This window comes from Lynx canadensis, chromosome B4, assembly GCF_007474595.2.
Source record: "Lynx canadensis isolate LIC74 chromosome B4, mLynCan4.pri.v2, whole genome shotgun sequence".
In the NCBI taxonomy this organism is placed as follows: domain Eukaryota; kingdom Metazoa; phylum Chordata; class Mammalia; order Carnivora; family Felidae; genus Lynx; species Lynx canadensis.
In genome coordinates, this window is record NC_044309.1 from 95,642,982 (window position 1) to 95,711,420 (window position 68,439).

Consider the following 68,439-nt stretch of genomic DNA (forward strand, 5'->3'; position numbering starts at 1 on the left):
TAACAAAGCCCCATATGTCCAAGAGCATTTCTCAAACCTAGTATTTTATAGGCTTAGATTTATGTGTTCACTTGTTGTAATTAATAAATGTTATTTATTACATTCCAAGGGCACTTGGGCACTACATTCCAAGATCTGAAGATTTAAAAAATGTGAAAGACACAGTTCTAGCCCCCAGAAGAGAGAACATCAGATTATAGTGTTATCCTTTCCAATCCATTTTTCAAATTATAGGCAGAGTGATTTTTTTTTAATTAAATCTGATTATGTCAGCCCCTTGATTAAAATCTTTCATTGCTGAAAGGCTCTTTCAGTATTGGCCCCTGGCTTCCTTACAGGTCTCATCTGGAGCTCTTTTCCTCTCTGCATTCTTACCACATTTTCAGTTGCTGAACTTTAGATGCTCCTTCCTACGTCAACACTGTTGGACATACTGTTCTCTCTACTTGCAAAGCTATCCTCCCTTCTGGCCTAGATTACTCCTAACCAAATGCATGCATTACTCTAGAATGCAAAATGGGTTGAGTCCTGATATACCTTTGCAGGATACTCTGAATTGCTTTATCAAGATGAAAGCATTCATATGTAATTGACTGTTTTTGTCTTCTGCTAAAATGTAAGCTTTAAAAAAAAAAAAAGATTTTAAGCAATCTCTACACCCAACTTGGGGCTTGAACCCAGAACCCTGAGATCAAGAGATGAATTCTCAACACACTGAGCCAGCCAGGCACCCCTAAAATGTAAGCTCCTGATGATAGAGATGTTGTATCATGTTCAGTACAGTGCCTGGCACGTGGTAGGCACCTTCAAATATTTGTTGAATGAATGGACTATCAGGCTTGAAGTGGAAAAGGAGTCTAATGAATAAGAATATGTTTTCTTGAGTGACACTAGATTTCTAGTTGCCACATTTCAGAACACCTGTGTGGTTTCTTAGAAGAGTGTGTTTCATGAAACAGGAGGGAGGCAGATCAGGAAAGATAAGCAATCATCCAAAAAGTCAGTTCTCTCCAGGTGGAATCAATATGGAATGTCAGAAGCTTCATGGAAGACAGAAAAACTGGGGAGCCAAGACATACTGGCTTAAGGTGTATCATTCATTCATTCCCAAGTATTTCTAGAATTCCTATTATGTGCTTGGAACAGGAGTTAGAAATTCAAAGGTGGGCCAGTCTTACACAGTTCTTGCCCTTAACAAATCTACAGCCTACTGAGAGACAAATACTCAGCGAAGTAATTTCCGTGAAGTGTTGCTAAAGAAGGTATGTACACCGGTGTCATGAAATACCTAATGAGGGGTGGGGGCCGGGGGAGAAGGAGAGGGATGGACAAAGGGACAAGGATGGGCGGTGAGGCGAGCCTTTTCGGTTTAAACTGAGACCTGAAAAATGAGGAGCCCTGACGGTCTGCGGAACTGAAAGAAGTTCAACAGCTATGATTTGGAATCCCACCAAGAGTGTCAAGAGATTGAAGGGCACCTTGGTAGATTTGGCTTACAGCGACCCCGGTGTGAGGGGTCATCAGCCTGGTGAACATTCCCTGGGCACGAACGATAACGTTCTGCCTTTCCACATTCCAGCAGAGCTGGGCTTCCTTCAAATCATCTATCCCTTAATCCCGCAGACTTCCACCAACTGCGGAGTGCTGGTAACCCGCAGACAACCTAACTCAACCGGAGACTGCGCGGAGGAGCTCCAGTCACAGCCAATTCCACCCCGGGAAGAGGCTCCAGAAACCCCACCCACGTCCAGGCACGTTTTCCTGGGCCGAGTCCCAGGGGCCGCCCGCGGCCGCCACGGTCATGTGACCCGAAGTGTGACGTAGGAGGAAGGAGACGCCATTAGAGGGAGGCGGAGAGGGAGTGCTCTTCGCCTTTCCTCGGGTGCCTGACGTGGTGGCTGGGGGGCCCTTCATTCTCGGACTTCCCTCGGCCCTTCCAGGCTTCGCCCGGAGGCGAGAGTGGAGACGGCGCCCCGGGTTGACGGGTCGGTGCGGAGGGGCCTGCGCCGGCCGCGGCTGTGAAGGCGCTGCGGCGGCTGTGGGGAGCTCGGCGCAGCTCTAGGGCTCGGGCGGCGGGGAAACGGGATGGCTGCGGCCGGCAGCGGAGGGGCGGCGGCGGGCAGAGCCTACTCATTCAAGGTGGTGCTGCTGGGGGAAGGCTGCGTGGGGAAGACGTCGCTGGTGCTGCGCTACTGCGAGAACAAGTTCAACGACAAGCACATCACCACTCTGCAGGTGCGGGCCCCAGGGAGCGGAAGGTGGAGCCTTGGGGCCCCTACCCCTCCGGGGCTGTGAGGACTTTGCTGCCATGGTCCCCTGGATCTGGGCTTACAGATCTCAGGCCTGTCACCGTCGTCTTCGTTTCGGAATGCTTTTCTGAATGCGTCCTAGGGACACGCGGGGTCGGGGCATCCTGTAGACGTAAGGACAGGCTGTTGGGAAGGGAGTGGAAGGGCCCTGAAAAGTCCCCCGTGTGGCTGCGCATATTGTGGAGTCCCCATCGCTTGGCTAGTTTTCCCCTTTGATTCACTTCCGCTTGTGCCCTAGGTGCCTTCACCCTACAGTCACTGACTGTCTGCCCTTTTTCTTTCGGAATTAGGAACTTAGCTGCGGATTTTATTTTGCGAACCTAGGTGCTTTGTAACTTCAGCGCTTACTGATGACTAAGTGTTTACGCAAGTTCCATTTTGTCCTGGCTTCGAGTAACCTGCTGATTGGCGAAAGAGTCATCTTTGGAGGGTTTTTGAAATGACCGCTTGCGGGCGTGGGTTACGCAGTTTCCTTGCTGCCTGCATGGGTCTGACTTAAGGGGCAGTCATACTGTGAGGTCGGTCGACCCACATGCACTGGGAAACGTCATGTGAATACTAGCCAACAGTTGGTCCCCAAACTAACAGCTTCGTTGCTGCTGCTACTTACTTTCTTTGTAGCATAGGGCCGGCTTTCTTCTGCAGTTACTTTAAGGTTGGTAGGAAAAATGTTAAAATGTAATCATAGATTGGGAGTGAAGCCAGCCCTTTGAGGCAGTTATGTAGCCTCCTCCCTCTTCCAAAGAAATCAGTTTGCACGTGTTAGAAAAAAATATCCAACTGATCTAACTTTCTCAATTTAGTTACAGGTAGTAAAATCGAGTGTACTTTTTTTTCCCTTATGTTTATTTATTTTTGAAAGAAAGAGACAGAGTGTGAGGGGGAAGAGAGAGGGAAACACAGAATCGCAAACAAGTTCCAGGCTCTGAGCTGTCGGCACAGAGCCTGACGCGGCGCTGGAACTCACAAGCGGTGAGTTCCTGCCTGAGCTGAAGTCAGATGCTTAACTGACTGAGCCACCCATGCGCCCCATAAATCGAGCGTACTTTTGAGCCTGATTGTCCAGGTTCATATTCCACCTCCATCTATTTATCTGTTATCTGTTTAGTATGTTCTTGGGCATGTTAATTAACCTGTTTGAGCCTAAGTTTCTTCGTCTGTTAAAATGGCCATAATAACAATACCTAGCTCATAAGGTTGTCAAGACAAGTATACGTAAAATCACTTAGGACTTGGTCTGTTGTAAGCTCTCCATCTTTATTATTGGCCCAAATTGCACAATAGACTTTCATTAGTGATTGTGTACTGTGTAAGAACATTGACACTATTTAATAGAACACACAATCTCCTAATTGTTGTGACATTTGATATTTGATGCTATTATTAAACTACTGAGTCTAGAATTCACAAAGATGCTCTGATGATTCCATGTTCTATTTTTACTCCTGTTTTTACTCCTCTTACGTAAAGCACAATATCTGAAAAAGTGAATGTCAGGAAACTCCTTTTTTTTTTTCTTTGCATCCTTGTACAAGAGCACTTACACAATTTTAATAGTTGTTATTGTTGAGTGTTGCTAGTGAAATCAAGGGAATTTGTAGGATAAATACCTATGATTATTTGGAACTTAGGAATTCATTTAGGTAAAGTAATAACAATAGTTAACATTCAGTGAATTCTTACTGTACCAAGTACTGTACTTTTCTTCTGTCATTTAATTCTTATTATAGCCTTTGAGGTGGTAGATAGTTTTATTAGCCCCATTTTGCAGGCAAAGAAACAGGCTTGGTTAAGTTGAATAATTTGCTGGCAGTCATTTTGCCATAAGTCATGCAGGGTACCCAAGCTGAAATTTGAACCCAGGTCTGACTTGGATTTTGAGCAAGTAAGTCACACTGCCTCTGGATATTGGTAAATCACCCCTTTAGTGGTTATCTTTGTGCTACAAATCTTACATGAAAGAGGAAATCATTATAATTGAGCCTCCCCCTTTAAGATAATTTAGTCCTTCAACCCAAAAATCGCACCTTCATTATGCATTTCAAAAACATCCTTGAAGCTAAAAGCAGCCTAAAGGTTTTTAAATATTAGAGACCACTTCAACTATACTGGAGAGGATGAAGTTTATGGTAGATTTTCAGTATCAAAAACATAGCAGTCCTGATTTTAGTATTTATATAACTCTTATCATAAACAGTGTCTGGATATTATATTGTAGAATTGAGGATTTTGTTGCATACCAATGTGTGGACGCAGTATTTAATCTCTTTCTCTTACATATCAGTTCCTCTCATTTTAATTTTTTTAGAGAATTGTGACCTATTAAATAACAACCATGTATAATTTTAATTTCTAAATGGAGAGGAGATCATGCATCAGAACATCAGAAGACAACAGAGGAAGAGTCCCTCTTTTTTTCTCGACAGAACTAGCTACTACCTATCTTTTGACATACTTTGTGTTTTGCAAGGTACACTATCTTACAATCATGTTCAAACAGTTATGAGACCAAGGAAACCTAAGGTAGTTTATGGTTCACTGTTTCAGTCTTTTGTTTAATATTTCAGTCAAGTGATTGTTCACTCTTGTCTGAACATCTTGGAGGTGAGGTGAACTGGTACAGAAAGTGGGAAACTTACTATGTCCTAAGATGGCCCATTTCATTTTTGGACAGTTTTAATTTTCAATAAATTTTTCTGTGTATAAAGCCAAAATCTGTTTTCCTTGTAGTTTCCAGTTCTGTCCTCTGAATCTTGATCACATAAGATATCCCTTCTGATAGTTGAGGACAGCTGTTCATATCCCTTGGTCTTATCTTTTGGGTAAACAGCTCTGGTTCCTTTAAAGGAATCTCTTATGACATCTTTCTAAACCATTTCACTATTTAATCATTGTCCTCTTTCCTTAAAATGTGATTCTTTGAGCTGTAGAAATGATTCCAAGTGTGCTTTGAATTTAGTAAAGTACAGGCTATCACTTTCCCTATTGAGAATCCTTTTCCAACACTGAAATAGAAAAGATTCTATGTGCTTGTGGACAGCTGCTACATTTATTAATATTGGGCTTGCTGTCTTAATCTTAATCCCCCTCCCCAAAAAGGCGTTACATCCCTCAAAATCTTTTTTCTTTTATAGCTTTTTTTTTTTTTTTTTTTTTTTTTTGGTCCCTAAGGTATTTGAACCATTAAAATAGGCTTTGATAAATTTACTCCAGTGGTCAAAGGCTATTAATGTCCTTCTGAAGTTTGATTTTAAGTTCAAGAAATGTTGAGCTCCTGTGGGTCAGATACTTGGTTGGGTTCTGGGCATGCAAAGAAAAAGAAGGTTATGTTCCCTACTGTCTGGGTTAACTACTCATTTTAGCTTTGTCACCTGAAGATTTGCTAAGAATGTCTTCATTGTTTTCATCAGGTCATTAATAAAGACTTTGAAAAGTGGAGACAGAGGGAACGAGAGACAAAGCTCTGTGGCAGGTCTCATTATAGTCCAGTGATGTGTGACCAGAGATGTATTTTTCTTTAGTTGTGCAGTTTTAGGGTGGGGCTTTTTCAGACTATGCTTGAGCCATAGTCTTTCTCTTTGAGTGAGAAACAGTTACTGGTGGAGTGTTGTACATACTAATGATAATGGAAACAGAAAACAGCCTGAGATTTACTGTTATGGGCTATTAACTAGTGGGTACAAAGCCTTTAATGAAAATGTTCTTCCAGCATTATAAATCTAGCTTTTTGCCCTAGCTACATCAGTCTTGCCCACAGGGGATATCATGAGATGCTTTGTCAAATGCTTGCAGAAGACAAGATACACTGTGTTTCTGCATTAGGAAGCCATATGATATGGTAAAAAGGGACAGGATTTTGAAGTTAGACTTGGTTTCATATTTTGGCTCCTACTTCATAAGCCTTTATGATCTTGGCAGGTTATTCTAATGTTTGTAAGCTGGCTCTTGATCTATAATATGGGAGAATCTCACTTATAGGGTTTTTTTTTTTTAGTTTAGTTTTTTTTTTTTTTTAAGATTTTATTTTTAGGTAATCACTACACCCAGTATGGGGCTCGAACTTACAGTCCCGACATCAAGAGTCAGTGCTTACTGAACAAGCCAGCCAGGTGCCCCTTTACTTATAGGATTTTTATGTCAGCCATCATAGGTAAACCTCTATCACAGTGCCTGGCACATGTTTGTTTTATAAATGTTTGCTATTGAATGAATAGATGGTGCTTAATTTGTGTTGGTTTCTTTCGTGGTAAATCAGTGAAAAAGGTAATGGAATTAGTTTGGCATGAATTATTTTGAGAACCCATGCTGTCTCTGAAAGATCACTACATTGTCTTTTAAAATTGTTTATAATTTTATACTTAATATAATCATATATATGTACACATATATATGTTATGCTTTATATACATTTATTATTACCATACATATACATATATATTTGCTTATTCATTCTAGAGTTTTGGCTGGGATTGGCTTTTCTGGAAATTAACTTCTTTCTACAAAATTGTGACATTGGCCATGCTTTAATGTTTTAGCACTGCTCCCTTTTTTGCAGGGCTCCTCCTAGGTTACTAATAATTAAGACATAGTCTTGTAGGTGAGCTCTCTAAGAACTCAAAATCTTTTACCTAGCTCAGGAAACTTGATCTTATATAGAGTCCCCAAGCTCTCTTACATGATTAACCTAAGCAATTAAAGTCAATGATTATTTCACACATGTTAAATATCAAACATTGTAATAGCTGGGGAATATAAAGAATAAGGTACTTTGACCATCCTTTAGCTTTCTTGATTTTATTCTTAAATGTTTGTGCCATTTTGATTGTAACTACCTTTTCTCTTTGGTAAGTCTTTTTATGTCTGTGCTCTTGGGTGATCACTTCCTTTTCTTTCGTTGTATGCCCTTTCCCTCCCTTATTTGAAGGTGTTTTCAGATCGTGCACTTAGAGTGTTTTCTGGCACTTTCCACCAGTCCCTTATATAAAAAGTAACATTTTTATAATCTGAACGATCAGTCATTTTCCGTTTTAGAATCCTAACTCGAATTCCGCCTATCTGCCTTGTGTAGTCGGGTAGGTGGCTGTCACTTGATGAGCAAAGCAGTGCTGTAAGGTTGGCTAGGCAGATAGTATCCTGATAGTTTGGCAAATGAAGAAACTAAGCTTTGTATTCAATTTCTGAGGTCCCACAAATGGTGATGGTGTACATGTTTTCTTAAACTTGAAGTCTACTACTTTTATCCCCCATGCACCTTAACCTCCTGAGCAAAACTTGGCATTCAGATTCTAGCAGTTGATTTTACACTTGGCGTCATAGTCTCTAGTCTAGGAATCTTGGTTTGCTTACTTGTAAGATTAATGTTTTGAATGTCTGAAACATCTTCCAAGTAGTTCTGGAAGCCACACCAGTGTTGAGCAGTTAATTCATTTACATTATCTTTTGGAGAGGGACGGGGTGGGGGGGGGGGGAGAGAGAGAGAATCTTAATCAGGCTCTATGCTCAACGGCTGATGGGGGGCTTGATCTCATGAGAGTGAGATCTTGACCTGGGCTGAAATCCAGAGTCAGACGCTTAATGGGCTGAGCCACCCAAGCGCCCTACGTTATCTTTATAAAATAACAGTAGGTGAAATCTTCATGTCACCCCCTCTTGGCATTTTACTAGATACATGTAGGTTATGGAGGGTGGGTGATTTTCTTTTCTTAAAAGAAAATAGTTTTTCTGAATTTTGGTTTTAAGTTCCTAATATATAATGTCTGATTGCCATTTTCTGTTTTGTGTTTTGAGCCACTCCTGAGAAGTAACTTTTTGACTCTTATTTTCAAAGTAGTCACTTGGACTGTAAACTGATTATGATTCTTGTATTTATGGAAATTAAGGACAAGAAATGAAGTATTCAGGCAGCCAGCTTAGTTTTCATTCTTTTATTTAATTGAAATACATTTGACATACAACATTGTATAAATTTAAGACATAACATGTTAATTTGTTACATTTGTATGCTGTGATAATGATTGCCATTGTAGCAATGCAGCTTAGTGTTCTGATAGCTAATTTTTATTGCTTTGCTACAGAGGACTATTTTATAAATTATCTGCCTGAATCTTTTAATGCCTTTAGTACTTACATATTAAGTAATAGATACTTTAAACACTTAAGTCTGAAACAGTGTTAGTGACTGTAACAAAAATAATGTCAGTGTTTAGTTTTATACACACACACATACACACATACACACACACACACACACACACACACACGGACACACTAATGAAGGTATGTTGAACTTAAAAGATAATAAACACAGGAAAGTATTTGCCTACAATTCAGTTACTTTGCTGCTTTAGGTATATTACTTTGCCAGCGGTTAGGAAGCACAGCAAGTGATCTGGCTAATAACAACAAATACAAAAAAAATGATTAAGTTATGAAAAGACAGATACAATTTTTCTTATTATTTTCTATAATTCTTTCTTTCTTTCTTTCTTTCTTTCTTTCTTTCTTTCTTTCTTTCTTTCTTTCTTAATAGAGATTTAAAAAAAATATCCACTATGCTTTTGGATAAGATGTCTGGTAAATAAGTATCAGGTGCAAATGACGGATGTGTGCCTCAGGTAATGAAATTGTTGATTTAATACCCCTAAAGTTTGGAAGATGAGGTCATTGGAATTATAAGTAGTGGTGCTGTAACTCAGGGTTTGGAGGAATAAGGTGGGACATCTGCCATTACTCTGATCCTCATTACTTTGTGCCTACCCTGGGAATATTTTTGTGAGTTGAGTTGGTATCCAGGAACACTTAGTGTCCACGTGGAGGAGTGCCAGGTTAGGAATGTGTATGTTCTAGAATAAACAGCTTTGTGCAATGGAAAAAGTACTGTGGAGTCAGACAGGCTTCTACCCACTGCAGTACCCAAATGAGTTGTCTGACCTTGAGTGAGTCACTGTATTTCTTTAAATCTCGGGTTCACAACTGTAAAATGGCTGTAAAATAGCTACTTCACACGGTTGTTACAAAGAGTAAATGAGAAAGCCCAGCTTAGTGTTTGGCACACAGTATATATGTACTATTTATTTTCTTCCTATATTTCTAGAACCTTTTGAATTGATACTGTAATGCCACTTTCCCTTCCCCTTTCTAGACTGGGGATTCTTCACTGAGATGTTGCCAGGGATTTAGAAATCCCTTGGGTTAAGTGTGTGAAATTGTTTTTTGGTATGTGCATGTGAGCAGTTTTCTTGGGAGTAAATCAGTTCATAGCTCTCATCAGATTCTTAAAGAAGTCCCATGATTATTTCTCCCTTACACTTTTATGTAACAGAATTAAGAACCACTGCCCTAGATTAAGTATAACTACAAGTGGCATCTGAGTTGTCTGCCCAAATTAAGTATGCCTCATAGAGGTGGTTAAAAAAGATAAGACAAATGTCAGCCTTTTAATTTTTTGCTATTCCATCTTGATATTATGTAAAATCTTTCACCTTTATTTTCCAATCTAATTGTATTTGCTTTTAAAACAGATGATATTTGTTCTTTAAGAAAATGTCTGTACCATATTAAAAACTTAGAATATATATAAAATGGGACAATTTATATTACACGAGGAATTTTCCATATAGTGGGACTTAAGTAGTTCATTATGAAGGAGAAAAAAAAGATTTAGTGAGGATCCTTGGATAATATAGTAGATATTTCAGTTAAAATAATTAGATTTGGGGCACCTGGGTGGCTCAGTCAGTTAAGCAGGTGACTTTGGCTCAGGTCATGATCTCACGGTTCGTGGGTTTGAGCCCCGCATCAGGCTCTGTGCTGACAGCTCAGAGCCTGGAGCCTGCTTCAGATTCTGTGTCTCCTCCTCTCTCTCTGCCCCTCCCCTGCTGGTGCTCCGTCTCTCTCTGTCTCTCAAAAATAAATAAAAATGTTAAAAAAAAGTTAAAAAATACAAAATAAAATAATTACATTTACAAGGAAACTTTTAGAAGCACATCTCTTCATAAATTGAGTTTTACCTTCATCGATTTATCCAGGTACATTGTAGATATGTTTATCTGTAATAACAGTATTTGTATGTCTGTTGTATTTGTGTGTCAGCACTGGCTTCTGCCTTCTCCATAAGAGAAGTATTATCTCAGATCTCAGTGTGGAAGATATGCTAGCATAGTGGTTATGAGTCGTGTCTGGAGCCAGCCTACCTGGATTTCACATCCTACTCTGTCACTTACTATGTGACCTTGGGCAAGATACCCTTCCTGTGTCTTAAGTTTCCACATCTGTAATATTTGGATAATTATATCTAACTCAGCGTACTATGACATTGAATGAGTTAATATTGAAAAGCTCTTAGAATACTGACCATTTCATTGTAAGCCTCATGAGCATGTTAAATAAAAATGTGTAATCTAGTTGACATATTTCTACCCATGAAAAGATAATTTACAATATAAGCAAGGCAGTATATGGTATATATTAAAGATTAGGTTCCCCGTAATTCTTCAGGATAGAGAAACTCATTGTGGGTTGTATGGGTGGTATGAGAAAGCTTAAAAATTCAAGGAAGAAGAGTTTGGGTCATGAACTGGACTTGGATAGATGGGATTCAAATAGAGAAAAAAATACATCCAAATTAGAGGGGGAATTTTATGGACAAGCAGAATTGGAGGAATGTATATAAACCATATAAGCTGGAAAGTAAGTGGAAAAATACTAGAAGCTATGGACATGGACAATTGTGCAGGCCCTTGGATACAAAGATAACACTTAGAGATTTTTAGTTGTAGATTATGGTTCCCTAACTTTTATAAAGGAAAAGCTTATGAATGCTCTTATAAAAAGTACTCAGCACAGTTCTTGATGGAAAGTAAGCATTTGGTAATTGTTAGCTAGTATTAGCAATAGTAGTAGAAATAAAAGTGTAGAGTTTCACTGTATGGATGGGCTGTCTGTGTATCTTTTAAAAATTGCATACTGAGGGACACTTAGGCTATTCCTTTTTTCTTTTATAATCAATATTGATGAGCAGCTTTCCATAAAATTGTATATCCGGGGTTCCTTAGGAGAGACTCAACACTGTCCCTTAAACTCACCATGGGAAGGCGGTGGTAAGTTTCCGAGGAAATGGTAAAAAGGGAAAGGATGGAGCTTTATCAGCTCTAATTGATTCCTGTCTATTGAGAAATCCTCACAAAACTCATGACAAAAAAGTTATTTTGATATTAGCTGCCAGCAGGGATATAGTTCAAGCAAACTTATTAAAAATGATATCTTACTAGAATACTTGAATGAGTTATGGTAAGATTTTTTTAATCATGGAGACTTTAGGAAGATAATTTGGCATGTTGACTAGAGTGTGAGGTGAGACCAAAGTTGTTATAGTAGTATGAGATTGGTTGTCAGAGAACTCCAGAAGAAATATGAAGACAAGTCTTGGTAGTTTTGTTTTTGTTTTTGGAATATGGAATGTCAGAGGAGGAAGAATACTTAGAATATTTCTAAGAGTCTAAACCTCAGTGACTTGAGAATGTGATCAAAATACTGAAGTTGGAATGGAAAGCCAATTTTGTAAGGAAGATCAGTTTAATTTTAAATATATTTGAGACAAGAGAGGCATTTAAGTTGACCTGTATATTAAATATTTGGGTGGGATTCAGATTTTGAGTTTCTTCATATAGCATTGATGTTGAACCCATGAAAATGGTTGATGTTAAGTAGGTCACACAACTAATAAGTTGCAAGGTAAAATTCAAATCCGCAGTTCTGATTCAAAGTTCGTATTCTTAGCCCCTATGCTCTAATGAGTGGGAGAGGTCCTTTATTTAAATTCATTGTGGAAATATGTATGTGGTCTTCACATTTTCCAAGTTATTTCTTTTGTTATTTTGCCATTTATTTTATATATGCCCCTTTCTATGTAATCTTTGTTTCATTTAATGAAATATCTTTAGTGTAGTTAAGGTTTTGAAGGAAGGCATTCCTGGATTTGATCTCCACTCTGCCATTTGTATCTATCTGTGTATTCCTTTGTTAATCACTAAATTCATTGGCTTTTTCTTAGTTCTAAATTTCCTTGGTGTACATACAGCAGAAAGCACTTCCTGAAATCTAGGTTCCTCCTTCAGTAATAATTCACCATCTTAGCTTTTTACCTGTTTTACCTTATTTCTCTGTACTTTCTTTTAGATACACCTAAATGTGACTGTCTCTGCATAACTTTGGACTTGGTTCTCTGTTCCTTTTTTTAAATGTCACCTGACTCTGAGTTCTGATTATATTTCCTCTTCAATCACTCTAGATTCTGTTTTCTCTTTTCTATCTTTGTGGACTTGGTTCAGGCCCTTTTTGTTTTTCTCTCCAACTCTGTAATAGTCGCCTGTTTCCAGGTCCAGTCCTGTCCTTTCCAGTCCAACCTCCTCTCCTATTGCAGAGTCATTCTCTTAAAATATAGATCTTATACTGCCCCAGTGCTTAAAATCCCTTCAATGATTCTCCATCATCAACAATATTATTCTTAACATGTATTCCTTAGGATGAATTAGGCATTTCTCTAGGGGAAAATAGGTCAAATGAGTTTGGGAAATGCTCGTATAGATGTAGTTAGTTTTTTTTTTGTTTTTTTTTTTTGGCAGAATCTTAGTGTGCCAGTGTGTATTATGAATGTACAGAGGGAATGCAGAGCAATATGCTGCATATCCCAAATACATCTGACTGTAGTATACATTAAAAGAAACGTCTAGAGTCTTGGAACAGGTGTTATTAAGACCCGCAAAGTAAAGTCTCTACATCTAGACATGGAACCCTAGCACTTTTTTTTTTTTTTTTTTTTTATTCATTCAGCCTTTGTCTTTTTCTGTAGTCTCATCTCTGGCATTGACCGTACTACCTTGGAGTTCTCCATGGGGAGGGAGTTATATGTTTCAGGCTTTGGTGGCTTTACCCATCTGTCAGGGAAAACCCATACTACTCCTAAAGGGGAGACCATCACCTTCTCTCTGAAGCCTTCTCTCATCCAGGCAGGCTTTACATTTCCTTTCTCAGTACTGTCTTTAGAGTGTACTTGGCAAGACCCTCCCATTTTAACAATTGTCACATGATACTACTTTTCTTTACATGTTTATTTCTGCTGTATATAGACTGTAAGCTCCTTGAAGGCTGGAACCATTTCCTTTCATTTCTGTGATATTAGTACTTAAGATAATTATTAGATATGAATTAAATAATTGAATTATAAAATAATTGCGGGAATATTTCAAGTAATATTGGTATTCATACAGTTAAGTAAACTACCAGTAAATATATGTTTTATCTCACTTAGAAATCTCTTAGTTCTTTCTACAATGATTGGGTAAGGTGACATTAAATGAAATGCTCTAAGAGAAATTTTTATGGGGAAGATCTAGGGAAATGTTTAATTACCATTTTTTCTTCTTATTTTTCATAACTTGTGTCCATAAAACAACAAACTGTTTTTTATATTAGGATATAACTAATGTTTTGTCTTCAGTGAAAGTAATGTTTAGTCGTTAATAAAAAATCAGTGATTACTTTTTCTCTCAGATAACTTGTTTCATATTGAGATTATTCTTCCATCTATAGTTTTTAGGGTAAGAAACATATGAAATATTGTTTAATGTATATCTCTTTTCTTAGGCATCATTCTTGACAAAGAAGTTAAATATTGGTGGGAAAAGAGTAAACCTTGCTATATGGGTAAGTTAACCTTTTCAATTGAGTTTGTGAAGTCTTCTGCTATTCTTGATAATTTAATAACTAATTGGCTGAAAGAATAGGAATTTGAATTTCTTTTTTTAAGTGAAGTTTAGCTGAAACTTTTTTTTTTTTTAATTTTTTTTTCAACGTTTTTTATTTATTTTGGGGACAGAGAGAGACAGAGCATGAACGGGGGAGGGGCAGAGAGAGAGGGAGACACAGAATCGGAAACAGGCTCCAGGCTCCGAGCCATCAGCCCAGAGCCCGACGCGGGGCTCGAACTCACAGACCGCGAGATCGTGACCTGGCTGAAGTCGGACGCTTAACCGACTGCGCCACCCAGGCGCCCCGAAACTTTTTTTTTTATAAAGTTTTTTTTTTTATGAAATCAGGCTAAGAATTATACAGTTGTATACACGAATATTGCTTATCATAACCTTTGAGTTGGGGAAAGAGTAAACTCAGGGATTCCATATCAGAGAAAGAACAGGGTGGGTGAACAGCCTGATTGTCCTATTTTTCCTCTGTGTTTTCATGTTCCAGCTTTCCAAGGGAGTGCCTAGTAGAGAGTAGGGTAATGCATCAGACTACCTTTTGGCCAGTGGTCCTGGTGCATACTGTCTTTCCTTGTTTTCTCCCTTTGTGGGAAACCTAAATTTAGGGCAAGGCCTGTTCCTGGCTTACAATGCCATCTTGGGCATTCTGATCCTCTGGCAATTGAACTGTTTTTTTTTTTTTTAGTGGGTGTGGGAAGATTGATGAGGAGTAAGAGGGTTGGGAGGGAAGAAGTAACCTTTGTATAATGGTAAAACATTATTGGTTATAACTTCTAAAGAATTTTTGTAACCTGTTCTTTTTTCTTTTAACAGTGCTTTGAGATTATCTGTAACTTCACCACTTTCCAGTTAATTAAAAGTTAACTATAGTTGCAATAGCAGATTTATTTTTTTCTTCTGATCTAATAAGTATTTGTTGCTTTATTTAGGATACAGCAGGTCAAGAGAGATTCCATGCATTGGGTCCAATTTACTACAGAGATTCAAATGGAGCTATTTTAGTTTATGATATAACAGATGAAGATTCCTTTCAGAAGGTATTCCATTTACTTATAGGTAGATGATTTGAAGAACAACACTGATTTTTCAAGTCTCCATTCACATGCCTTTGTTTACTAATGTGGTTAATCTTGGTTTTAAAAGTAAAATATTGTTTGTACATAAATGATTACCACTAGTATTTGTTAATGCAGTATTTAATTGATTAACAGAGATATTAATAGTTTATTACATGGCTTTCTCAGATATTAGGAAAGGGAAATAATTTGAAATAAAACCAGAAAAATTGAAGGGCTTTTTTTCTCCCTGTTAAAGAAAAATTACGTATATTTCTTGATTCCATATATAGTAGGCATGTGAATACTTGGTATGGTTGCATGGGCTCTCTAATTGTAAAGACAAAAAAAGAAGAGGGGCACCTGGGTGGCTCAGTCAGTTAAGTGTCCGACTTTGGCTCAGGTCATGATCTTGCTGTTCCCGAGTTCAAGCCCCACATCAGGTTCTGTGCTGACAGCTCAGAGCGTGGAGCCTGTTTCAGATTCTGTGTCTTCATCTCGCTCTCTGTCCCTACCCCACTCATGCTCTGTCTCACTCTCAGAAATAAGTAAACATTAAATCACCTTTAAAAAAAATTTTTTTGTATTCTGTATATCTCCCTCAAAAATAAAAATGAAACATTAAAAAATTTTTTTTTTTTAAAAAAAGATGATAAGAACTAAATCGAATTAAGCTCTTTCTTCTCAGTAAGTGTCCTGGAAGATATAAGTTTTAAAGGACAGTCTAGGTAGTATTTATTTTAAAGTTTTTTCTTTCTTTTTTTTTTTTTTTTTTTTACCCCTCATTTAAACATACACCACAAAAGTAGAATTTTTAAAGTTGTTTGGAACCAAAAATAAGTTACCATTAAACTTACCTCTGAATTCTCATCACAGTCAGGATGGTGACTAATTGCTTATTTGAACCTTTCTCTGAGAGCCCCTTTTAGAATAAATGTTCAAGGGTGTGAACTAAAAGGGGCAATTTCCAAGGCAGAACGTTTTCTTTCCTTAAGTTTCAGGTTTGTTCCTGTTGAAATTACTTGCTGTTATAGATTCAGGTTGTGTGTGTGTGTGTGTTTTCCATTTGTTTCCCATTAGTTAACAGATGAAGCAACTATACAAGTTAGTCTTTGGATTATTACATGTGGAAAAATTTAATTCAAGGAGTAGAAAAATGAAATGATAAGTAATTTGTAGATTTAATGATACTTGAATTTTGGGGGGGGGGGCTGTTATCTGTTATCCCTTCCTACCTTTTGGCATAAATAGAAATGGTTTGAGTGTTTTATTAAGAGAAGGTTGAGTCTTTTAAGTTGAAAAGTGACCAGTTATCTCTTGCTGTATAACAAACCCCCCAAAACCTGGTGGCTTAAAACAATGATTTATTAATCTCATGATTTTGTGGGTTGACTGGGCAGGTCATGTGGTGTCACTCGTGCAGCTGCATTGAACTTGGAGTTTGGCTGGGTAAAAACCATCCAGGAAGGCCTCTTCTCCCCCATACGGCCTCTCACTCCATCTGTTTTCTTATCCTCCAGTGTTCTCTCCACATGCTCTCTCATAATTCCATATTTTAGCCTAAGCTGCTTATATAACAACTGGATACTAAGAGTAGCTGCCAGGCCCTCTTAAGTCCGAAGCTGGCATAGCATTACTTCTGCCACATTCTCTTGGTCAAAGCAAGTTACAAGTCTAGCCCTGCTTTACAGAGAGGGGAAATAGAATCTGTCTCTTGATAAGAAGATAAAGAATTTGTGACCATCTCTAACTCGCCACAGAATGTATAGGGGTAATGAATAGGATGCCTGCAGAAGGGGATCTAATTGCAGATGAGTAACAATTTTTTTAAAAAATTGGTTAGATATAGTAGATTGTGGTAATATCTGTAGAGCGAGTAGAGTAATACATAATTGGATTCTGGCAGGTTCCTTTGAAATGATGAGGATGTACATTGTATATTGTTAAATTTTTCTTATGTGAAATCAATTGTGGATGGAAGTTCATTGCTTCTCTGAAAATTTTATACAAATGTGAATGAAACAAAAAGATGTGGCTGTACTGAGAAAACTATTGTTCAGTGCTAAGAGAAAGATAAGGTGATAATATTGATTACCTTTGCTTTTGTAAAGGTTTGGGGTTTATTAAAGATAGTTCCTCTGCATTCTTGCAGAGAGCAGGAGTATGGAGCTGTTACATTTGTACTGTAGGACCAGATGCACAATAAGTGCTTACTTACCACGTATTTAATGTAATTTTTATAATATAAAGAAGTGTGTGAATTTTTTTTAGGAAAGTGTATAAGTTCTGTGTGATTTGATTACATACAAATTAAATTGCATTATAAAAAATGAAAGGAGGTATTCAAGTTTGTTCTTTATCCTATTTTATTGTAATCAATATATTTAAAATCATGAGTTCAAAAGATTAATTTACTTAATTTGAATTTACTCTCAACTGTGCCTACTGCTGTGCTTCATCCATAGTGAAGAATTTATTACTGGAGTCTTTGTACACCCGTGGTTTTCTATCAGGAGGTGACAGTGACTGGAGACATCTTTGGTTGTCACAGCTGGAGGATAGTACTGAATGATATCTAGTGGGTAGGAGGCCAGGAATACTGCTAAATATCATACACTGCGCAAGATAGTCCCTCACAACAAAGAATTAATCTGAGCCAAAATACCAGTATTGTTGAAGTTGAAAAATACTGTCATACACTAAAGGATGAAAATTTATTTTGCCGCTCTTTTTGGTGTCCATATACATTTTCCCCCTTTTAAGTGTGTGATACAGGAGCTCTGTGCCCTCTATTTGGAACCAATAAAGACTTTTTAAAAAATTTTTTAGATGTTTATTTATTTTGAGAGAGCACGCACGCATGAGCAGGGAAGGGGCAGAGAGAGGGAGAGAGAGAAAGAATCCCAAGCAGGCTCCATACTGCCAACGCAGAGCCTGACGTGGGGCTCAAACTCAGGAACCGTGAGATCACGACCTGAGCCGAAATCAAGAGTCGGACACTTAACCGACTGAGCTACCCAGGCACCCCAACCAATAAGGACTTAATTTTAAGCCTGATATTTTTAAGTTCAGAGTGACTGTACAAGCATCTGTTATTATCAGAAGCTGGAGTTGACATGCTTTTGCTCGGGTAACTAGCTTTGTTTGGATCTGTGCAAGATTTATGAAAATTTATAATTAGAGATGTCTCTGTCTATACTATATGTAGATATAGAGAGAAATCATTCCATTGGATATTTGTGTGCAGTTTGCAATATAATCTGTCAAAAAATGATCCTACATTAATCATTTCTAGTAACACCTAAATATATGGGCTGTTAGACAAATTCTTGGTACTTTGACAGTGTGGGGCTTGGGATATTGTAATGGTGGTCATTGTAACAGGAATTGTTTTAATATTTACTCTTTTGTATACACAGGTAAAAAACTGGGTCAAAGAATTACGGAAAATGTTGGGAAATGAAATCTGTTTATGTATAGTTGGTAAGCATCATCACTTTTTAAAAAATATGTCCTCTATTTTCTGATGTTTTATTAGAGAATAGCAAATAAGTAATTCTCATTTTTAAAGTTATGTGAGAAAAGAAGAATGACATTTTAATATTCAAATATTTTAGAATAATTTAGGATTTGGAAGTGATCTTTCAGAAGATTCAAACTTCAGGGAAGGCCTTGGGGAACAGGTGGGAAACTAATCATGTAAGGCTTCAACTGCCAGCTTTGCTTCAGTTTGATCTTTAGTTTTTCACTGTAAGATTTTTTTTTTAGAAAAAAAGAGTTTAGGATCTAATTTCAAATAAAATTAAAGCTAATGAATTCAGCAAGCATTCTTGTTTTATACATTTAACTATGCACATTTTTGAGTTAAGGACAAATTTGACTCCAAGGATATGAGTAGATTATGATACTAGTGTAGAGGAATATTCTTAATGGGAAAAATAAAGGAACTGTAGAACTCATCCTTGGACTTCTGGAATTTCTCTTTGGTTCCCTTTTTCTTTAGTTTATTATTTCTATGATCTAGTAACTAATTATTGAGCAGGAAAGTATACCAGACACTATCCTGTGTTCTTAGTAGATATTATCTCGTGTAATCCTCATAACCTCATGAGGGATTTATAGAGGAAGCTGATCCCTGGAGATATTTAATAATGTGCCCATTATCAAGCAGCTATCAGAGATGGAGTACAAATTGAAATCATTCTGACTCCTGTGCTTTGTTACTAATTCTTGTGATGAATAACCTCATAGTGTTTTCTTTCTTTCTGCATGACTGGTAGGGTAAAAATGGCCTCGGAAAAACCAGGGTGGGTTTAGTGGAGGACCTAGAATGGAATGATTGATGTGGGTGTATTTGGCTTTTTTAAGAATATTTTTTTTAACTAGAATTTACATTTCTTACATTGTGTCACCATTAAATTGGTAAACTTTACAGTTCCAGTTCAGGGTGCAAGTCTGGGGGAAGAGGACACAGAGATGATCTGGCCTGTTTTTTAAGTCTAGATGCTAGATGGTAGGCTAGATGGCAGGAGTATTTCAGAACAGAACCCTGGAGTGGTAGACTACATGGGAGTTTGGGCCAAAGCTGCAGCTAGTCATTACTGAGTTTGGCCTGGCTTTGTCTAGTAACTGGGACTTACTGGGAGTGGAAGTGGCCACAGTAGGTGAATGACTGAAGATTTGATTATTTGAGATTCTGGTTATCTCTCAGAAGAGGGAAAAAAATGACTAACATATACTTAAAGTCAAAGAAGCCTCCAGTTTGTTATTTGACCAAGGTTACAAGTATTGTTTTTTTACTTTTTAATTTTTTATTTTATTTTTTTATTTAAAAAAATTTTTTTTTTCAACATTTTTTTTTTATTTATTTTTGGGACAGAGAGAGACAAAGCATGAATGGGGGAGGGGCAGAGAGAGAGGGAGACACAGAATTGGAAACAGGCTCCAGGCTCTGAGCCATCAGCCCAGAGCCCGACGCGGGGCTCGAACTCACGGACCGCGAGATCGTGACCTGGCTGAAGTCGGACGCCTAACCGACTGCGCCACCCAGGCGCCCCTACTTTTTAATTTTTTAAATTTTATTTATTTATTTTGAGAAAGAGAGTGTGTGAACATGAGCAGGAGGGGCAGAGAGAGAGAGAGAGAGAGAGAGAGAAAGAATCCCAAGCAGGCTCCACACTGTCAGCACAGAACCCGACACAGGGCTTGATCCCTGGGGTCATGACCTGAGCCAAAATCAAGAGTGGATGCTTAACTGACTAAGCCACCCAGGCACCCCTAAAGTAACATTTTTTAAAACATAGCTGGATAGGGGGCGCCTGGGTGGCTCAGTCGATTAAGCATCCAACTTCAGCTCAGGTCATGATCTCGTGATTCGCGAGTTGTGAGCCCCTTGTTGGGCTCTGTGCTGATAGCTCAGAGCCTGGAGCCTGCTTCAGATTCTGTCTCCTTGTCTCACTGCCCCTCCCCTGCTTGCGCTCTGTCTCTCAAAAATAAATAAAAACATTTTAAAAAAATAGCTGGATAAATAAAGCTTATGAATAATTTGAACTGTGTATTGTTCATGTTCATACTATAAGAAGGTTTAGGAATAAATCTGGTAGCTTACTGCCCCTCGTAGAATCAGATAATCCTCATTTAATATTATATAGTGTTTAATAATTATTGGTATGAAGTATAAAAACCTCTCACTCCTTTTCTGTTGGCAAATGTGACATGGAATTTTGTTGTAATTCAGTGATGAAAGAATTTTGAGAGCCCACTTACCACAAAAGGAGAATTTCACAATGTATCTGTTTAAACAGTAACTTAGAGGGCTCACCTGTTTCTTTTTCATCCCAACCCAGCTGTCTTTCCGTCACCAATGCCCACCTCCAGATACTGTCTTGACTTTTTACTGCATGGACTAGTTTTGATTTGAATTTTATATAAATGGAATCGTATAGTATGAACTCTTGTATCTGGCTTTTTGTTTTTTTGGCTTTACATTATGTTTGCATGATTCCCCTCTGTTCTTGTATATAGTTGTAGTTCATTTTATTCTTTGCTCTCTGGTGCTTTATGAATATTCCACAATTTATCCTTTTGTTATTGATAGCCATTTACATTCTTTTATCCCCTATTGATTTTCATTCTATTTTTTATAGCAGTTCAGTGTTTATTCTCTCTTCTATTACTAAATTCAAAATAATAACACTACTTCCCAGGATTGTGGTGAAGAATAATAAACACTTGGCATAGAGAAGGCATTTGACAAATGTTTGTGGTTTTCCTTTATATAACACAGTCCTTCAAATATTTGGACGGTTTACCTGAAGTGAAGGTCTTCACTTCACTTCTCTAGGTCTTCACTTGTTTTTCATTTGGTCTAACTTCTAGGCGTTCTCATCATCCTGAGTCCTTTTTCCTAGGTTTGTTTCAGTATAGAAGTGTGTTTTCTACACTTGAACACTAGAATCTAGACATTGTTGAGCCAGTGTATACTTACATAGCTCTCTTTAAAATTCTCCCATTATCATTCTACCTACAATGGCCAAGATTGCGTACACTTTTTAGCATCCATGTCAATTCAGTGTTTCTTTTACATAGATTATAGTTAACAAAAATCTGAATCACTGTTTTATAAGTATCGCTCTTCTGTCAAGCTTTTCCCATCTTGTTGTTGTATAATTAAGTTATTTAAACTCAAGTGTAGGAACTTCAACTCATCATGTTTCTGAATCTTTATGTTTGATGATATCATCTCCTGGCTTTCTCATGTAAATTAAATAGTCCTTATCTAAACCACTTACAATGTGTTAACCAGTAATGGAGAACCCCATATTTGCCTAGCAAAGACTTTTTCCTCTCAATTTTAGTTAGTTCAGTGATTAGCATTCTTAGCTGTGGTTGCTTTGCTTGATAGTATTTTGCTTCTAGTCTGTCCTTAACATTTGTATGTTTATTAAATAGTTACTTTTAATAATAGTTACCATTTATTAAGTTCTAAGTACTGTTCTAAGAACTACACATTTATGATTTCAGTAAGTCTTCTGGCAACACTACAAGAAGGTATCATTGCCATTTCCATTTCACACATGAGAAGTGGGCTAAGAGCTTGATACTTCCAAAGTACATAGCCAGATAGAGGTAGACCTGGGATTTTAACTTAGGTCTGTCTGCTACATCAAGAGTAAGTGAACAAAGGTGCCTGGGTGACTCAGTTGGTTAAGTGTCTGACTTGAGCTTAGGTCAAGATCTCATGGTTTGTGAGTTCGAGCCCCGTGTTGGACTCTGGACTGAAGCTCAGAGCCTGGACCCTTCTTTGGATTCTGTGTCTCCCTCTCTCTGCCCCTCCCCCGCTCGTGTGCTGTCTGTCTCTCTCTCTCTCAAAAATAAACATGAGAAAATAATTTAAAAAATAAAAATAAAAAAAAAGAATAAGTGAACAAAATAGATATGGTCCTTGTCTTCCCAGAGCTTATGTGTAGGAAGAGAAAGAAAAACAAGCTATTACTATATATTACAGTAAATGCTATGAAAGGGGAAGTACAGAGTGCTGTGGTAGCACAAAAGCAAACCTAACTAAATTTGGGGGGTGGGGTGGGGATGTTAAAGGAAGATTTCCTAGAGTGTTGGATTAACTAAATAAGCTAGACGAAGCCAGTGGGGTGGTGGTAAAAAGTGTGTTGCCTATCATGGGCTTTAATTTTCTCCTAACACTGTTAATTTTCCATTTGATCATTCACTGTGATGAATATGGCTATTGATAACTGCTCCTTACTGAGTATATACTATATACTAGGCCTTTTATTTGTATTGTATTTTCATATCAACTGTGCTAAGTTTGTTAGCTACATTTGTACAAAGTGATACTAAGGTTAGTAATGTTCCCCAAATTATATAGTTATGAAGTGACCCAGGACAGGAAAACAAGTTTTATCAGGGTTAAAGCCTTTGAAGGCTTCCTTTGATTGATTAGGCCACATACCATTGGGTCTCAGCAAAACAGGTTTCTAGCTCTTTATTGCCATTAGGTCATCTGCCCTTAGCAATGGGTGTATCCTTTCCATGATCTTAATTCAAATGTGTTTTTATAAAAAATAAAAGTTTTTGCTTCTTAGCAGGGTGGCTTTTCACCTTCCTCTTCAATAGCTTCAGCCAATTTTTCCCCCTCATCTTTATAGTACTGTACTTTACTTGTTGGTAATCTTTTTTCAGGTGTTTCAAGTCTATTAGAAAGTTCCCTACATAGCTGTATAGTAATGTTGAAACAGATATGAACCTCAAAGCCTTAGTCCTTTAGATGTCTTGCTTTTTTTTAATGTTTTTATTTTTGAGAGAGAGAGCATGAGCAGGGGAGGGGCAGAGAGAGAGGGAGACAGAATTTGAAGCAGGCTCCAGGCTCTGAGCTGTCAGCACAGAGCCTGATGCAGGGCTCGAACTCATGAACCGTGAGATCATGACCTGAGCCAAAGTTGGATGCTCAACCATTTGAGCCACCCAGCCTCCCCTAGATGTCTTGCTTTTAAAAGAACTGTAGGCACTAAAAAAATTTTGAGTTTTGGAAGGATGTCAGTCACCACAATGTGTTTTTTTCTGACTTAATCTGTGCTGTCACTCCCTATGAATACCGATTGTTCAAAGAACTAGTAGTAAACAAAAATTTTTTGTTTAAAAAAATAATTAGGTTATTAAGATAGCTATTTTAGGGGCGCCTGGGTGGCGCAGTCGGTTAAGCGTCCGACTTCAGCCAGGTCACGATCTCGAGGTCCGTGAGTTCGAGCCCCGCGTCAGGCTCTGGGCTGATGGCTCAGAGCCTGGAGCCTGTTTCCGATTCTGTGTCTCCCTCTCTCTGTGCCCCTCCCCCATTCACGCTCTGTCTCTCTCTGTCCCAAAAATAAATAAAAATGTTGAAAAAAAAATTAAAAAAAAAAAAGATAGCTATTTTAATGATAACCAGATTTATTAAAGTTAGGTAAGTTTAAAATGTTATTAGATAATATTAGATCATAGCAGTGTCTGAATAATTTCCCCCAAATATTCATTTGAGGCAGTACTCAAATTTTCTACTTTCTGTATCCTCATTTTTTAAGAACAGATGTTGATAATCCTGGTGGAATTTGAAAACAGAGGCATTAAAGATTGAGAAAAACAACTCATAGGGTTTTAGGTAATTGGGACAAAAGTCTTCTTGATCGGAGACTCGTGGCAGTCTTGTGCCTCTGTTGGAACCACAGACCACTAGGTGGTGCTTTTTGCTTTCTTCATAGCATAAAACAACTTCTGGTGACTGTCCGCTATATTGGCTGCGATATTTAGCAAATTTAAATTTTTATTGACAAGTAGAATGTAGAAAATCAGAATTAATATGGTTTTCTTGCTAAGGTAAACAATCCCCAAAGAAGGAACAGTTCATTATAGAATTTGTTGATAATCACTGAGCTTTAGTATAATCTGTTTCCCTCTCCTGCTTTGGCTATGTTGTAAAATAGTGACTTGCAGCTGCCCACAATTGGGTGCTCAGTTTATTTGAGGTCCTCCATGTACAGAACCTCCGGGCTTCTACTTCTCAGTTGTAAGCATCTTTCATTGGGTGCTTATCGTGCTTTATCTGAAATCATCTACATTCTCTAATGTCCCAAGAAAAGATGACCTTATTTACAAAAGTTTCTTTTTTCCTCTGTAAGTCAAAATAGAAGATATTTGTTTGAAATATCCTTCCTTTAGTGTTGTCTGTCCAGCCAACTCACCTTAACCTCTATTCTGTATTTAAATAGGGAATCTGCATTTTGCAGTTTCTTCACTTTTATTCTGTTGGCTTTTTTAGCATAATTTTGGTTTCGTCCCATTGTTTAAGAAGAGTTAAACTTATTTTCAGTAATTTTAAATTCGTATGATATGCATATATTAAGCCCTCTCATGTTAAATAAACAGTGCAGTTTCCTCTCCAGTGGTGGTGAAATGCTTAAAGAGCCATAATACCAAATATCCTTAGGTTAGCCTAATATCTTTCATGAATAGTAAGATAGCCTTGCTTAATTATTGACTGGCTCTGTGTTGACTGGGGACCATTTACACTTGGCTAAGAATCATAGGTTCCCAAGTGTATGTTGTCTCACTTATCTCCTAAATCAAAGAATAGTGCCCATCTCTTTGGAAAAGTTATTTTCTCTGCTTCAGGAGGGATTTGCATTGAGCCATTTGAAGGAGGTTGAGGCATTTACCTTGACAGTCACAATCTGCCCTTATATTATAGGGTTTAACTTTTATAGTTTCAAGACATGTAGAAGTTTGATGGGAATTTGTATTATTTTTCCAGGTGATTAAAATGGCAATTGTGTATTTAGAATTGACTTAGTTCTGTTATAAAAATGAATCAATATTAAGAATTGGCATCTTTCCTTTTTCAAACTAGGTAATAAAATAGACTTGGAAAAGGAGAGACATGTTTCCATTCAAGAAGCAGAATCGTAAGTGATCACCCTTTCTCCCTCCCGTCACTCCCTGTAGAAGTCCTTTTCTTTGCACAGTGTATTTTACCATTTATGTAATAATGAAACCTGTTAATCTAAAATGAGCTATTGGAATCAGTGAAGCATATTTACATTGGTAATTTCTGGACTTTTGACATTTAAAGTTACTCCATTCTCACTTCTCTTTTTGATTTCAGTAAAAAATATAAAAAGTGATGCGAAAGAAAACTATCATCAAATAGTGAATCACAAAAACTTGTATTTGGGTTCCAAATTAACTTAAACATTTCAAGTGTTGTTATTCTCATGTTCTTAATTAAAATTTGGTTCAGTGCATCTTAATTTCACTAAATGTGGGTTAATTAGTAATAAGTCACTAAAATTGCTACTTAAAACATGACAAAAACATGAAAAAAATTTTTGCAACAATCACTGACGTTACTCTTTTTTTTTTTAAGGTATGCAGAATCTGTTGGAGCAAAACATTATCATACTTCAGCCAAACAGAACAAAGGAATTGAGGAACTCTTTCTTGATCTTTGTAAAAGTAGGTGTATTCAGACTTTGTATATTTTAGAAATAGCTCTTTTAAAAATATATTTTTTAAGTGATGTTTTACAGTCTCAATTAATGACCACACTGATGATTTATCACATCTGATAGCACTATTATTTACTTAATGTTTTTTTCTTAAACTCATTATTTAAAGCTTAAATACCTATTTAGCTCTATTTCAAGCACTAGTTAATGGATATGAAATCAGCGGATATGATATGTGCTAAACACACATTAAAATAAATACATAACTGTCAAAAATAAAAATAGAGGAGAGTATACAGATTAAAACAGATTTAAGAGGTATAACAACCTGTTGCACTGGATGGACCTTATTTGGATCCTGATTCGACAAAGTAGTGAAAAAGGACATTTGTTAAACAATAGGGACTATATGAATACTCACTGGATATTTGATGATATTATTAAGGGGTGTCTGGCTAGCTCAGTTGGTAGAGCATGTGACTTTTGACCTCAAGGTTGTGAGTTGAAGCCTCACATTGAGTATGGGTGCCTGGGTGGTTCAGTTGTTTAAGCATCTGACTCTTGGTTTCAACTCAGTTCATGATCTCACGGTTCATGAGTTAAAACCTCACATCAGGCTCTGTGCTGCTAGTGCTCCCTCTCTCTCTGCCCCTTCCTCACGCTCTCTCAAATATAAAAAAAAAGAAAAATTAAAAGAAAGAAATTATTGAGGTTTTGCTTCAAGATGGTAACATCAGAAGATCTTGAACTTATCTTTTCTCATTGATACACTGAGTCTAAAGGTACATATGATACAATTTCCTTTTTAAAAAACATAAAGTCTTACTGAATGACAACTATACCTTGGACAACTAATAAGAAAATGACACTGAAGAAGGTAGAAGAGGCTGAAACACAATCTTGCCATAAACCGCATCCCTGGTGTGATGACCCACAACTAAAAGGGAACTCAAAACCTATAGCTTCTCCGTAAGGAGTGAAGATTATGAACCCCACAGTGGGCATCTCAACTTTTAAGACATTAATGAGATGAGTCCCCCAAATATCTAACTTTGAAAATCAGCATGTCTGACATCCCAAGACCTACAATACTGAAAGTCTGAAAAACTGTTTTTGGGTTTTTTTGAGATAGAGAAGAGAAGGCTCAAGTGAGCAAGGGGCAGAGAGAATCCCGTGAGGGGCAAAGAGAGAGAAGGCGGGACTCAAGCTCACCCAATGCAGGCCTCAAGCTCACCCTGTGCGGGACTTGAACTCAGCAAAAAGTGAGATCATGACCTGAGCCAAAGTCAGCTGCTTAACCGACTGAGCCACTCGGGTGCCCTGAAAAACTGTTCTTAAAGGGCTGTGTGCTTGGACTCACCTGCCCCAGAGCCTAGGTCAGAGGCAGCTGATCACACTAACTTAAAGTGAGGGAGCCTTAGGGTACCTGGGTTGTTTAGTTAATTAAACATCCAACTCTTGATTTCAGCTCAGGTCATGATCCCAGGGTCATGGGATCAAGCCCTGTGTCAGGCTTAGCACTGAGTGTGGAGCCTGCTTGAGATTCTCTCTCTCTCCCTCTGCCCCCTTCTCTGTTTATGCTCTAGTTCTCTCAAATAAAAAAAAAATGTTTTAAAGTGAAAGAGATTCACCTGCTTAAAAGTGTCTGCCCGCAGGGCAGGCATCTAATCTAACACACACATCTAGGAGCCTGCTGGTGTAATACTTTCCTGGGACGGAGGCTGGCGGGTGTCATCTTCATGCTTTTCCTTTGCTGCATTCCCCCTTTGCTGTGCTCCAGAGTACCAGTATCTCTGGTAGGAGAGCTTTTGCACACATTTGGTGCCCCAATTTTTGCACCTGCCACCCAGGAAACACCTCTTAATCACCTGGCCTAAAGGCCAGGGGAGCTTATATTCTTAGTGCTATTGGACTATAATAATTGGTGTTACTCAAAAAGGAGCTCATACCCCTGTCTGGCACCCCAATTTCTGTAACTGCTGCCAGGGGACCCCTCTATATTACCTGGCTCTGGTGGCCAGTGGGGCCTATGTCTGTGGGTCCCACAGGACTGTAATCAACAGAGAAAGAGCTCTTAAACAGCCACCACCCACAGGACACAGCAAGAAGCAACAGATCCACAAGCTCAATTTTTTCGTGAAGGAGGCCCATTCGCTAATCGTCATGACTGTGGCCTGAGGGGCAGGTTTTAGGTTTGGCACACATTTAGTGGCCTGTGGAACTGCATTCAAGGAATGTAGGCTGTGGGCACCATCTTTGTGCTCTTCTTCTACCTTGTTCTGGCTTGCTAGTATAACCTAGGAAAGAGCTTATACATTTGTCTAGAGCCCTAATTTTAGTGACTGCTGCCCAGGGGACACTTCCAGATCACCTGGCCCTGGTAGCCAGTGGGGCTTCTGCTTGCAGTCCCAGAGGACTGTATATCTGCATACTTTTAAAAGCTGATACCTAAAGATCGGGCTTCCAGTCAGCCTGAATCTAGGTGCTGAGATTCTCCCGTTTGGGACACTGATACATCTTGGCACATCCTCAACTACTGGGAGCTATTAAAAATACAATAGGCTGCTTGGAGAAGCAGCCTGTTCCATTTACTGTACAGAAAGCAACATGGAGAGTCACACAAAATGAAGAAACAGGAATATGTTCCAAATGAAAGAACAAGATAAAACCTCAGGAAAAAACCTGAATAAGACAGAGAGATAAGTAATTTACCTTACAAAGAGTTCAGAGTAATGGTTATAAAGATCCTCACAATTTCAACAGGAGATGGAAGATATAACAAATAGAAGTCAGAGCTAAAGAAAACAGTAAATGAACTGAAAAATACACCAAAGGTATTCAACATCAGCCTAGATGACGCAGAAGAAATGATCAGTCAACTCAAAGACAGGGCAGTGACACCCAGTCAGAGCAGCAAAAAGAAAAAACGTGAAAAAAGGTGAAGATAGTTGAAGGCATTTATGGAACAATATCAAGCAGTCTAACATTCGCATTCTAGGGATCCCAGAAGGAGAGAGAGAGAGAGAAGGGGGGCAGAGATCTTATTTGAGGAAATAATGCCTAAAAACTTCCCAACCTGGGTAAGGAAACAGACATCCAAGTGCAGGAAGCCCAGAGAGTTCCAAATAAGAGAAACCTAAAGTGATCCACACTGAAGATACATTATAATTAAAATGTCAAAAGACAAGGAGAGACTATTAAAAGGGGCAAGACAAAAACAACTTGTTACATACAGGGCAATCCCCATAAGATTATCAGCAGACCTTTCAGCAGCAGTTTCACAGGGCAGAAGGAGTGGCATGATATGTTCAAAGTACTGTAAGTAAAAAACCTTCCAACCAAAAATTCTCTACCTGGCAAAAGTATCATTCAGAAGTGAAGGAGAGATAAAGGATTTTCCAGACAAGCAAAAGCTAACATTCATCACCACCAAACTTGCCTTAAAGATATATTGAAGGGACTTCTTATATCTGAAAAGGAAGGGTGCTAATTAGTAGCAGGAATACACATGAGAGATGAAATCTCACTGGAAGGTGAATAGTAAAGGTAGTATATTAACTGATTATAAAGTTAGTGTGAAAGTTAGAAGACAAAAGTAGTAAAGATAACCATAATTGTGATAATTAGTTGAGGTATACGTAAGATGAAAAGATGTAAAACATGACATCAGAAACATAGGGGAGTAATAATGTTGAGCATTACAGTAGGATCAAGTTTAAGGTGTTATCAACAGGGTGCCTGGGTGCTCAGTTGGTTAAGCATCTGACTTTGGCTCAGATCATGATCTCACGGTTCATGAGTTCAAGCCCCGCGTCAGGCTCTGTGCTGACAGCGCAGAGCCTGGAGCCTGCTTTGTATTCTTTGTCTCCCTCTCTCTCTGCCTCTTCCTGCTCATGCTGTCTCTTCCTCTCTCAAAAATAAATAAACATTAAAAAAAATTTTTTAAGATGTTATCAGCTTAAAATAGACTATTATAGACACAAGTTGTTATATGTAAGCCTCTTTGTAACCACAAAACAAAAACCTATAGTAAATATACAAATGATAAAGACAAAGGAATATAAGCATACCACCGAAGTATGTCATCAAACCTCAAAGGAAAGAGCAAGAGAAGAAGAAAGAAACAAAGAGGAATTACAAAAACAGCTAAGAAATAGAATGGCAGTAAACATACCTATAACTACTTTAAATGTAAATGGACTAGGTTCTCAAGTCAAAAGACATAGAATGGCTTGAGTGGATTAAAAAAAACAAGACCACGGTGCCTGGGTGGCTCAGTTGGTTAAGCATCGACTCGATTTCAGCTCAGGTCATGATCTCATGGTTCATGGGATCAAGGCATGGGTTAGGCTCTGCACTGAAAGTGTGGCACCTGCTTGAGATTCTCTCTCTACCTCTCTCTTTGCCCCTGCCCCACTCACGTGTGGGCACACACTCTCTCAAAATAAATAAACTTAAAAAAAAAAGAGGCCTTAAAAAAAAAAAACAGACCCATGTATATGCTGCCTATAAGAGACTCGGTTTATTTATTTATTTTTACTTATTTTTAATTTAAATCCAAGTTAGTTAACATACAGTGTAATAATTTCAGGAGTAGAAATTCATGATTCATCACTTACATATAACACCTAGTGCTCATCACAACAAGTGCTGTCTTTAATGACTCTCACCCATTTAGCCTATCCCCCCACCCACCATCCCTCCAAACCTCAGTTTGTTCTCTATATTTAAGAGTTTTTTATGGTTTGCCTCCCTCTCTGTTTTTATCTTACTTTTCCCTCCCTTCCCCTATGGTCATCTGTTGAGTTTCTCAAATTCCACATTTGAGTGGAATATGATACTGCTTTTCTCTGATTGACTTACTTCACTTAGCATAATACACTCTTCCATTCACATTGTTGCAAATGGCAAGATTTCATTCTTTTTGATCAGTATTCCATTGTGTGTGTGTATATATATACACACACATATATATATACCACATCTTCTTTATCCATTCATCAGTTGATGGACATTTGGGCTCTTTCCATGATTTGACTGCGGTTGATAGTGCTGCTATAAACATTGGGGTGCCTGTGGCCCTTCGAATCAGTATTTTTGGAACCTTTGGATAAATACCTAGTAGTGCAATTGCTGGGTTATAGGGTAGTTCTATTTTTAATTTTTTGAGGAATCTCCATACAGTTTTCCAGAATGGCTGCACCAGTTTGCATTCCCACCAGCAGTGCAAAAGGGTTCCCTTTTCTCTGCATCCTCACCAACATCTGTTGTTGCCTGAGTTGTTAATTTTAGCCATTCTGACAGGTGTGAGGTGGTATCTCAATGTGGTTTTGATTTGTATTTCCCTGATGATGAGTGATGTTGAGCATTTTTTCATGTGTCTGTTAGTCATCTGGATGTCTTCTTTGGAAAGTGTCTAGTCATGTCTTTTGTCTATTTCTTCACTGGATTATTTATTTTTGTGTATTGACTTTGATGAGTTCATTACAGATTTTGTATACTAACCCTTTATCCAGTATGCCATTTGCAAATATCTTCTCCCATTCTGTCATTTGCCTTTTAGTTTTTTCCTGATTGTTTCCTTCACTGCATGAAGGCTTTTTATCTTGATAAGGCCCTAATAGTTCATTTTTGCTTTTGCTTCCTGTGCCTCTGGGTGACATGTCAAGTAAGAAGTTGGTGTGGCTGAGGTCAAGAGGTTGTTGCCTATTTTCTCCTCTAGGACTTTGATGACTTCCTATCTTACATTTGTTTAGGTCTTTCATCCATTTTGAGTTTATTTATGTGTATGGTGTAAGAAAGTGGTCCAGGTTCATTCTGCATGTCACACTGTCCAGTTTTCCCAACACCATTTGCTGATGAGACTGTCTTTTTCCCATTGGATATCCTTTCCTGCTTTGTTGCAGATCAGTTGGCCATGTATTTGTGGGCCCATTTCTGGGTTCTCTATTCTGTTCCATTGATCTAATGTGTCTGCTTTTTTGCCAGTACCATACTGTCTTGATGATTACAGCTTTGTAATATAGCTTGAAGTCCAGAATTGTGATGCCTTCGGCTTTGGTTTTCTTTTTTCAACATTCCTTTGGCTATTCAAGGTCTTTTCTGGTTCCATATGAATTTTAGGACTGTTTGTTCTAGTTCTGTGAAGAATGCTGGTATTATTTTGATAGGGATTGCATTGAATGTGTAGATTGCTTTGGTAGTATGGGTAATATTTTAACAATATTTTTTTTTCCCAATTCATTAGTGTGGAATGTTTTTCCATTTCTTTGTGTCTTTTTCAATTTCTTTCATAAGCTTTCTATACTTTTCAGTGTGTAGATCTTTTACCACTTTGGTTAGGGTTATTCCTAGGTATTTTATGGTTTTTGGTGCAACTGTAAATGGAACAGATTCCTTGATTTCTCTTTCTGCTGCTTCATTATGGGTGTATGGAAATGTAACCAATTTCTGTATTTTATATCCTGCAACTTTGCTGAATTCATGTATCAGTTCTAGCAGTTTTTTGTGTGGAGTCTTTTGGGTTTTCCACGTAGAGTATCATCTGTAAAGAGTGAAAGTTTGACTTCTTCCTTGCCAGTTTGGATGTCTTTTATTTCTTTTTGTTGTCTGATTGCTGTGACTAGGACTTCCAACACTATGTTGAACAACAGCAGTGAGAGTGGACATCCCTGTCGTGTCCCTGATCTTAGGGGGAAAGCTCTCAGTTTCTCCCCATTGAGGATGATGTTAGCTGTGGGTCTTTTGCATATGGCCTTTATGATGTTGAGGAATGTTCCTTCCATTCCTACTTTCTTGAGGGTTTTATCAAGAAAGGATACTGTATTTTGTCAAATGCTTTTTCTGCGTCTATTGAGAGGATCATTGTGGTTCTTATCCTTTTTTTTTCTTAATGTGGTGTATCACATTGATTAATTTGTAGATATTGAACCAGCTCTTCATCCCAGGAATAAATCCTTCTTGATTATGGTGAATAATTGTTTTCATGTATTGTTGGATCCGGTTTGTTAGTATCAGTTTAGATGTAAGGATACATACAGACTGAAAGTGAAGGGATGAAAAAAGACATTCCATGTAAACGGAAACCAAAAGAAAGTTGAAGTAGCTATTCATATATCAGACAAAATAGAATTTAAAACAAAGACTGTAATAAGAGACAGTGGCATTGCGTAATGATAAAGGGATCATTCCAACAAGAAGATAAGACATTTGTAATATTTGTGCACCCAACACAGGAGCACCTAAATATATAAAGCAAATATCAACAGACCTAAAGAAAGAAATAGCAATAAAAATAATGGTGGGGGACTTTAATACCCCATTTACATCAATGGATACATATGCAGACAGAAAAGCAGTAAGGAAACATTGGCCTTAAATGACATGTTAAATCAGATGTACTTAACAGGTTTTTAGAGAACATTCTATCCAAAAGCAACACAATGCACTTTTTTCCCAAGTTCACCTGGAACACTTTCCAAGATTGTATATCATGCCACAAAACAAGTCTTAATAAATTCAAGAGGACTGAAATATCAAGCATCTTTTCCAACCACAATGGTATAAAACTAGAAATTAGCTACACAAAGAAAACTGAAAATTTCACAAATATGTGGAGAATAAACAACATGCTAATGAACAGCCAGCAAGTCGAAGAAGAAATCAAGAGAAATAAAAATATACTTTTAGATAAACAAAAATGTAAATGTAACATACCAAACTTTATAGGATGTAGCAAAAGCAGTTCTAAGAGGGAAGTTTATAGCGATACCTAACTCAGGAATCAAAAAGAGTCTCATATAGGGATGCCTGGCTGTCTCCGTTGGAAGAGCAATGTGACTCAATCTCAGCGTTGTGAGTTTGAGCCCCATGTTGGGAGTAGAAATTACAAAAAATAAATAAAACTTTAAAAAAATCACAAAGAAACAACATGACTTTATATATCAAGGAACTAGAAAAAGAAGAACAAAGCCCAAAATTAGGGGAAGAAAGGGAACAACAAAAATTGGAGTAGAAATAAATGAAGCAGAGACAAAAAAGAGAAAAAAGATCAACGAAACTAAGAGCTAGTTCTTTAAAGATAAAATTCTAAAAACTTTAGTTAGACTCACCAAAAACAAAGAGTACTCAAATAAAAATGAAAGTGGACGGGTGCCTGGGTGGCTCAGTTGATTAAGTGTCCAGCTCTTGATTTTAGTTCAGGTCATGATACACAGTTCGTGAGTTTGAGACCCATGTAGGGCTCTGTGCTGACAGCACGGAGACTGCTTGGGATTCTTTGTTTCTCTCTCCTCTCTCTCTGCCCCTGCTCCAGTCACACTTTTCTCTCTCCAAATAAATAGACATTAAAGGAGAAGAACCAGCATTTCCCAGATGGATTGGATGTCGAACCCCTTGTTTAAGGAAGGAGGGGAGGGAGGGAAGAAGGAAGGAAGGGGAGGAAAGGAGGCAGCGAGGGAGGAGGGGAGGAAGGAAGAAAGGAAGGAAGGAAGGAAGGAGAGGGAGGGAGGAAGATGTGAAAGCAGACGCTTTACAACTGATACCACAGAAATACAAAGGATCACGAGACACTACTGTGAACAATTATATGCCAATAAATTGGACAACCTAGAAGACATCAACAAATTCCTAGAAATATATAACCTACCAATAATGAGTCATGATGAAATATAAAATCTGAACAGACTGATTACTAGTAAGGAGATTGAATCAGTAATCAAAAACCTCCCAACAAACAGAAATCCAGGACCAGATGGCTTCACTAGTGAATTCTACTAAACATTCAAAGAATGTTCTACTAAACATTCAAAGAATACCAGTCCTTCTCAAATTCTTCCAAAAAGTAGAAAAGAAGGAAACTCCTCCACACTCATTTTGCAAAGCAAGCATTACCCTGACACCAAAGCCAGACAGGGACACCACAAGAAAAGAAAATTACAGGCCAGTATCCTTGATGAACATAAATGCAAAAACCCTCAACAAAATATTAGTAAACTGAATTCAGCAATACACTGGAAAGATCATAACACCATGATCAAATGGGATTTATTCCAGGGATGCAAGGATGGTTCAACATCCATAACTTAGTCATTGTGCTACACCATGTTAACAAAATGAAGGATAAAAGCATATGATCATTTCAGTAGATGCAGGAGAAGTATTTGACAAAATTCAGCATCCATTTATGATAAAAAAAAAAAAACTTCTTAACCAAGTGGGTGTAGAGGGAATGTACCTTAGCATAATAAAGGCCATATGCAACATACCCACAACTAGCATCATACTCAATGGAGAAAAACTGAAAGCATTTCCTTTAAGATCAGGAACAAGACAAGGGATGCTCACTTTTGACACTTTTATTCAACATAGTATTGTAAGTCCTAGTCAGAGCAGTTAGGCAAAGAAAAAGAAACAAAAGGCAAAAGGTTAGAAAGGAAGAAGTAAAACTGTCAGTATTTGCAGATGATATTATATATAGAAAACCCTTAAAGACTCCCATCAAAAAACTGTTAGAACTAATAAGCAAATATAGTTCATTGTAGGATATAAGAAATCAATAAGCAAAAATCAGTTGTGTTTCTAGACACTAATAATGAACTATCAGAAAGAGAAATTAAGAAAACAATCCCATTTGCAGTTACATCAAAAATGATAAAATACAGGCGCCTGGGTGGCTCAGTCAGTTAAGTGTCTGACCTCAGCTCAGGTGATCTCACAGTTTCTGAGTTTGAGCCCTGCATCGGGCTCTGTGCTGACAGCTCAGAGCCTGGAGCCTATTTTGGATTCTGTGTGTCCCTCTCTCTCTGCCTCTCCCCCACTTGCGTTCTATCTCTGTCTCTCTCTCTCTCAAAAGTAAACATTAAAAAAAATGATAAAATGCATAGGAATGAATTTCATGAAAATGAGGTGAAAGACATATGTTGAAAACTATAAAACATTAAAGAAAGAAATTGAAGACACAAATAAATGGAAAGATATTCCATGCTCATAGGCTAGAAGAATTAATATTATTAAATGCCATACTAGTCAAAGCAGATTCAGTGCAGTCCTTATCAAAATTACAATGGTGGGGCACCTAGATAGCTCAGTCGACTTCAGCTCAGGTCATGATCTCCCAGCTTGTGAGTTTAAGCCCTGCATTAGGCTCTCTGCTGTCAGCACAGAGCCCACTTCAGATCCTCTGTCCCCTTCTCTCTCTGCCCCTCCCCCCACTTGCACCCTTTCAAAAATAAATAAACATTTAAAAAAATTACAATGGCATTTTTCGTAGAAGGAGAATACCCAACCCTAAAATTTGTATAGAACCATAAAGGACCCTGAATAGCCAAAGAAATCTTGAGATGAGGAACAAAGCTAGAGGATCACACTCCCTGATTTTCTTTTTTTTTTTTTTTTTTAAGAAATATTTTATTTTATTTTATTTTTTTTCAACGTTTATTTATTTTTGGGACAGAGAGAGACAGAGCATGAACGGGGGAGGGGCAGAGAGAGAGAGGGAGACACAGAATCGGAAACAGGCTCCAGGCTCTGAGCCATCAGCCCAGAGCCCGACGCGGGGCTCGAACTCACAGACCGCGAGATCGTGACCTGGCTGAAGTCGGACGCTTAACCGACTGCGCCACCCAGGCGCCCCAACACTCCCTGATTTTCAACTATATTACAGAGCTATAGTAAAACAGTGACATAAAAACACACACAGATCAATGGGACATAATGCAGAGCCCAGAAATAAACTCATTCATATATGGTCAATTAGCTTATGACAAAGGAGCCAAGAATATATAGCTAGGAAAGGACTGTCTCTTCAATAAATGGTGTTGGGGAAATTGGACAGCCCCATACAAATGAATGAACCTGGACCACTATTCTACACCATAGACAAAAATTAATTTAAATGAATTGAAGAGTTAAGCCTAAGACCTGAAACTCCTAGAAGAAAACATAGGCAGTAAGCTCCTTGACATAGGTCTTAGCAATGATTTTTTTAATCTGACAGCAAGAGCAAATGCAACAAGAGCAAAAAGAGACATTAGACTACATCAAACTAAAAGGCTTCTGTCCAGCAAAGAAAACCATCAGCAAAATAAAAAGGCAACCTACCAAATGGGAGCAAGTGTTTGCAAATCATGGCTCATAAGGGGCTAATGTCCAAAATATATAAAGAACTCCTGCAACTCAATAGATTAAAAAGAAAACCTTACAGACAATCCAATTAAAAAATTGGTCAAAGATCTGAATAAACATTTTTCCAAAGAAGACACAGAGTTGGCCAATAGGTACATGAAGAGATGTTCTGTATCGTTAATTATCAAGGAAATACCAAAACTTATCATGAGATGAGATAATACTTCATACCTATTAGAATGGCTAGAAACAAGTGTTAGCGAGGATGTGAAGAAAAGAGAACGCTTGGGCACTATTGGTGGAATGTAAATATGTCCAGCCACTAGGGAAAACAGTATGGATTTCTTAAAAAAATTACAAATAGAACTATGACATGATTCAGCAGTTCTACTCCTGGATAGTAAGTGGAAGAAAACAGAAACATTAACATGGGAAGATAAACCTTATTCGTTGCAGCATTATTTACAATAGCCAAGATATGGAAACAACTTAAGTTTCCATCAGTGGGTGAATGGATAAAGAAAACGTCCTGTATATATAGAGAGAGTGGAATGTTATTTAGCCATAAAAAAGAATGAACATCTTGTCATTTGTGACAACATGGATGGACCTTGAGGGCATTATCCTAGTGAAATAAGTCAGAGAAAGATAAATAACATGATCTCTCCTGTATGTAGAATCTAAAAGTAAATAATAAAATCAATCTCATAGATACAGAAAACAGAGAGGCAGGGGTTTGCGGGGCGGGGGGGAGAAATGGGTGAAGTGTTTTGTTTGTTTTTAGTTTAAGTAAATTGAATTCTTTATTTTTAAAATTATAAAAATTTTAAGTTGTGATTATAGTTATTGTGATTCTGCTTTTTTAAAAAGTTCTTTTTATTTATTTTATTTATTTTTTAAAGAATATTAACTTAAAAAAATTTTTTTTTTAATGTTTATTTATTTTTGAGAGAGGCAGAGACAGAATGCCAGTGGGTAAGGGGCAGAGAGAGAGGGAGACACAGAATCCGAAGCAGGCTCCAGGCTCTGACCTGTCAGAACAGAGCCTGATGCGGGGCTCGAACTCACGAGCTGTGAGGTCATGACCTGAGCTGAAGTCGGACACTCAACCGACTGAGCCACCCAGGCACCCCTAAAAAAGTTCTTTTTAAAAAAGAGTTCTTATTTTTTAGAGATCTTATTAAAATAATTTATAAATAAAATTATGTGTCTAGAATTTGATTCAAGATAGTGGTAGGGGGCCACCTGGGTGGCTCAGTCAGTTAAACATTCGATTTCGGCTCAGGTCATGATCTTAACTGCTGTAAATTCAAGCCCTGCGTCGGGCTCTGTGCTGACAAGCTCAGAGCCTGGAGCCTGCTTCGGATTCTGGGTCTCCCTCTCTCTGGCCCTCCCCAGCTCGTGCTGTGTCTCATTCTGTCTCTCAAAAAAAAAATGTTAAAAAAAAAAAAAAAAGATAGTGTTAGGGATGCTTGCTGAATATAGATGAAATTGTATGATGGACATAAGGATTTTCATTATGCTGTTTTTTCTGTTTTTATTTATGTTCGAAGTTTTTCAGATTAAAAAGTTTTTTAAAAGAGAGAAGGGAAAATGTTTATCACCAATAGAATGTATACCATAGTTAGGAAAACCCTAGTCTGTGGAATATTGGATTGAAATGATTTTGTCAAATTATATTCCTTAATTTATGGACCACACACTCTTGAGAATTTGATGAAACTATGGTTTTTGTCTCTAGAAAAATGGACATAAACACAAACTTTGGAGTAAATTTCAGTTTTACAAAAAACTGAAGGTCATTCATAATTCTTGTAGAGCTTTAATTCTCTAATGAGGTCTCCTGACCAACAGCATCAGTATCACTTGAGATTTTTTAGAAATGAAGATTCTTCTGCCCTACTAAACCAACTGACTCAAAATCTCTGGAGGTGGTACCTAAAATCTATGTTTTAACAATTTTTCCATATGATTGTGATGCACACTAAAATTTGAGAATTTGTTTGTATTCTTGCTGCTTGTGTATACATATCAATTGCTTGGGGATCTTGTTAAAATACATATTTGATAGAGTCGGTTTGGTGTGGGCCTGAGCTTTTCATTTGTAACAGGCACCCGTGTGGCGATGATGCTGGTCCTCAGACCATACTGTGAGTACCACGGTTCTAGCTCTATAGCTTAGAAGTGTTATAAATCTCATATATCTTCCTAGAAAAAAATTTGAGTATTTCTAATATGCTTGTTTAAAAACTATTGAACATACAGAAATACTCATATATTTTACACATTTTTGTAAAACAAAAAATAGAGATTTTGAAAGGTTGAAGAAAAATAAGTAGAAGTTAGAATTTGTAATGTTTTCTAATTTCATCTCATTGGATTTTCCTGTACAATTAAATTTGGAAACCATTGTTCTAAGGACTCCCTGTTTTCTTTCTTCGTTTTTCCCGCTATATATTTTGTGAATATTTACTTCTAATCTGTGCCTTATATTTTCATTTTTTAACTGTGTCTTCAGAGCAGAAGTTCTAAATTTTAATAAGGTCTTATTTGTCATTTTTTCTTTATGATTTGTGGTTTTTGTGTCTTATATGAGGAATCTTTGCCCAAATCAGAATCACAAAGATTTTTTTCCTACAGAGATTTCCTCCTATGTTTTTTTTCTAGATATTTCTGGATAATTGTGCACACCTTATGTTTTACATCTAGGTTCATAATTCATTTTTTAATTTTTGAATATGGTCAGAGGTATAGATAGATCAAGGTTTATTTTTTATATGTAAATGTTCAGTTCTAATACTGTTTCTTGAAAAGATTATTCTTTCTTCATTGAATAATCTTGGCACGTACATCAAAAATCAAGTGACCAGGGGCGCCTGGGTGGCTCAGTCAGTTAGGTTTCTGACTTTGGCTCAGGTCATGATCTCATGGTTCATGACTTTGAGCCTCACTCACATCAGGCTCTGTGCTGACAGCTCAGAGCCTGGAGCCTGCTTTGGATTCTGTGTCTGCCTCTCTCTCTGCCCCACCACCCCTCTTGTGCTCTGTCTCTCTCGGTCTCTCAAAAATGAATAAATGTTAAAAAAAAAAATTTTACTAAAAAAAAAAAAAAAATCAAGTGAGTATATATGTAGGGGTCTATTTCCAGACTCTGCTCTATGATCTTTAGAGCTCTCCTTTCACCAATATCTCACACTCCATTGGGGTAACTATGTGCTATATCTTTAAGTTAGATAGTATGAGTCTTCCAGCTCTGTTCTTTCTCCCTCATCTTAAACTCTTTCATTCTTTCAAATATTATTTGCATAAAGGTATTACATTATTTGTTGACAAGTAAATCTTGTTCCCTAAATATCAGTTGTACTTAGAATAATATGAACTATTTTTTTTTTAATTTTTTTTTTTTAACGTTTATTTATTTTTGAGACAGAGAGAGACAGAGCATGAACGGGGGAGGGGCAGAGAGAGAGGGAGACACAGAATCGGAAGCAGGTTCCAGGCTCTGAGCCATCAGCCCAGAGCCCGATGCGGGGCTCGAACTCACGGACTGCGAGATCGTGACCTGGCTGAAGTCGGACGCTTAACCGACTGCGCCACCCAGGCGCCCCTGAACTATTTTTTTTAATTAATTTTTTCTTTTAGTTTTTTTTTTTTTCCTTTGAGATAGAGAGGGTGTGATGAGGGAGGGGCAGAGAGAGAGGGAGAGAGAGAGAATCCCAAGCAGGCTCTGCATTCTCAGCACAGAGTCCGATGCGGGGCTCAAACTCATGAACCATGAGATCATGACCTGAGCTGAAGCAAGTGCTAAACTGATTGAGTCACCCAGGCACCCCAGAATAATACAAACTTTGACATATTGCCAAGTATATTAGAAAATCTTGAGGGTATTACTTGTATACAGACATTTGTTCAAAGTAAAAACCTTTTTCTCTCTCTTGATGTCACTGTGGCCATTATGCAACTGGACAAATGCAGTTGCTATTAAGTTTTTTAAACTTGCAGGAAAAGCTATTCAGTGAGCTGACAAAATGTTCATTATATTTAGTTTTCCTGTTGGTTGGAAGTCAGAAATGGCTATTGTGGTGGCATACTGAAATTATAGAAAGAGAAAATTCATAGATTGTGGTCTTAAATTTCTGTTTTCTCCTTCTCTTAGGGATGATAGAAACAGCACAAGTGGATGAGAGAGCAAAAGGCAATGGCTCCAGTCAACCAGGAGCCACAAGGCGGGGTGTACAGATTATTGATGATGAACCTCAAGCCCAGAGCGGTGGCGGAGGGTGCTGTTCTTCTGGATAACTGATCACACTTAAGAGATTAAACAAACAAACTGTGGATCATTGCCCTCAACATGAAGACTGCCATATTCCAAGTCACATTATTTTACCAATGGAATTATAGAATTAACAGTATTTTAAATTACGTTTATAACACTGCAGAGACCTTAAGTGCTAAACTTAGTGGAGTTTGTGACCAGAGAATTGGCATTTTTCTACAAATGTTAACAAAGCAATTACCAATGGCCTTTTTACATATTTTTTTCTTTAATAAGGAATAATATGCATGTAGAAAAGACCTACTTAAAGGCTTCATTTATATTCTTTTAAATCAAATCTTTATTTAATAACTTATATATGTTGTTGGAATGGTATACATTTTTGCAGCCCTTTGTATTTTGTGGTAGTTTGAATTGTATCACTTCTAAACAGCAAACTGTTTTTGTTTTCTTTTTTTTTTTTTTTTTTTTAAATTAGCAGATACCTGAAGTACTATTTTTGCAGGGTTTGCACAGGCCCCTTAACTGTCTACTACTTTGATATAATCTATATACAACCTGTATGCTGAGCTGGTAAAATACATTGTAAAATTACATATTAAATATTTTATCTGCTTTTACAAGCGCAAGGTGCAAAACTACATACAGTAGTCTCATTGATGACTGTAAAGTGAATTAACATTTGGTGATAATGCCTAAGCTTTTTGACTCTGACATAAAGATCATAGCTCCCCTTCACTTTTGTCTTAACTTGAAAGTGGCGTGTTTCAATTTTCACATATACTTTACTTGAATTATTGCTGTTGTCATATTTTTGCCTCTGTAAGTCTTTCTGATGATTGAACAACAGCATTTGCCTTTTGGTTTGTTGGGGTTTGGGGGGGCTTTTTTTGTTTGTTTTTATTTTTGTTTGGGGGGGATTTTTTTTGGATAAAAGAGATGAATTCTGCTGATTTTGTTTTAGAGTGGTTACCTTAGAAGTATTTGAGTGGAGCATGCTGAATTTCACTTCTGCAATGGCTTTAGTTTTCTCTTAGGCTTTATATGAGATGGGTTCACTGGTGTCAGAAGAGAGGAAGAGGTACCAGACAGTTGCCACTCACCAAGACTCATTCATACAGCATGTTAATGGGTAGTTCATGCTCCTGGGGCAGCACTTTTAAATCCTTTGTGAGCAAATTGTATTTGTTCATTGCTTGCCAGAGATGAACACAGAAAAGTTTGTTCCATTTTATAAGAGCTGTCCTGAGTTTCTGTGAAGGGAAACATTTCATGTAATGCGGTTATAGCAAACACTGGAAAGATTTATTATAAAATTATATTCTTGTATGCTTTGTAAATTAGTCTCATTAGGTTTTTTTTTTTTTTTCCTAAGCATAGGACTGAACTTAAATTTGTTAATTTTAATAGAATCAGACAGTGCTCACAGAAGGATCACAAATTGTGGAAATTAACATACATTGTTCTTGTTCTAATATATATATTTTTCCATTTCTGTCATGCTTGGAAAACTAGTAAATGTTATGTCTAAGATAAAATGGAATGGTTCCTGGATTTACTTCTTACAAGAAGCAGTAGTATGCAATAAAGTCGTTGGCATGAGCAATTAAGAGGATGTAAAGAGGTTATAGTTACTAAAGAAGTACTACCATATTTTTAAGTTAAGAGCTTAAGGTTTCCCAAATGGGTTTAAAGTTGAATGGATTGACACCTTTATGCTATGCTGTTAAAATTTTAACTTAGTATTAAGGGTTCTGTGAGCCCTCACTTTACCTTCTTTAGTTCCTCTCCTTCCCAAACTCAACACACTGTTCTCTCTGTTGTGTGTTTGGGGAGGATGGTATGGGAAGAGTCAGAGAGATAAGCTAACATTTGTTTTATTTTGTTTTGTTTTGTTTTGTTTTGTTGATTGTATAGTCTCTCAGTTTCCTATGAATTTTGTGTTTATGCAGGGCATCATGGGAGACCAGAGGAATCATGAGTATAAATACAGGAAAAATTGTTTTTGCTCTTCTGGTTCTTCCACAGGTAGTAAAGAAAGCCTTGCCATTTCTACTATCGTACATGCAGATGGGAAAGAAGCTCTTGTTCAGAGTGAACTGTTTTTTAAACTAATGAGAGATGAAATTGAGCTTGATTTCAAAAAGTAAAATCATAAAGCCTGATAATTGAAGAGTTGTACTCTCAATTTTTGACCCTATGTTAATGATATTAAGTCCAGATAAGAACCTCTGCTCCAAAGTTGCCAGATAATTATTGATGGGGTACAACCACTCTCCATATATTTTTTTCTTTACTCTCCCTTAGTTTCTGTCTATCATTCTTAACCTCAAGCATTTCATTCTGTTTTTCACCTTGTAATTTAAGCTAATTCAATAGCAACAATAAATAATAGGGAATACCTGTCCTTGCTCTAAAGTCTGAGAGTTCTCTAGGTAGGATGAAGGAGGAATGAAAGAGGACCAGCCAATTGCAGTATGTGCATAAAGGAGAGAGAAAGAGATGAGAAACTAAGGCTGAGGAAATTTCTCTGATACTTTCTTCACTTCTTTAACATATCTTTTGTGTTCCTGTCCTTATGAATTGTACTATTAGGAAGAAGACATGAGTTGTTGTATTGTATATTAAAAGTAGTAGGTAGGTAGAACCAATATATTTTTCAGCTAGTAAGTGTATACATTTAGTATATATAATTAAAAATTGGTATAAGATAGTCATTAAAAATACCTGAATATTATGTTAAAAGTATACAATCGTTTCTGTAATGATGATGAGTATTCTGCATCTCGTTTTGCTTTGTGATTATAGAGGAAGATCATTGTTTTTAAAAATGTATATTGCAACAATTTGGGGGTAAACAGCAATCTCAAAAAAAAAAAAAAGCATCATGTGATTGTATGAAATATGAGTGTTTGAATTTGTTTTGTTCTGGGGAAATCACCTGAAAACACCCTAAAGCTATGGCTGTTATAGCTAAATTGAAGTCCTTTTTTTTTTGTTTGTTTTTAATATTAGCTATATGTTATTAATGATTACATTTTATTTGGCATTAGAGTAAGAAAGAAGAATGATACAGGTTTTCAGCAAGAAAAGATAAAATTTGGGATATATGACAGGAGGTTAGTGAGGAGTAGACTAGAAGTCAGATATGAAACTCTACAACCTGACATTTTTATAATTGTTTTGAAATACATTATCATGTCTAAATAAGGCAAGTTATGCATTGTACCAAATATTTAGAACATACACAAAATGAATTGGCATACTATGTAATATGATTTGCAATTTTCTGTATTGTAAATGCTACCAGGAATCTAGATCATTGATGTTATCTCCAAATAATAGAATTTACCCTTATAATTACCACTTATATTCTCTCCAGAAGTGAGATGTTGATCTGTGCCTTTAACTTTTGAAATTCATCTTTTGACCTCCGTTTCCCATATAGTTTTCTTTATAGATGCAGTCTGGCAAAGAGGGAATACATATTTTGTGGCTAGTAAAGCTGTTGAGATCTTCTAGAAAAGGGTGTAGATCGTTGCAACCAGCAGGAGCCTTACGATAATGTCTAAAGTACAGGGACTAAGTAGATCTTTATTCTTTTCTAAATTTCAAAATGTATTACCTAGGTTTTAATAACTAAAAGCTGGGATTCATTGAATATATACATTCACTTGATTTTGTAATAGGCGTTGATTCTAGTATTTTGCTGTTCTATAATTTTCAGTCAACAAAAACAATAATGTATTTGGACCAAAATTCATGTTACATATATGTCTGGCTTCGATGTCTTTTCCCTTTTCAAAGAAAACAAATCAATCAGAATTCTGAGCAAATTTTCCTAAATGCAAGTATTATAATATTAATCATATGTAATGAAAAAATGTAAAAATACTCTTTTAAGAGTTTCCACTTTCAAGCAACAATGCTTCTCTTCTAAACAAATACCACTTTAATTTGATAGACTTTTAGCACTGCGTATGCTCTCTGATTTATGTATCATCTCTTCTGAGAAGCTGAGTGTGCTTTTAAATATTAGCCTTTCTACCACAAATTTTCAGTAGATACACTAACATGGCAAGTTGATGTTACATGGCACACCCAGTAAGAATCTTATTCTTTAAGCACCTTGTCCTCTTCAGAGGCCTGCACGTATTTCTAAGTGCTTTACATTAAAGCCAAAAGATGAACCTGTCTGTCTTTGTTCCCAGTGTATCAGTTCTCACCTTGATTTTGATACTTCCAGACAACTGTATCATCTCTTCATTATCAAATACTCAAGAAAAAGCTAATATGACTTCCTTAAGTTTGAGCTTGTGTAGAGCAATGAGAGAAAGGTGAGGGACAGCAGAGATAAAGTACGGTAATGTTGAAATACAGACAACAGTGGTATTTGCTAAACTGTATCGTTGGTAGCAAGCTCTTTTAAGGAAACCATCACATGTAGTACTTCCTAGAAATGTAAAAGCTCATTTTTTTTAATTATCTGAGAATATATTCTAGGAAAAAAAGAATAAATATTGTGAAAGTGCCCCTCAGGCACCCTCTCCCAAATGGAAAACATTGCTTTGTAGTATATACTCTCTTCAATTACCTTTTTGCTGTGCATTTATATACATATATATTTACCTATAGAAATACATAGTTTTTGTGGGTTCTAAATTTTTATATAAATTCTGTCTTACTACGCATATGTTTTGCAACTTGCTTTTTTCTCTCACCAACATGTTTAGGAACTGTTATGTCAGTATATGCATACTTTCATTTTATTTTCTGTCACATCTCTTTGGGATGTTTGCCTTTCAGGATAACTTCTGACTTTCCATGAAACCTTCCCAAAAGGAATCTTGTCACTTAGGTAGATTTCACTAGACTCCTAGAATGTAGATGCAAGCCAGCGCTTAGACAGAATCAGGGTCTTCCTTAAGCATGTGAATTGGGATATTAGAAAGGCATTTGCTGGGGCACGTGGATGGCTCCGTCGATTAGGTGTCTGACTTTGGCGCAGGTCATGATCTTCACAGTTTGTGGGTTTGAGCCCCCTGTCGAACTCTGTGCTGACAGCTCAGAGTCTGGAGCCTGCTTCGGATTCTGTCTCTCTCTCTCTGCCCCTCCCCAACTCATGCTCTGTCTCTGTGTCTCTCAAAAATAAATGAACAGTCGGGGGGAAAAAAGGCATCTGCTTATAATTCATTTGAAGTACATTACTTTTGGCCTACTGTTGACAATATATACAATTCAAAAATTCAGCAGTCTTTATTCAGAATAGGTTTTTATTTGAGGGAGGGAACGAAAAAGAGGGAAGGTATAGCCGACAGGGAAAGAGTACAGAGCAAGATAAAACAAGTCTCTACACAACTTGGAATAGTTACATAACAAGACTTCATGGCACCAAAAATTAAAACTTATGTTTGGTCTGTCTTTAATGAAAACAAGAACAGTGCCTTTTCAGATTTCCCTTCCCCCAACATCCCCCATCCCCATTCCTTTTTTTTTTTAGAGTTTATTTATTTTGCGAGAGAGACTGTGCGCTGTTAGAGCAGAGCCCAACGCGGGCTCCATCTCAACGAATCTTGAGATCATGACCTGAACCAAAATCAAGAGTCAAGAGCTTAACCTACTGAGTCACCGAGGCGCCCCTCCCCATTCCTCTCAAAAGGTAACAATTGTTAACAGTTGGTATGTGTCTGTATCTCTCATATATGTTTTTATTTATATTTGGCCTTTATGAATTGTCAGTTTTCTGAAATCAACCTCTATATCAAATTCCAACCTCAATCCAACTGACCTATTTACCGAGAACAAACCAGAATCATATTTCTTTAAAGGACGTTAAATCAGTGGCGACAGTTCTTGAACTAGAAGTTAACTAGATTCTTAATATGTTTTATGTTTATCATAAATTAAGCTTGAAGAATAACTAGCATTCTGGGAAAGTCGAGTCACTGGTTTCTATATCTTGTGGAAATAGGGTTGGGAAAGAGGAGTGTGGTAATACCTGTGTAAGTCTGAGCTGGCCTTGTTCTCTTAGCATATGATCTTACTTGAGCATTACAGTTATCCCCCACAATTACTTTCCAGGTATTTCTGTCACTGTTAAGCTCTAGCTTAGCATGTGAGTGCCTTGACACAAAGTTAAGTGTATCGCCCCAGAACAACAAATTTATTCATATTTGACTTATAATGAAAATAATTCAAGGGGGAAATTAAGCAGCAGTTTACATGATTCTGTTAATTGTTTCTGGATAGTCTTATAAAAAAAAATTAAAACACATTCTGCTCATCATGACTATTCTATCACTTTCACTCATTTATTGAGTACCTGCTCTGTTCCCAGTGCACATACAGCAGAGGAACCAGCCTTCCTTTAGAGTTACAGCTTAGAGATGGGGAAAGATGACTTTGCCTATTGTCTAGGAGGTAAGTAGTTTATCTGTAGATATGAGGTCAGCTGAGCACACGTGTTCACATTCTGGGTTTGATCAGATATGTACATGTCAAACTTTTGGGGTGAGGTAATTAGAATGACAGTAGCTGAAGCTGATAGTGAATTTAAGATAAATCTGGACAGAATGATTTTGAGTCTTGCAAATAATACATTTTCAAGCCAAATTAAAATAGAATAACTTATTTTCTAGCTTCAAGGGGACAATTAAGTGATCCTTAAGCCCAAATTGTTTTTCCAGATTTTGTAATAGCAGTGAAGAAACAAATGCTTTTTGCTTATTTAGACGGCTGCTTTTTTATTAAAGCTAGGGAAAAAATGAATTTTAAAAAGCAATTGTATTGTTTTCTTTGCTTTTAACAGATGATATCTTGTCACCAGATAATAATCCAGGACACAATCCATTCCTAAGTCATAGTAGGCCAATTTGGAGAGTGTATCACAGTATAATTTGTGTCTTTCTTGCTTGCTTGCTTGCTTGCTTGCAGGCTCTCTGTGGGGCTTGAATTCATAACCCAAGATCAAGAGTCACATGCTCTACCAATTGAGCCAGCCATGAGCCCCTAAGTTGTGTATTCTTTTTTTTTTAATGTTTATGTATTTATGTATTTATTTATTTGAGAGTAGGAGAAGGAGCAGAGAGAGAGGGAGAGAAAGAATCTGAAGCAGGCTTCATGCTGTTAGTGCAGAGCCTAATGCGGAGCTCAAACCCACAAACCGTGATCATGACCTGAACCAAAATCAAGAGTCTGACACTCAACAGACTGAGCCACCCAGGCACCCCAAGTTGTGTATTTCTAAATGCACTTTTCAGGGGCGCCTGGGTGGCGCAGTCGGTTAAGCGTCCGACTTTAGCCAGGTCACGATCTCGCGGTCCGTGAGTTCGAGCCCCACGTCGGGCTCTGGGCTGATGGCTCAGAGCCTGGAGCCTGCTTCCGATTCTGTGTCTCCCTCTCTCTCTGCGCCTCCCCCGTTCATGCTCTGTCTCTCTCTGTCCCAAAAATAAATAAACGTTGAAAAAAAAATTAAAAAAAAAAAATAAATGCACTTTTCAAATGAGGGAGTATGGGTCCCTTTTTTCCTATCTGTAATTGAAGACCTAGGCCAGAAAGATAGCTTAACAAATACCTGGATTTTCTGATAATCTTTCCAATGCCTTTTAAGGATACTAAAAGTTAAATTATCGGTTCCCTTCTTGGCTCTTTTTGGGAGAAAATAGAGTGAAATCATCAGTTTTTAAATAACTATTTCATGAGTTAGCAAGAAGTAACATACTCATCTGTATTAATTCATCTGCACTAATTCACAAAAGAATGATTGTAATGATCTAGTGACAATTCTTCAAAATACAAAAGTCCTGTGAAGGAAAAATGACATAGCAAGGACTTGATGATACTTTGAGGACCTTTTACTGTTTCCTGGGTGAAAAATTATTCATCTTGTCTAAAAGCTATACAATATAAGCTCCCCTTCACCCCCACCACCACAACGGAATCCCCTGTTAATATTTTAAAGCCTGAAAATGTTTTAACTGCAGAAGTGGCATGGGTGGTTCCTCCCCTTCAAAGATTTTAAGGCCAGTAGTAGTGGCACAGGCCTGGGGAAGAAATACTTGCTTTATCAAGTGGAGCTACTGACATAGTATCTTTAAGATGCACACATGACTGATTTATCCTTGCTATGTAGGCAACTGGTATAGTTTGGAAATATTCTAACGTAAGATTGTACGTGAAGTAAGAAGACTGATTTTCTTGTATAGTGTATAGAATTCAGTCTTCTGTCATGCATGTAAATATGTTTGGTTTGGATCTATTTGATTTAAGCTCTAATTGCTATTCTCTCCTCCCACCTCACATTTTACCTAAAATATGTAATTTTTAAATGAAATTAGGGGCGCCTGGGTGGCTCAGTCGGTTGAGTGTCTGACTTCGGCTCAGGTCACGATCTCGCGGTCCATGAGTTCGAGCCCCGCGTCGGGCTCTGGGCTGATGGCTCAGAGCCTGGAGCCTGCTTCCGATTCTGTGTCTCCCTCTCTCTCTCTGCCCCTCCCCTGTTCATGCTCTGTCTCTCTCGGTCTCAAAGATGAATAAACGTTAAAAAAAAAAAAATAAAAATAAATAAATAAATAAATAAATAAATAAATAAATAAATAAATGAAATTATACATTGCTTTAGGAAACCTGCTATAGACAATGTATGAATTTCACCAAGAATGTTTAAGCAAATCTGAGACTAAAAATTTTAGGTTTTGCCTGCAATTTCATATGTAAATTCAAGAAAAAAAATTGTAGCTAAAAGGCCTACTTTGTTGCAAAATATATATGTGACACTTCAAAGGATTTCAGTTTTGGGTTCATTTAAAAGTAGGACCTGACAAAAGAGGTATGAATAAATAAGCAAATTCAGAATTTAGCAGGCACTCAGTATTTCTGTTTTCCTAACATTTTATGTAGAGCATTTTACTGATGCTCAGATAGATACATAAAATGTACTACTATAATTCATGCCTTCAAGGAACTTAAAATCCTAGGGGAGAATTATCTAATAGATGTGAGAGAATTTAGAGACATTAAATATGGAGGAGGTAAAATTAGTATCTGTAGAAGATAGTGCAAAGCTTAAGAATCAACTGAAAGTATCTTAAAACTAACAAAGTCACTGGGTATAAAATTGGTCACAGAAATTAAAAGCTTTCATTTATATAAACAACAGCCAATTATAAGATATAATGGAAGAAAAAGCTCCTTTTAAAGTAAGAACAAAGAAGAAAATCCCTAGTAATAAACAGTATGCAAGACTACAAAAAGAAAGCTATGTTTCTCCTGGAAAGAAAGCACAAAAACATGGGGAGGCATATCATATTCTTGGATAGGAAGCCTTACCAACATATACATGCCAGTTCTTTTTAAGTTAATCTATAATATAATGCAATCTCAAAAATACCAGGATTTTCTAAAATTAGACAACTGATTCCAAAGTTCCTATGAAAAAAGACTAGCCCGAAAAGCTCTGAGAAGCAGTGAGGACAGACAAGTCTTACAAAATATTAAAAATAGAAACTCCAGTAATTAAAAGTTTGGTTCTGGCATATAACTAGACAGATCATTAGAATCAAATAGGTCTAAAATAGACCCAGATATGGAGAGTTAGCACAAGCTAAAAATGACATTTCAATTCAGTGAAGGAAATATGGCTTATTCATTAAAAGGTGTTAGGACACCTGGGTAGCTATTTGCAGGAAAAAATAAAAGTTGGATTCATACCTCAACCAAAATAAAATCCAGTTTTAAATGTGAAAACTGAAAAGCTTAAAATACTTGAAGAAATCATAGGAGAATCTTAAAAGGTTTTAGTGTGGTGAAGTGTTTTCTAAATTTGATGTAAAATCCAGAAGTAATAAAAATGGTATGCACTACAAATTTACAATAATGTGATATATATACATATCTCACTATATAAAATAAATTCTTCATCACAAAAACTACCATAAGCAAAAAGAAATTACATATTTGAAAAAATTGCAAATCATAGCATGCATATTTTAATATATAAAGAATTCCTAAAATTCAGTAAGATAAAATTCAACAGTCCAAAAGGAAAAAGATCCAAAACTATAAACAGAGTTTCCACAGAAAATGATACAAATGACATAGACTGAAAATAAAAGTTCAACTTAACTGTTAAGAGAAGTACAAAATAAAACTATACTGTTATACTAGTTTTTAACCTATTTGATCAAGGAGATTTTTTTTTAATTTTATAAAAACACTGTGCTACATCCTAGATATTATTCATAAGAATTGGGGAACAAGTATTTGCGCTGGTTGAGGTATAAATTAGAACAAGCTCTAAAAATGGTGTGCTTATGTATTGTAGATTTACTCTTTCAACCACCAATTTTATTTCCTAGTCAGAAAGGTTGGGAAAAAATTAATTTCCCGGATTTTTTTTTGTGCTGCTAGTGTTCTGGAAGCGAATTAGATTTTCCCAATTATGTGTTCTCCGCATGACTTGAAAAGAGAAATGAGGTAGAGGCGATCTTTTGAAGTTCTTGCATGTTGTAAGAATATGGGAAATGTTCCCATGCAGCAGTGATCAAAGGTCTATTCTCCAACTTTCTAGATTTGGAGAAGTAGTGATGGTGGCAGGAACAACTTCTGTTCTTTTCTTTTTTTTTTTTTTTTTTTTTTAATATTTTTAACGTTTATCCATTTTTGACAGAGAGAGACAGAGAACGAGCAGGGGAGGAACAGAGAGGAACACAGAATCCGAAGCAGGCTCCAGGCTCTGAGCTGTCAGCACAGAGCCTGATGCGGGGCTCAAACCCACAAACCGCAAAATCATGACCTGAGCCGAAGTCAGTTGCCTAACCGACTGAGCCACCCAGGCGCCCCTTTTTTGTTTTGTTTTAAATGTTTATTTATTTTTGAGAGAGAGTGTGTGCAAGTGGGGGGAGGGGCAGAGAGAGGAGGAGACAGAGGATCCTGAACAGGCTTTGTGTTGTCAGCACAGAGCCCAACACGCAGCTCGAACCCACAAATCATGAGATCATGACCTGAGCTGAAGTCAGACGTTTAATCGACTGAGCTACCCAGGTGCCCTGGTGGCAGCAGCTTCTTAAAATAACATTTTAATCCCTGGATTGTGGTATATCTTCTTTCTCCAGTTTCCCAGGAGTGAGAGCAGGTGGTGATAGCCTCTGGCTTCCAGCATGGCTCCACAATGACTCCGGAGGTAGTAGCCTCCAGTGAATCAGTTCTATCACAGTGGGATTCATTCTGGGAGGCTCCACTTAGATTTCTAAACCCTGATCTTTCAGCCCTTCCAATGACCTTTTAAGTACCAAGGTGCCTATAACAAGTGCCTTCATGTTTAAAATATCTAGAATGATGGGGTGCCTGAGTGGCTCAGTCAGTTAAGCATCCGACTTCAGTTCAGGTCATGATCTCACAGTTCATGGGTTTGAGCCCCACTTCAGGCTCTGTGCTGACAGCTTGGAACCTGGAGCCTGCTTTGGATTCTATCTCCCTCTCTCTGTCCCTCTCCCACTCACGCTCTGTCTTTGTCTCTCAAAAATGAATAAATGTTAAAAAAATTTTTTTAATTAAAATATCTAGAATGGCGTCTGTTTCCTGCACTGAAAGCTGCCTGATTGATTTGGCAATGGCAATCAGAACTGAAAATGTATTTCCTTTTGATCTTGCAGTTTTACTTCTAGGAATATATCCTATAGACATGCTTGTATGTGAAAGTAATGAGTTTGTAAGGGTTTTCAATGCTTTGTTTGTAAACTGACATCAGTAGGGGAATCATAAAATCAATTATAGTGTATGTATATAATAGAATCCTGGGTAATTATAAAAAAGAATGAGCTTTGTATATTTAAAAGAAGCAATTAATAAGGCACATGAAGTAAAAAAAAAAAACCAAAAAACAAAAAAAAACCCCAAATGTCCATCAATGGATGAATGGATAAAGAAGATATAATATGTGGATGGAACTGGAGGGTGTTATGCTAAGTGAAATAAGTCATAAAGAGAAAGACAGATACCGTATGTTTTCACTCTTATGTGGATCCTGAGAAACTTAACACAAGACTATGGGAAAGGGGAAGGGAAAAAAAAAAAGTTAGGGAGGGAGCCAAACCATAAGAGACTCTTAAAAACTGAGAATAAACTGAGGGTTGATGGGGAGTGGGAGGGAGGGGAAGGTGGCATTGAGGAGGGCACCTGTTGGGGAGAGCACTGGGTGTTGTATGGAAAACAATTTGACAATAAATTTCATATTAAAAAGAAAAAGATATGGCATGTATATACAATGAAGTATTACTTGGCAATCAAAAAGAATGTAATCTTGTCATTTGCAACTACATGGATGGAACTAGAGTATATTATGCTAAGCAAAATTAGAGAAAGACAAATATATGACTTCACTCATGAGGAATTTAAGATACAAAACAGATGAATATAAGGGAAGGGAAGCAAAAATAATACAAAAACAAGGAGGGGGATGAAACATAAGAGACTCTTAAATACAGAGAACAAACTGAAGGTTGCTGGAGGGGTTGGGGTGGGGGATGGGCTAAATGGCAAGGAGCATTAAGGAAGACACTTGTTGGGATGAGCACTGGGTGTTATACATAGGGGATGAATCACTGGTATCCATTCCTGAAATCATTACTGCACTATATGCTAACTAACTTGGATGTAAATTTTAAAATTAATTAAAAAACATTTTTTAAAGACATTAACAATTAAAAAAAAGGCCAGGGAGCAGAACTGTGTCTACTGCTTTAAAAGAAAGTAATTAGCTTTGTTGACATAAAGTAAAGTATACATATTTAAAGTGCGCAATTTGACAAGTTTGACCCATGAAGCCATCATCACAGTCAAGATAATGAATATATCCATCACCCCTAAAAGTATCCTTTTTAAAAATGTTTATTCATTTTTGAGAGAAAGAGAGGGAGAGAGAGAGAGCACATATAAGCAGGGGAGGGGCAGAGAGAGGGAGACAGAGGATCTGAAGCAGGCTCTGAACTGTCAGCACAGAGCCCAATGTAGGGCTCAAACTCACAAACTGCAAGATCATGAACCGAACTGAAGTCAGATGCTTAACCAAGCCACCCAAGTGCCCCACCCCAAAAAGTATCCTTATACCTCTTTGTAATCCCTTCCTTTCAGTTCCTCCTCATCCTTGCCAACACTTGATACGGGAAAATTTTAAAATTATAACCATTCAAATAGATGTATATATATCATTGTGGTTTTAATTTGTATTTCCCTAATGACAAATGATGTTGAGCATTTTTTCATGTGCTTATTTGACTTCTGTATCTTCTTAGTGACATGTCTGTTCAAGTATTTTGTCTGTATTTATTGATTTTTATATTATCTAGTTTTGAGACTTCTTTATGTATTTTGCATATAGGGTCTTTATCAGATATATGATTTGGGGGCATCTGGGGGGGCTCAGTCGATTAAGCACCTAACTCTTGATTTCAGCTCAGGTAATGATCTCATGGTTCCTGAGATCAAGCCCTACATCAGGCTCTGCACTGACAGAGCAGAGCCTGTTTGGGATTCTCTCTCCTTCTCTCTCTCAAAGTAAATAAATAAACATTAAAAACAAAAAGTTATATGACCTGGAAATACTTCCTCCTGATCTCACCTTTTCATTCTCTAATGTCTTTCCAAGAGAAGTTCTAAATATTGATGAAATCTAACCACTTTTCCTTTATGGATTGTGTTTTGGTCTTGTTTCTAAGAACTCTGCTTAGCTCATGGTCACAAAGATTGTTTTCCTATGTATTTTTCTGAAAGCTTTTTACTTTTAGGTCCATGGCTCATTCGAGTTATGTTTTTTATATGACACAAGGTAAACATTGAACTTTTTTTTTTTTTTTTTTTTTTTTTTGCTGCAGCCCATTTGTTGAAAAGACTATCCTTTCTTTATTGCTTTTGTTTGCATCTTTGTTGAAAATCATTTGTCCACAGATGAGTGGTTCTATTTCTGAACATTATTCTATTGATTTGTCTTTTTTAAAAACACATGTCTTTAATTTTTATTTATTTTTGAGAGAGAGAGAGAGTGTGCAAGCAGGAGAGGGGCAGAGAGAGAGGGAGACACAGAATCCGGAGCAGGCTCCAGGCTCTGAGCTGTCAGCACAGAGCCGGATGCAGTGCCTGAACTCACGAATGATGAGATCAGACTTGAGCCGAAGTCCCATGCTTAACCAAGTGAGCCACCCAGGCACTCTGATTTATTTGTCTATCTTGATGCCAACAGCACACTGTACTGATTATTATAGTTTTATAGTTGGTCTTGACATCAAGTAATGCTAGTCCTTGACTTTCGTTTTTTTCCAAAATTGTTTTTGGCTACTTTAGGTTCATTTCCAAATGAATTTTTTAGAATTAGTTTGTTAATTTCTATGAAAGTAATTTTTAAAAACCCTGCCAGAATGCTGATTGGGATTGCATTGAATCTATAGATCAATTTGGGAAAAGACCTAATTATTAAATCTTTAAACCAATAAAGACAGTATAGCTCTCCATTTACTTAGGACTTCTTTATTTCTTTCAGTGATGTTTTATAGTTTTTAGTGCACAGGTCTTTCGCCAGATGATTTTCTAAGTATTTCATGTTTTTGATGTTATTGCAAATAATATTTCAAATTTTAATTTGTAAATATTTATTGCTAGCATATAGAAACAAATTCTACCACTTGATCTTGCATCCTACAACTTTGCTGAACTCATTTATCAGTTCTAATAACTTCTTTGTAGATTACATGGGATTTTTTTATACATATTATATCATCGGTCAATAAAAACAAAGAGATTTCTTTCTTTCTTTTAAAAAAATTTTTTTAAATGTTTCTATTTATTTCTGAGACAGAGACAGAGCATGAGTGGGGGGGGTGGGCAGAGGGAGAGGGGGACACAGAATCTGAAGCAGGCTCCAGGCTGTCAGCACAGAGCCCAATGTGGGGCTCAAACTCACAAACTGTGAGATCATGACCTGAGCCGAAGTCGGTCACTTAACCGACTGAGCCACCTAGACGCCCCGAGATTTCTTTCTTTCTAATTTGGATGTGTTTTTACTTCTTTTTCTTGCCTTCTTGCACTGGCTGTAACTTCCAGTACAATGTTGAATAGAAGTGATTAGAATTGACATCCTTGCCTTATTCCTGATCTTTTTCATCATTGAAAAAGAAAAAAAGGGTAACCCGTATATATATTTGACTCCAGAGACCTAGAATGTCACCAAAAAGATACATAAGAAACTGATAATATTGGTTACCTCAGAAGAGACAAATTGAGTTAGATGGCAAAAGGGGAGAGAAACATTCTTCTTATTGGATATGCTTTTATTTTTATTTTTTAATAGGAGCCATGCAAATATATTGCCTATTCCAGAAAATAAATAAATAAAACTTAAGAAATAAAAATTAGGTGTATAAACAGAGCATTTGCTAAAAACAAAGCAAAACAAAAAAAAAAAAACTTAGTATTTTTGCAAAGAAATATCTTAATGTGACACAAGAGATCACAAAGTTTAAAATTAACAAAGGTAGGTTTAATCATTTAAGAATACTTGAGAGTAGGTAATATTTACCATAGACTTTGAAAGCAAGGCATGAATTGAGGATGAAGTAGACATTTTAAGAAGAAATTTGCAATGGCATGAAAATGGGAAGTGGCAAACTTTAGCAAGCAAATTGACTTGACTGGGGGCAGGGGGCACTGTGCCTGGTAGAAAAAATAGGAAGGAAAGGTAAGTCCTTCACAGAAGAATTAAGACTAATATAGACGGTAATTTTGTAACATTCCACCCAATACCAACCTAACCAGGCACATATCTACCTTCAATTTTCTTAACTCAGCTAACAGATATTTTTAATGATTGCCTGTTATTCACCAGGTCCAGTGCTACGTGTTGCATGTGTACCTAGCAGTGAACCAAATGAATGCGATCCCTGTTCTGATAGAGCTTAGTCTAGAGGGCACCTCTGGGCCTCAACGAAGTGAGCAACCTCCATGTTCCCCTTTGTTTCAAAATTTTGGCTATGTATTCGTTCAGTCTGATACTCTCTAAATACCCCTAACCCTTCGTCCATCCTTAGATATCTCCATCTCTGTAAAAACTCAAGTCATTACTCAAACCGCGTGACCCTCCTTCCTCCTTTCCATTCACACTTATCAGTATAGGATAGGAATTGAGACTGAAGACTGAAGCCAGATGCCTGGCTTTGATATTTTATGTTGTATTTCCTGGTGAGAAATGCAACTTTTTTGCCCTGCTTCTTCATTTATAAAGTAGAAATAATAATAGTATGTACTTTGTAAAGTTGCTGAAAATATTAAATGAGTTATTACATATAGAGTGCTTAGAACACGCTCAGGATGATAAATTCTTAATAAATATTAGCAGTTGTTACTATTAGCAAAAGACTTCGCCTGTATTATTTCACCCAAGGCTAACACTTCCCACCAGCTCTATCCTACCTCCTCCCACCTGGTGGTCTTTTACTAGATGATCTCATTTTTCTCACAGCATATTGAACAGCATTCTCTCTACTGCCCCTTTTTCTAGAATATAAACATGATCAAAAGCCTCCCACTCAAAACAAAATCCATCCTTAATTGTGAGCATCTCTTCTTCTTTCCTGTTTTATAATGAAATTTATTGAAAATCCACACTGGAACCTCCATGTTCTCCTACTTTCCCTTCATTCCTCAAAGTACTGCAGGCTTCAACTTGACCCCATCATGTCACAAAATTGCATTTACCAAGGTTAAGCACAGCTATATTCAAGATGCCTCTCCTGTGTTTTTCCATTGTACCCCAAGACCTCCTTACTACCTTAAAATTGTAACTTTTTCAACTATCCCCTCTAACATAGTATAATTTTTGCTTGTTTATTTTGTTTATATCTGTTTTCCCTGGTTAGAATGTAAAATCAAGGAGAACAGGAATTTTGTCTCCTTTGTTTACTCCTGCATCCCCATCACCTAAAATAATGCCTAAACATTATAGGCACTCACTAAATCTGAATCAAATGAATGAACACTGAGTTGTGATTATCTATTTTTTCTGTCTTCTGTGTTAGACCAGGAGCTACTTTGAAGACTGGAACTGTTCCTCCTATCTCTTTACTAGCTCTGTTAGCTCAGAGCCTGACCCAAATGGGACTGTGAATATGATGGATTTGTGGGGAGTCACTATGTTTCCAGTATTTTTGGTAAATGCTTCTGGAGGATACTCCAAGGCCTGAGAAAGTGGTTTTTTAATTTTTTTAATGTTTAGTTATTTTTGAGTGGGGGGGATGGACAGAGAGGGAGACACAGAATCTGAAGCAGGCTCCAGGCTCTGAGCTGTCAGCTCAGAGCCTGATGCGGGGTCAAACCCACAAACCATGAGATCATGACTTGAGCCAAAGTTGGATGCTTAACTGACTGAGCCACCCAGGTGCCCCCCCCTCCAAAAAGTGACTTTTAATTTCTACTCGGCAATCTTAGAGCTCAGTGAGCTGGTATGAGGATTTTGCAAACAATGGAGATTTAAATTGTCTAAAGAAATTGTATTAGTCAGTGGTCTCCAGAAAAAACAGGACCGATAGGAGATTGATTATCTATCTATCTATCTATCTATCTATCTATCTATCTATCTATCTAGAGATTAATTGAAGGAATTGGTTGAGAAGGCCCCCAATCTGCCATCTTCAAACTGGAAGCCCAGGAAAGCCAATGGTATAATTCTTTTTTTTTTTCTTTTCTTTTTAAAGATTTTATTTTTAAGTAATCTCTCCCATGGGGCTCGAACAACTCCAAGATCAAGAGTTACATGCTGCACCAACTGAGTCAGACAGGCACACAGCCAGTGTAATTCAGTCTGAATTTGAAGGCCTGAGAACCAGGGAAGCTGAGTGTATAAATCCCAGTACCAGGGCAAAAGATGAGAAGTCACAGTTCTTGCAGAGGGACAGGAAAAATGGGATGAATTTTTCTTCCTCCACTGTTCATTCCATTCAGGCCATTAATGAATAGGATGATCCTTAAGCACACTAGGGAGGGCAATCTACTTTTCTGGGTCCATCAATTCGAATCCTAATCTCATCCAGAAACACCCCCTCAAAGATACACCCAGAAACAATTTTTTAGCTAGGCATCTTGTGGCCCACTCAAGTTGACACACACAATTAACCATCACCCTGTTTATACCTTTAATTTGTATTATTTATTAGAATTCCTTAAAAATAGTTCTGCTGCACCCCTATATTTATTGCAGCATTATTTGCAATAGCCAAACTATGGAAGCAGCCTAAGTGTCTACTGATAGATGAATGGATATAGAAGATGTTGGGGCACCTGGGTGGCTCAGTTGGTTGAGCATCTGACTCTTGGTTTTGGCTCAGGTCATGATCTCATGATTTGTGAGTTCAAGCTCCACACTGGGCTCCATGTTGATAGCACAGAGCCTGCTTGGGATTCTCTCTCTCTCCCTCTCTCTCTGCCCCTCCTCCCCTGCTCATGATCTCTCTCTTTCAAAATAAAAAAGTAAACTTAAAAAAAAAAAGACATAGTGTGCACGCGTGTGCGCGCGCGCACACACACACACACACACTGGAATATTACTTAGCCATAAAAAATAATGTAATCTTGCCATTTGCAACAACATGGATGAAGCTAGAGAATATAATGCTAAGCAAAATAGGTCAGAGAAAGACATACCATATGACTTCACTCATATGTAGAATTTAAGAAACAAAACAAATAAAAGGAAAAAAGAGAGAGAGAAAAAAAACAGATTCTTATCTATAGAGAACAAAAAGGTAGTTACCAGAAGGGAGGTGGGTGGGAGGAATGGGTGAAATAGGTGAAGGGGAGTAAGAGTACCCTTATTATAATGAGCAATGAGTAATATATAGAACTACTGAATCACTATATTGTACACCTGAAACTAATACAACACTGTATGTTAACTATACTGGAATTAAAATAAAAAACTTAATAAAAATAGTTCTGCTGCTAAAGTAAGTTTGAAAATGTCAAATTTAAGCCAAAGACAAAGGAAGGAAAGCATAAAGAAAGAACATTGGACATAGTTCTCAACCCTGCGTGCACATTCAGATCACTTGGAGAATTTCCATACTGATACCTACACCCCATTCCCAAAAATCTTAGGGCTAAGGATTGAGCACAGATAGTTTTTATTTAACTTTTCTTCCCTTTATTTTATTTTAAATGTTTATTTATTTATTTTGAGAGAGAGAAAGAGTGTATGAGTGTGAGAGTTGGAGAGGGGCAGAGAGAGAGACAGAGACAGAGACAGAGAGAGAGAGACTGAGAGAGAGAGAGACAGAGAGAGAGAATTCCAAGCAGAACCCATGCTGTCAGTGCAGAGCCCGCCTGGGGGCTCAAACTCACAGACTGTGACATCATGACCTGAGCTGAAATCAAGAGTCCGATGATCAACCTACTGGGCCACCCAGGCACCCTGAGCATAGACAGTTTTTAAATTCTTCATGTGATTTTAATTAACAGCCAGGGTTGAGAACCACTGGAATAGGTAATCCTTGAGAAATGGGGCAAGGCTACAAGGGAAGTCCAAAGTTCTTCTCGAGAGAGGCAAAATGTCCCCAATGGTTACTTAAGGTCCTCTTTAGTAATAATGGGCCATAGACAGACTCTGTTACTGCGTTTTTATAGGCATGACTAGTAATTGGATCCAGACACTCGAAGGGACATAAGAGCAAAACCAAGTAAGTACTTAAAGGTTACTTTATGGGACACTAATAGGAACTAAAAAATAAAATAAAATAAAATAAAAAACCATTCTTCTTCCCTGAAGCTTTCTAAAAGGTTAATTATCAACCAGTTCTTTCAACCCTTAAATTACTTTCTGAGAGTGAATTAGAAAGAGGAACATGAATTCCATTAGGAGACTGTGGTACTACCACAGATTAATTCTTCTTATTAAATGATACTGTGTTGTTCATTTGTCACCACAAAGAGGCTAACTTAATCCTTGTTTTGAGCTTGCATATTGAGCAATTCTGGATAATTAATTGCATGTAGGATGATAACCTTTGTAATAGGCAGAATCCAATACAGAGAAAAATTCATTCTTGGAATGCAATTTCAAATTCATAAAGTGAAATTTAGCATCTTAGAAAGAGGGTATATGAGTTTAATAGTATAGCATCATTATTCCTAAGGGAAATTTCCAATATTCTGTGATTCAATATAGACTCAGGATAAACATATGCCACTGACACTACCCGAGACATTCTCACAACCACATTTGATTTATTAGTAGACAAGTATGATTAATCAAAGGTTATGTAACGTTGGTCACAGGTACTTTGGTTTTTTGTTATTATTTTCTTTATGAAAATTCATTTCAATAAAAGAAGAGCTCTCCATGTAAAGAAGGACATGTTATAATCCAGTTCTTTGTAAAGAATGTTTCATAAGATATATTGGACTTTTTTTCCTTTCAAATTAACAGGTTCTTGTGAGTAAATCTGATGAAATGGTTTACCATGAGAATTGCCTTTTACATTCCAAAACAAAAGCATTAAACAAAAGTTGACTTTAACAGAAATGGATATTGCATTATTTCTTCTGCGAGTTCCTGTACTTTTTATTTTGTAATGATTTGTGTTCTCTGATATGCTTTATCTCATGCTTGACTGATTACAAGTGTGAAGGGGGTTAAATGCATTCGCTATTGGCAATTTAGCATTAATTGTAATATGCTGTAATCCAAATTACAATCTGTCATTTCCAGTCAAATTGTGAAGCACTGTAATTGTATTTTAGAGTTCCACTGCTATTGATTATAGCTACCTCATTTGTGTTTTAATATACCATGACGAATTTGCGAATGGAAATACAATCTTGTAACAAGCCAGGAAACAAGTATTGTTCTTCCTATTATAACAGCTTGAAAATTATTTCTTAACAAATGAAAAGAGAAGGAGATGGTAAGACAGTAAAGACAATTCATTCAAGGATGAAAAAGACAAAAAGATTTCAATTTTCTAGCAGTGCATAAAAATAAGCGAGCCATAGATTTTTGAAAACCTTTTTAGACAAAACATTATAAAAATATTTTCAAAAATTAGTTTTGAAATCTACCGATACTAATACAAATTGCTTTAGTTTATCCCTTTGAATGGGTGTATAGTATCCCACAGCTTATATAAAATTCTTTCCTTGGTGCTCTTTCACATTGTTTTTACTATTACAAATAATGCTGCAGTGAACATTCTTATATATGACTTTTCATAACATGGGGAAGGTTCACTAAGGAATATACTTAGTAGTGGGATTTCTGGGTTGCAGAGTATACCTATCCATTTCACTTAAAAAAACTCAGGTAAGAACACTTAACATGAGATTCACCCCCTTGACAAATGTCTAAGTACACATTATTGTCAACTATAAGTACAATATTGTACAGCCAGATCTCTAGAGCTCATTCATCTTGTTTGACTGTAACTTTATGTATGTTGATTAGCAATGCCCCATTTACCCCTTCTCCTATTCCCTGGCAACCACTGTTTCACTCTTGGATTCCATGAGTTTGGCTATTTTAGATACCTCATATAAGTAGAACCATGCAGTATTTATCTGTGAGTGGCTTATTTCACTTAGCTTCATTTGACTTATTTCACTGTTTTCAAGGTTTATCCATGTTGCCACATAGTTCACATTTCCATCTTTTAAAATATTTTTTTAAGTTTATTTATTTATTTTGAGAGAGAGAGAGCAGGAGAGGGGCAGAGACAGAGAGGGAGAGAGAGAATCCTAAGCAGACTCCATGCTGTCAGCACAGAGCCAGAACTTACGAACCACGAGATCATGACCTGAGCCGAAACCACGAGTCAGACGCTTAACTGACTGCGCCACCCAGACACACCCAGATTTCCTTCTTTTTAAAGGCTAAATAGTATTCTTGTACATATACACCACACTTTCTTTATCCATTTACCTACCAATGTACATTTAGCGTCTTCCCACATCTGGTGATGGTGAATAATGCTGCAATGAACGTAAGAGCACTAATATCTACTTAAGATTCTGATCAACGTTCTTTGGAATGACGTTCTTTGAAACTCCTAGAGAAGGATTGCTGGACCATAGGGTAGTTCTATTTTTAATTTTTTGAGAAAGCTCCTTACAGTTTCCCATAGCAGCTGCATCATTTTACATTCCCACCAACACCGTGCAAGAGTTACATTTTCTCCACATCCTCACCAACATTTCTTGTATCTTGTCTTTTTGATAATAGCCATCCTGACAGGTATGAGATGATAACTCATTGTAGCTTTGATTTGCATCTCCCTGATGATTAATAACAATGAGCATTTTTTCATAGGCCTGTTGGCCCTTTGTATGTTTTCTTTGGAGAAATGTCTATTCAAGTTCTTAGCCCATCTTTTTTTTTTTTTTGGCTTTTTAAGTTTTTATTTTAATTCCAATTAACTAACAGTGTTATATTAGTTTCAGGTGTACAATATAGTGATTCAACAATTGCATACATCACCCGGGCTCATCATGACAAGTGCATTCCCTAATTCCCACCACCTATTTAACCCATCCTCCCACCCCACCCCCAACCATCAGTTTGTTCTCTATAATTAAGGGTCTATTTCTTAATTTCTTTCAGTCTCTTTCTTTTCCCTCTGTTCATTTGATCTGTTTCTTAAATTCCACATGAGTGAAATCACATCGTATTTGTCTTTATCTGACTATTTTGCTTAGCATTATACTCTCTAGCTCCATCCATGATGTTGCAAATGGCAAGATTTCATTCTTTGTTATGGCTTAATAATATTCATTGTACACATATAATCATTCATCTCTCTATATAGATATACAATGAATGTTATATGTATAATATTATATCTAACGAATATTATATATCTAATGAATATTATATATCTATCTCTATCTGTATCACATCTTCTTTATCCATTCACCAATCACTGGACACTTGGACTGCTTCCATATCTTGGCTATTGTAAATAATGCCACTATAAACATAGGAATGTGTGTATCCCTTTGAATTAGTGTTTTTGTATTCTTTGGGTAAATACCCAGTAATGTGATTGCTGGATTATAGGGTAGATCTTGGGGAACCTCCACACTTTTCCACAGTGGCTGCACCAGTTTAATTTCTACCAACAGTGCAGAAGCGTTCCTTTTTCTCCATATCTTCATCAACACTTGTTTCTTATGTTGTTGATTTTAGCCATTCTGACAGGTATAAGGTGATATCTCATTGTAGTTTTAATTTGCATTTCCCTGATGATAAGTGATGATGAACATCTTTTTATGTGTCTGTTGGCCATCTGTATATCTTCCTTGGAGAAATGTCTGTTCATGTCTTCTGCCCATGTTTTAATTGTCTTCTGCTCATTTTAATTGTTTAATTGTTTTTTAATTGTGTGTGCGTGTGTGTGTGTTGAGTTGTATAAGATATATATATGTGTGTGTATATATATATATATATATATATATATATATATATATATAATGTTTATTTATTTTTGAGAGAGAAAGGGACAGAACGTGAGCAGGGGAGGGGCAGAGAGAGAGGGAGACACAGAATCTGAAGTAGGCTCCAGGCTCTGAGCTGTCAGCACAGAGCCCCATGTGGGACTCGAATTCACAAAACACGAGATTACAACCTGAGCCTAAGTCACCGCTTAACTGACTGAGCCACCCAGGCACCCGGTTCTTTATATATTTTGGATGCTAACCTTTTATCAGATATTTCATTTGCAATATAGTCTTCCATTCTGTAGGTTGCCTTTTAGTTTTGTTGATTGTTTCCTTTGTTGGGCAGAAGTTTTTTATTTTGATGTAGTCTCAATAGTTTATTTTTGCTTTTGTTTCCCTTGCCTCAAGAGACTTACCTAGAAACAAGTTGCTATGGCCATTGTTAAAGAGGTTACTGCCTGTGTCCTTTTCTAGAATTTTTATTGTTTCAGGTCTCAGTCTCACACATTCTTCAAATGAAAGAGCAGAAATATGGCAAGAAGCTTAGTCTTTGATGACCATGTTGAGGTGGTGAGTCAATCAGTCCTGAAACTGCCCTATCTCTTGAATTTTTATGTAAGACAAAACAAAATCCACTTATTTAATACAATTTTATTTGAGTGGTCTGCTATTTGCAGCCGAGGTATCCTAACTGATATGTATGTGAATATGTAACTGAATTTAAAAATACCCAATATGCAAACTTTGGAAATTTAAAAAAAAAAAAAAAAAAAAAAAAAAAAGGTCACGGGAAATCCCATATACCTTCCACTCACTTTTCCCCAATGGTAATTTCTTATTTGACTATAGCATGATACAAAACCCCGGAAATTGTTATTGGTACAACCCACAGAATTGACTCAGATTTCACCAGTTTTATATGCACTTATTTGTAATTGTACGTGCACAGTGTGCATAGTATGCAACTTTATCACATGTGTAGATTCATGTAGTCATCACAATGATCAAGATATGAAACTATTCAGAGGCACCTGGGTGGCTCAGTCAGTTAAGCATCCGACTTCAGCCCAGGTCACCATCTCAGAATTTGTGAGTTTGAGCCCCACATCAGGCTCTGTGCTGACAGCTCAGAGCCTGGAGCCTCCTTCAGATTCTGTGTCTCCCCCCCCCCACCTCTCTGCCCCTCCCTTGCTTGCACTCTCTCTCTCTCTCTCAAAAATAAATAAACATTAAAAAAATTTTTTTAAAGATATGAAACTATTTCATCACTATCAGCACCTCCATACTTACCCCTTTTTCTTTCCTCCCCAATCCCCAACTCCTGGAACCACTAATCTGTTCTCTGTATCTATAATTTTGATATTTTGAGAATGTTATGTAAATAGAATCATACAGCATAGTAATAATTCGAGATTTTTTTTTTTTTTGCTCACCATAATTATCTTGAGATCCACCCAAGTTGTTGCATGTATCAACTTCATTACTTTTTATTGCTGTGTAGTGTTTCATGGAATAAATGGATCACAGCTTAATCATTCATCTGTTAAAGGACATTTGGGTTGTTTCCAGCCTTGGATATTATAAATAATGTTTCTATGAATGTTAACATAAAGGTTTTTGTGTGTACGTAGTTTTCATTTCCCTGAGTAAATGCCCAAGATACAGTTAGTTGCTGGGTCATATGGTGAGTATATGTTTAGTTTATATGCCCAACTGTTTCCCATAGTGGCTGTACCATTCTATATTCCAACTGGAAATGTATTTGCTTCTGTTTCTCCACATCCTTACAAGGATTTGGTGTTACCACTATTTTTTATTTTAGCCACTGTAATAAGTATGTGGTGATATCTCATTGCAGGTTTAATTTGCATTTTCCTAATGGCTAACAAAGTTGAGTATCTTTTATGTGTTTATTTTGCCAATTTTATATCTTCTTTAGTAAAATGTATAGGGTGCCTGGGTGGCTCGGTTGGTTAAGCATCTGACTTCAGCTCAGGTCATGATCTCGCAGTTCATGAGTTCGAGCCCCATGTCGGGCTCTGGGATGACAGCTCAGAGCCTGGAGCCTGCTTCAGATTCTGTGTCTCCCTCTCTCTCTGCCCCTTCCCCACTCATGCATGCTCTCTCTCTCTCTCAAAAATAAACATTAAAAAATTTTTAATGTCTGTTTATGTCTGTGATAGGCAAAATAATGGACCATCAAAGATATCATGCCATAATCCCCAGGACCTCAGAATATTTACACAGCTAAGGCACTTTGCTGATGTGATTAAGGGTATGGAACTTGAGATGGGGAAACTCATCCAGGAGTTGAGTTTCCTGGATTATCCAGGTGTGGATTATCCAGGTGGTCCCAATCTAATCCCATGAATCCTTAAGTGGAGAAACTTTCAGGGAGAGCTGTGACTAAAAAATAAAGACCAGAGATGGAGAGATTGCAAAGATGGCATATTGCTAGCTTTTTTTAAAGTTTTATTTATTTATTTTGAGAGAGAGAGAATATGCACATAAGCAGGGGAAGGGCAGAGAGGGATAGAGAGAAGCCCATACAGGCCCAGAGCTGTCAGCATAGAGCCTGATGTGGGGCTCGAACTCACAAACCATGAGACCATAACCTGAGCCAGGATCAAGAGTCGGACGCTTAACTGAAAGGTAGGAATTTAAAGTGTGGGAAGACAAAAAACAAAGTGGCATAAATGGTCAGTTATTAAAATCAACCAAGACCTCTAAAACAAAGGAACCTCAGTGTGGGGAGGTAGCCTGGCTCTTCATCTAGTCCTGTGGCTAGAAATGTATTTATTTGAAATAGCCATCATTGAAGTTGATTCCTTTGTTTTTCTTTTCAAGTTTTTGTGTAAATTCTATTTACTTAATTGTTCTGTATAGATGTTGTCTGTGTGACTTGTCATGCATTTCTGCCCAGAGCCGCACATATACAATCATGGGGGCTTAGTTGGCTTGTACTCATTCTGTATCTGGCCTCAGGATAAGAAGTGAGCCTTCTGTTCCTGACGCCAAGAGGGCTAAATTTGCCTCACCTCCTTGAGCCAGACCAGGCCGGGCCCCTGGAATGGATCATAGAGAGAAGAGAAATATGCAGATGCCAAGGCTTCTAAGATTGTCTAAGATTGTGAGATATGATAGAAGAAACAGAAAAAAACAGCTTGCCGAGGATTGCACTTAGGCAAACTTAATGACTAACCATAAATCACACAGGGGTAGTGTATATATTGCCCTGGTGAGAACACCTTCCACTTCAGGAATTGTCACCTGAAGGGAGGACATTCCACCCAGGACCCTTAACTGGGACTCCAACCGGGCTGTGGGCTGTTCACTGCAGGGCTTCCTCAGCCAGAAGGTTGAGTGTTGTGAGTACCCGATTTGATATATCAACCCTTCTTTGTTCTCTATATTTCTCTCCCTCTTTGTGTTTATTATAATTATATATTCCTTTCCCTT

General features: G+C 37.2%; 1 protein-coding gene across 1 annotated transcript; it reads left to right on the plus strand.

The window, feature by feature from the left end:
* The first annotated feature begins 1,817 nt into the window (after positions 1-1,817).
* Positions 1,818-45,791, plus strand: RAB21 (RAB21, member RAS oncogene family). Its single transcript, XM_030323241.1, has 7 exons — positions 1,818-2,235; positions 13,953-14,012; positions 14,998-15,105; positions 18,543-18,606; positions 25,520-25,574; positions 26,036-26,124; positions 41,398-45,791. Exons 1-7 carry the CDS (start codon positions 2,086-2,088, stop codon positions 41,538-41,540), a joined length of 669 nt encoding a protein of 222 aa, XP_030179101.1. The 5' UTR covers positions 1,818-2,085; the 3' UTR covers positions 41,541-45,791.
* The last annotated feature ends 22,648 nt before the right edge of the window (positions 45,792-68,439 follow it).

Bases quoted from the DNA above. Each gene is read 5' to 3' on its own strand.
- RAB21 (XM_030323241.1), top strand. From the start codon at position 2,086: ATGGCTGCGGCCGGCAGCGGAGGGGCGGCGGCGGGCAGAGCCTACTCA. The intron at 2,236-13,952 runs GTGCGGGCCCCA...CTCTTTTCTTAG, and splicing joins AGCACATCACCACTCTGCAG to GCATCATTCTTGACAAAGAA. The intron at 15,106-18,542 runs GTATTCCATTTA...TTGTATACACAG, and splicing joins ATGAAGATTCCTTTCAGAAG to GTAAAAAACTGGGTCAAAGA.